Source organism: Vigna angularis, chromosome 3 (genome assembly GCF_016808095.1).
Source record: "Vigna angularis cultivar LongXiaoDou No.4 chromosome 3, ASM1680809v1, whole genome shotgun sequence".
In the NCBI taxonomy this organism is placed as follows: Eukaryota; Viridiplantae; Streptophyta; class Magnoliopsida; order Fabales; family Fabaceae; genus Vigna; species Vigna angularis.
In genome coordinates, this window is record NC_068972.1 from 2374267 (window position 1) to 2446355 (window position 72089).

The 72089-nt window shown below is 31.0% G+C and overlaps 4 protein-coding genes across 6 annotated transcripts; 2 read left to right on the top strand and 2 right to left on the bottom strand.

Moving 5' to 3' along the window:
• Positions 1–5195: 5195 nt before the first annotated feature.
• Positions 5196–7896, top strand: LOC108325610 (zinc finger protein JAGGED). Its single transcript, XM_017558704.2, has 5 exons — positions 5196–5564; positions 5708–5802; positions 6311–6442; positions 6742–6829; positions 7033–7896. Coding segments are annotated over exons 1-5 (798 nt in total). The 5' UTR covers positions 5196–5562; the 3' UTR covers positions 7514–7896.
• A 19167-nt stretch (positions 7897–27063) lies between these two features.
• On the bottom strand, positions 27064–31593 carry LOC108326531 (uncharacterized). 2 transcript variants are annotated; one of them, XM_052874822.1, is made up of 7 exons: positions 31439–31593; positions 30819–30951; positions 30617–30720; positions 29973–30005; positions 28915–29086; positions 28670–28810; positions 27064–27713 (listed from the first exon to the last, which is right to left on the bottom strand). In XM_052874822.1, the coding sequence occupies exons 1-7, from the start codon at positions 31486–31488 to the stop codon at positions 27339–27341; spliced, it is 1008 nt and encodes a 335-aa protein (XP_052730782.1). In that variant the 5' UTR covers positions 31489–31593; the 3' UTR covers positions 27064–27338. The 2 variants fall into 2 exon arrangements, with proteins under 2 accessions (XP_052730782.1, XP_017415580.1); XM_017560091.2 differs by lacking the exon at positions 29973–30005.
• Positions 31594–33795: 2202 nt separating this feature from the next.
• On the bottom strand, positions 33796–36840 carry LOC108325139 (caffeoylshikimate esterase). Of its 2 annotated transcripts, XM_017558153.2 has the most exons (8): positions 36523–36840; positions 36345–36374; positions 36126–36255; positions 35462–35608; positions 35235–35365; positions 34564–34701; positions 34236–34334; positions 33796–34155 (listed from the first exon to the last, which is right to left on the bottom strand). In XM_017558153.2, the coding sequence occupies exons 1-8, from the start codon at positions 36808–36810 to the stop codon at positions 33946–33948; spliced, it is 1173 nt and encodes a 390-aa protein (XP_017413642.1). In that variant the 5' UTR covers positions 36811–36840; the 3' UTR covers positions 33796–33945. The 2 variants fall into 2 exon arrangements, with proteins under 2 accessions (XP_017413642.1, XP_052730784.1); XM_052874824.1 differs by lacking the exon at positions 34564–34701.
• A 30592-nt stretch (positions 36841–67432) lies between these two features.
• LOC108325323 (adenylate isopentenyltransferase) lies at positions 67433–69187 on the top strand. Its single transcript, XM_017558381.2, has one exon. It carries the CDS (start codon positions 67788–67790, stop codon positions 68757–68759), a length of 972 nt encoding a protein of 323 aa, XP_017413870.1. The 5' UTR covers positions 67433–67787; the 3' UTR covers positions 68760–69187.
• Positions 69188–72089: the final 2902 nt, after the last annotated feature.

The window sequence follows — 72089 nt, forward strand, 5'->3', positions numbered from 1 at the left end:
GTGTGTGGAATGATTGTAATGCATAGTATGATGGTGGTAATGTTATTACATTGAAAGTATGTGAATGTATGAAACATGTTTGGTGGTTGAATGTAACAAAGTATGGTTGATGTACGTAATTCCATGGATATCAAAGGGAGGTTACATGGTGGTACCCTATGTTACGGACGTAATTCCATGAATCTCAAAGGGAGGTTACATGGTGGTGCCCTATGTTATGGACGTAATTCCATGAACCTCAAAGGGAGGTTACATGTAGTTCCCTATGTTATGGACGTAATTCCATGAACCTCACACGGAGGTTACATGGTGGTGCCTTATGTTGTGATCTACAGTGAATTCTCTTGTTGAGATTCAAGTATGTTTAGAATGAATGCAGGAGCTCAGTCTTGGGGTTATCCTGAAACTCCAATGGTCTTTCATTCTCAAGTAGAGAGGATTGATCCATGTCGTGAGGAGTAGTAGGAGGTCCTAGTCTTGAGTGCTTCCAGTATGGCCCAAGGTGAGTGATAACGAACTAACCTCGTAAGTGTGGTAGGGTGAAACCCATTGGCAATGGCTTTGCAAAGCAGTAGAAGCCACCACGAGCGCATAACCCGCCATAACTCGGTAATCATTCTAAATCCGGACGAGTCAAATTTAAAGTGTAACAAGTTATGTTAAGTGACCCAGGATATATGAATTAAACTTGCATGTTGTGTGTGATTGTTATAACATGATTTTTGTATATCTAGCTCACCATTCTGCTTGTGTTTGTCTTTTGTTTGTATTGTGTTTTCTGTTGCAATGATCATCCATTTGGATGTGAGCAGAGGTAGATGAGGTGCTTCTGGAGCAGGCCTTGGAGGGAGATGACACCGCTGCTTAGCCTAGTTAGGATTCATAAGCGTTTTGTATATTTGGAAATACTCTTGTGTGTTAAAAGTTTTAAATTATAGTCGTTTTGGGATGACTGTAACCTTAAGACTTTATCTACAAGTCTTCTTCTAACTATTCTATTATGTTAAAATGCGAACTACTAAATTATATAATTCTGTATAATCTGGGACGTTACAATCTACTTCTCTACTAAATTATAATTGGAAATTTTAGTAATATTATTATAGTAAGAGGGTTTATTTTCACAATTGAAAGTTAGTGAGAAACTTTTTTTTTACAATAGAGTAGAAAGTATAGCTGAGAAATTTATTATTTTATATATATATATATATATATATATATATATACTTTTTGGATTTAATTTGATTTTCTCTTGATAATTTTTCTCCTTGGAAACAAACGCACTAGTAGTATGTTTAATTTTAATTACGCTATCAAATGTGACATTAATTTGATTATATTATTAGAAGCTTTACATCTAAAATTTTGTTTCGATCTTTTTCAATTATTTTTATTCAAATTTTATTTTACTTTTAGTTTGATTTTATGAAAAACTATTTTTTACAATTTTACATGTATAATGTGTCAATCATAGTTATTTTATACCTGAGTTCCAGAATCATACCGGGAGTAATGTTTACAAATTTATCTATAAAACATTTTTTTACGACCAATCAAATTATTTATAATTTTTTCTTCATCACTTTCTATATTGCTTGGCTTAATCTAAATAACTTGTTTTTTTTTATGAAGATGACTAATAAAAAACACACACACACATAATATATATATATATATATATATATATATATATATATATATATATATATATATATATATATATATAACTGTAGAACCCAATCTTTAGCTGGTTTGGCTAGGTTATAGGCAACAGAGCCATTTCCATACCGAAACAAAAAAGTCTTGCTTGTTATTAATGTGTGAAGTCCTTTTCTTTTTCCATAACCTAGTAATGCATTTACATTTTACTTTGTTAATACAAAATTCATTAGGAAAAGGAACTATATTATGAATGACAGAGTGAATAAAAAGTTAATATAATTTAAATCAAATGCTGCCCAGCCAACCTTTGTTAATTTAGTAAAAATTCTTCTACCATAACTAACGTTCAAACAAGTTTTAGCGCATTCCCAAAACTGTCGCAACAATGTTCGCAGCCTTAATTATAAGACTGATTCAACTCGCAAATAATTAACTTTTATTTATGTTAGGTATATATAGTTTAATAAGCAAATGTTATACTATTAACTACTAATACATTGTTCTTATTTAGGTTTTAAGATTACTATACAAATTAAAAAGAATATAAGAAGGAATGCCTCAACTTTTTACGTTAACTTCGGATCTAAAAGTGAGTTAGATCAACAGTGTAAACCCCATCTGGGCAAATCAAAGATAATATTTATAATTAATTGAATGATAATAATTTTTTTTGCACTGTCTTAAGTCATATAATTTTCTGTTTGTTATCCTCAATTTTGTTATATGGTAGTGTTAATTGTTTTAGGGCAATATCAAATACATAAATAAGATTTTGAGAAAGTAAATACGAAGAAAAATGTAAAATTTGTGAAGAAGAAACATGATTTAAATTTAATAGGAGCAATAAATTAAATGATGTAAAATATTACACAATAGTTATTTTTGGATATATAGCCAATGCTTCCTGATTTTAATTAAAGTTGCTGTCAGTATCTGTGTAAACATTAATTAATCTATCTTTTTAGCCAGGTAAGGCTATTCAAAAAGATACTTCTCAGAATAGAGATGATTGTATCTCAATTCTATCCGTCGGTACAAAGACAATCTATAAACATTTTCGCATGTTTGGGCGCGTTTGTTTATATTTTTGACGAAATAAATGTTAATTGTAATCTATATTCAAAATTGTGAATATTTTTTTTTTCAACAATCAAAACTAGAAAGGAAAAGAGATCCAAATGCGTATAAATTATTTGTGTTATTTTTCATGCGAAGAAGTTGATATGAATAGGTCTAATAATGGTAATTATTATATTGGTATGCACTATTTACTACTGCACTAGAGAGGTAAAGCTTGACCTAAAAGAGAAGAAATTTGAATTGTTTGTAAATAGTTGATAGTACAATTATCGGGTTTGTAAACTTTAAAGGTTAATTTGGTTTGGTGAAAGAATGATTTGATTTAATTTGGTTTGAAAATTCAGGTGGTAGCGTACTGTTGGTTGGTCTCATGTATGCTTAGAATTGAAAGGTGTTGAGATTGCATCATTTAAGAGCTACCCCACGCTTCAAATGAATTTGTCAGAAAACTTTTTTACCTCTAATAGATATCACCATAATCTGATTTTGTAGTACCACGATTGGCAACAGGTATTCTTCTCTCCACGTTTTCATCAATAGAATCCAAGAAGACTGTGAAGTTTTGAAGTGTGAAGTAGTTTTAACGTTTTATTTGCGTTGGTCGTGGTCTGAACATGTATGCAGTTTGCTAATTTGTTTCATTTCTGTCCTTAAAAATATAAGTATAGTTAAAGCTCTTGGCTTTTGTTTCCAGTTTACATTATTAAGCAGTACACATAAATGCAATGCACTTTCTGTCGTAATAGGAAAGGTAACAACTTTTCAATTTAAATTTTGACTGCTTGAAGGTGATGAAGACAATTTCCTCAACTGGTTTGTAAGTTTGCCTTGCTAGAGTTCTGAACACGGAAGTAATGTTTGTTGGATTTACTGCTTAAATTGGTGAAGGACCACTTTAAAGGTAATCATACATAGACACACACTTGCAAGAAAAAAATTCAGATAGTTGGGGCGCGGTCATATTGCATGAATCTTTGGGTCCAGGTTTTTAAAAATATGAAATGTGTCTCGCAACGTTTTCTTCTTAGTACCAACCAGCTAGTCAAGGCCAGCTGCAGTAGTGTGGTCCATGAATCACCTGATTTTAATGCCTAGCTAGCCCTCTTATTAGGCAGTGTCTTCTTTCTCCTTTATAACCATTTCAGGTGTGGTGGGGGAACCTCTCACTTTGTGGACAACAGGCCATATCTCAAACTATTCTTTCTTTTTGCCATTTCACATACATCCTGCTCCAAATCAAGAGGCACACCTTAATTACATTCAACAACGTTAATTACCTCAATCACCACCTAAACATCTGCTTAATTCAACCTCTTGTTAACGCTAGCTACTTTTTTTTTATGTGTACATATGTGTTTGGTGCGATGTTTAGATTCTCAGAACTGTTTCAACTTTTAAAAAAATACATATGTATATGTATGAGTAAACTCCACAGCAGTTATCAATAGCCCCACCACCACCGTTTAAAAAGTTAATTAAATGCTTCTGGGTATTAATTTGCAAAACATGTAAGCTAGCTCACTACTTAACTGTCTTATTAACGAATCACTTAGAGACTAAGAGGTTGGATTGAAAGAAATGAACCTAAAGAGAACAGAGAATATAATGATGAAAACATAAAGAAATTTGAAATCCATTTGTTCACTTTCTTCATGCACATCTATTGAAAAGGACTATGTATATGTAATCTATGAGATATAGCAACTTTCAAAGAATAAAACAATAAGTGGGGGTCGAGTCTATCCCAACTTAGATTGCAAAAAACCCTAATGATAGATACTGATAGCAACCCTTCGTGGATGCAAGTCTAAGTCCCCTGGATAGAATTTTACACCCAGAAGGAGGCATTGAGCTATTGTGGACCATACACGACCTGTTCTCAAACATCCCCCTCTTTAAGCACAATAACCACGCTAAAATGTCTACGTACGCTATGCCTTGTCTTGCTTTCTTTCTGGTATAAATGTCATCTTTCATTCTTAGGGCAACCTTTAATGCTCAAAGATTTGTACTATACATTTGATTGCCATCCTTTGTTGGTAAACATTTTCTTTTCGAATATTACTTAATCATTTTTTTCAATGCATTTGACTGAAATTATTTGAATATTTTTGAACCCTTTGTTGCCAGTTCTAGCTAGGGCAAAAATAAAAGCAAAAATAACAACAACTAGAGGCAGAAGCACCATATAATTATACAATAACCACTACAAAACTCATTTTCTTTCTATCTATCTTTCTTATCGTATAATTCATTTTTATATTCATTTTTTCTCATACTTTGATATACAAATTGTTATATATATATATATATATATATATATATATATATATATATATATATATATATATATTAATATCATTTCCCGGTGTATAAGGAATAATTAATACAAAAGCAACATGTTTCTGAATCACATATCTAGCCCTTCCTAATTGCGTCTGTCATTTCCCAAGTCTCAACCGAACCAGACGAAGCTAGCTAGCATTTTGCAAAAACCTGATTTAAGCCCCCCACTACCACACTCACGCTCTCCTTTTAAAGTCACGAGACCCACTGTCCCATTGTTCATTCAATTTTTTGTGTGGGGGGAGATAAAGAGAGAGAAAGAGAGTGGCAGAGGAACTGATAGAGAACTTTCAAAGCTCTTTATCTTTTACCATCACTCAACTAGCCTCTATATTGCAGTCTCAAACTGAAAGTCTAACATATTTTGTAAAAAGCTTTAGTTTTATCCCCTCATCTGAAAGAAAGAGTGTTTGCCTCACATCGTTTTTTTTTCTCCTTTCTCTCTTTCTGTCTCTCTCTCTCTCTGTCGGTACCATGTAGGTCTTCTCCCGCTACTATACCTTCACACCCTTTTCTGATTCAGTATCTTCTCCTCTTTCTCCTTCTTCTCTAACCCTTTAACTTTCTCTCTCTCTCTCTCTCTCTCTCTCTCTCTTATGGCTTTGTTGTTTCTTTACAGGAGACCAGAAGGAAACCCGTTAGATCTTAACAATTTGCCTGATGAGTACTCTAGAGATGGCAAACAAGTTCTCGAAGACCATACCTCTTCACCGGGTAACTTGATCACCATACCTATACTATCACATACACGCTAAAACATCAGAGGAACATATTTTTTCTCTCTACTTTCCGAATTCTGTTTCAATATCACTCACCGTGGGAAGAAGGATTTCGCTTTTCACAGGAAACAAATTTTAACACTGCTGTGATTTGTTACCCACCACTTGGGTATATTCTTTGACTATGAAACAGTGCTCATCAAACTTTCTTTTTTTATTTGATTCTTGGTTTTTGTCGTTGTACGCTTCCTTATTCTTTTTCCTGCTATTCTTCTTTGATGGTAAACATCATGCAATCTGGAAAAGTAAAAAAAGAAGAAAATGAAATAAAGGGCAGTAATAGTAGTAGTTCGTCAGCAAAACTAAAAATACTTGTTTTTTCTGTGGGCGGTTAATTAATTAATTAATTAAATTTATGTGATGGATTTGGGTAATCGAGAATGGGCTTAAAGGGAAAGAAGGGTGTCATGGAAGTTGCTTTAATTGGATGGTTATGGTTGCAGGTTGCAGGAAAAAGAAAAGCGGCGGGAAGGATGGAAAAGACGAGTGTGGGAAGGTCTACGAGTGTAGATTTTGTTCCCTTAAGTTCTGCAAGTCTCAGGCTCTTGGGGGACACATGAACCGCCACCGCCAAGGCTAGTACCACCTATACTATTACCATTATTAACACTTTTCTTTTCTTTTTATTTTCTTCCTCTTTACTTTATCCTCTTTCATTCCACTCTTTAAACCAAACCATTCACTCAACCAAGTCTCTACTGCCCGTTAATGATTTGCTCATCAAAGGTTGTCATTTCAATCACAAAAAGTTGAGTTGTTTTGTTGGATCGCTGAAATTCTAGAGGGTTCTTTTTGTTTTTTCTTCCTTTTAATTCTTTGCTCTTATTTATTTATTTATCATTATTATTACTTGTTTTATGATTTTATTGGGCAGAGAGGGAAACGGAGACACTAAACCAGGCTCGACAACTGGTCTTTCGCAGTGATCATACCCTTACTGCACAAGGTGCACCTCACTTAGGGTATGTATACATGCACCATTACTCGTTTTTTTTTTCCTTCTTACATTTTATCATTTGCTGTTTTTGTCAAATATTTGTATTTTGTTTTCTAGTTCTTTGTTGTCTTTCAATTTTGAAGAAGAAGCAAGGTAGCATGCAGACATAATATTAGGGTACAGAACAGTGTTTGATATTGATAAAATTTACTTTGTGGTAATATTTAGATGCTGCCAACCGATAGGAACGGGTGGTTATCACCCATCGGGAGATCCATCGGCACCTCTGAGATTTCCGAGGTACTTCTCAGGTTCATCCTCAACTCACATGCCGCCAGCAGCACCGGCACCAGTAGCACCACAGCCATACCTGTATGCCTCACCTACAAGGCCAGTGTCTTTTGGGTCATCACACTTCCCTCATCAGCATGCGGTGAATGATTACTATGTGGGTCATGTGATGAGTGGGAGTCACGGACATTATGTGGGAGGAGGAGGAGGAGAGAGCACAAGTAGTTACACATGCATTGGTGCACCGGTGGGACAAGGCGGTGGGTTTGGCAGTGGTGGTGGTGGTGGTAAGGACGGGTCACTGCCACTGCATAATAATCAGGAGGAAGGGTTGAGTTGGGGAAGGGGGTATCCGGCTGGAGCACAGCATCGTTTGGATCCTCCGTCAGCGATCAATCGGTTTCAAGATGGTTTCTAATGAGATTCTTTCTGTGAAGGGTAGTGTTTTTGGTTTGTGTTATGTGGTATCATAAAGACACGCAATCCAGAGAGAGAGACATTACAAGCTGACACATGGGGTCACTAAGGTAGCTAAGCTAGGAATGAGAGAGAGAAAGAGAGGTGGTTTTGGTTTATCTACAGTAACCAGGGACAGCTTTTGAGCTCATGGACACCCTCAGCTACTTTGGCTTGGAGTTGTGGGGGTTAATGGCTGGGATTTCTTCTCTACATCGTCTTTTGTATTGGTACCTAGCTAGCTGGGACAACCAGTTAGATATGAACTGAAACTTTCAAAACCCCTTTTTGCATTTCTCACTCATTCACTTCCTTTTGCATGCCAAATTACAAACACTTCCCTTCTAATGCTTTTCCCTCATTATACTATATTATATAATACTAATATTTATCTATTTATTAGTACTTATACTTATATATATTTTGTTCTCTGTGTTTAATTTTGTGACAGTTTATTTACCATTTCAAAATTAATTCTCAAAAGTCCCGTCACTCTCTCACTCTTTCTATCCGAACCAAAATTGGGATCTTCTAGTTTCTTGAAATGTTTATAGTCTCAGTGTCACACCATGCTTGCACAATTAGGGTAATAAGGCAGAGAGGTTTTGGACTCCTCTTGCCAATAACCATCTTGCTGAATGCTCCTTGAATAGGATATTCAAACGATCAAACCTGTCAAATATAAAATTTCTTATTAAAGAAAAGTTTTATCTTCCTCCCAATTTTAACCATATAGTATATTGTAAATAATTTTGTACAAGTTTAAAATACATATTATTTATTGCAGCAGACAGTGAATGCAACTATATTTAATTTGTTTGGTACATACCGAACAAAACTACTACCCAAGGAATAAAAACACTCTTGTTTGTCAGCTCCAAGAGCTTCTACCAAATGCATCAGCTTATATATATATATATATATATATATATATATATATATATATATATATATATATATATATATATATATATATATATATATATATATATATATATATACACACATACATATATACCCCCTTTATCAATCTCATCATCGTTATTGAAACAGTGAAACACGTGCAAATAAATAAAAACACATTAGCCTTTTTTTTATAGGTTGTGTTCCTCTACGCATAGGATTTAATTATACGAAAAGTATCCTCCAAAAATATTATTTATCTTTTTATTACTTCTACATTGTCTTCTAGATTTTCACTTTGTTATGTAATTAATAATTTAAATTAATTAATTCGTTTTTTATTCAAGGTGTATTAATTCCTTTACTTCATGTACAATAGAACGCACTTATTTGTGACTCAAGTCATAAGATTTTTCTTTTGCTGAAAAAATTTCGTAACTTAACTAAGATAGGGAAATTAATGAACTTGAATTTTTCGTTGACCTTTTTATATTGTCTTTTAGTTATACTTTCAAAATACAGTCATTTTGATATATTATTTTTTGTAATATATTTAAAATATCAATGTTATTGTATTTTGAATATAGATAAAAAAACATAATAGAAAATTTGAGTTATGACATGTATATTAAAGAGTTTTTAATATATTTTAAAATACCAATCATTGTATTTTGAAAATAATAAGACCAAAGATTTAATGAAAAAATGGACTTGAGAATTAGTACCTATTAACATCTCATATTTGACTCAGAAAATCAAAGCATATAAAATTAGTAGTTACTTTTGAGGAGAATGATAAATTTGTTTTCACCAATATAATTAGAGAATACTGTTGGGGTTTTTTTTTTCACAAAAATTTATTTTTTTTATAGCAATATAATTTTTGTTATAGAAATATATTGGGATATAAACTCCTGATATTTATACTAAAAAAATATTAAATAACAATTAATTTTAAATTTTAAAATTAATTAATCATTACCTACTAATTTATAAATTAAAATTTATTAGTATCCAAAATAGTCTTTATTATAAAAAATAATTATAATAAATTAGGTAATTACAGTTTAAATTGATTTCTAATATTAGTTATTAATGTTTTAGTTACTAAAAAATTAGTATCTAAATTAGTTAGAGACTAATTTAGTTTTTATTGGATAAAGATTATAATAAGAGGAGCTAATTTTTGTTAAATAGTTTATAAAGGAAAGGTTATTGTTTGACAGGGTTCGTGTGATTGACCGTGACAATAGCAACATTGCTGATGCGGCAAGAATTTCGTTGCATGGGATTATGGCAAATGATACATTGGAAATCATAGATGAAAGTAGTGTGAGAGCATGGTTGCGGTGAAAGTTCTACAAAGGTTAATGTTATGAATGTTAAGGTTATGCGTCAAATTCTCTTATGTAGTTATAAGAAATTAACTTTATCAAAGTTGAAACTGAGTTTAATAAATTCAATATTTCCAAATCACAAATAACTTGATTTATTTTCAACCATTGAAAAAGCAATTATCAAACTGTGAGATGTTCAACTAGGTCGTGTAATATGTATCTAATATCTTGGAAGCAACAAATTCACTTTACTATTTTGTGGAGTTATAATATTTTAATAGGATCGTTAATGTTGGGTATGCTTCTGTTTGTTAGATTTTTGGTTATTATATGATTAATTTGTAAATCCGAAAAAGACATGAAAAGATGGTTGTGTGTTTTAAATGAATATAAATAAAAATTGTGATTTTATTGATATAATTTTGTGGAGGTGAGTGAATGGGACCGGAAGAAAATTAAAGCAAAAGTGTATGTAACCCCTCTTGTACTTGAGTCGGTCAGACTAGTTACTTCTGCCTGATCCAAAAGTAATTATCACACTGAGTTTCAATCTTGACCAGATCATTGAGGTTTGGGTCTGAGGGTCACAAATAATTAAAAAGTGTTTAGCAGTTTGGTTTGTGCATGTTGAGAGGCATTAATTAATGGAAGTTGGAAGTAGGAGTAGCATAATAGGTAGTTAGCTAGGTTTAGCTAATAACCTTTATATGCCTACACTACAGTGAGGTGGCTCTATTAGATATAGCTAGGTAGCTGATGAAGTGATTAGATAGAACCCAAAGATTACTGTGAGACATTTCAGGCTGCCTAAGCTGCATAGGGTTCAATTGTAGACCAAATCCATTTTTGGGCAAGCCATGGGCATGCATGAATTTGGGAACAGATATTAGGGTTTCAGGTGTGCTTAAAAGTGCAAAAACCCTGGAGGTTGTATTGGATTTGATAATAGTAGGTATTAGGTATTAATTAGGTAGGTACTTAGGAGCAAAAGGACAAAAAGATAGAGACAAATTAATTGAGTCTGGTATTGGTGTTTGTGTTGGTGATGATGCATAGCCAAAGAGATGAGAAGAAGGAAGCTATAGAAAAAGAGCCAAGTTAGCATGGGATGATAACATGTGATCCATGTTGAGATGTGATTCATTAATAAGGTAGGTTTGTTGAAAGCAGAGTATGTAGCCATGCAACATGTCGCGCCACCACTTGGCATTCAACTCAGGTATATGTTACTTTGTTAATTAATGGAGAAACAGCTTGGGCCCATTCCCCATATGTTTTACGATTACCTTTAAGCACAAGAGAAACATCAACAGTGTCTAAGACCACTGATTGACATCTCATTCTCAAATGCTTTTTTTCGACATATTTTGCTTTTTCCCTAGTACTTCCCTTCGTGGGGTCAACCTCTAATTATAACACCACCCTTCCTCTTCACCACAAATCTCTGCAGATCACTAATTATCATAACGTACACCTTGAAAGAGAAACAACAAACCACACCAGAGCTATGTTATTTCTTATTCAAACTTACTCTTTCGTAAAGGAGATATTAGATTAATTTAATCATAAAATTGGAAGAAAGAGTAAAAACAATATTATAGGTTAAACTTTTTCACTGATATTTAAAAACTATAAAATTGATTTGACAGGTTTAGAAAAAAAGATAACAAATATATATCTAAATGTTGACTCTCAAAGCAAATTTCTAAAATTCAGGTTAACTTTCTTAATTTAACAGAACTTATTTTTTATTGTTTCAAATTCAATAGAAACACAAGGTTGAAGACAAAATCAATCTTTCTAGCCAATGAACAAACAAACAATCTGTTTTTTTTTTACCAAACCTGTAGGTTATACAAGATAAAATCAACTTCGCCATTTTTCTCTCTTTATGAAATGTAAAACACTAAATTATCAATACATCATTCATATTCAACTCCACAAAATCAGCTTATAAAATAAGATTTGCATCTCACTTATATATATATATATTATAATTTGGTCTTTTCTCTCGTTGATGTGAGACTTCCAACACACTCCGTTCACGTCGAGATATAGACATCTCGAATGTGAGAGTAGAAATAATGGGTGGTCTGGCCCGATAACGGGTGGAACAAAATGTCCACATAGATCTCGCTAGGAAAGACTCTAACCTTGACTCTGATACGACTTCCACCAAGAAACACCAAAATCACTTTATACTTTTTATTTGTCTAGTGTTTAAGAAAAAAAAAGTTTTCCTTTAAAATTATCCTAGTATAATTGTTTTTCTTATTTTGTGTTATTGTTTTTCTTCTTAAAATTTCAAAGAGAGAACTTTACCGAGAGTAAAAAACATAGTAAATCAGAATCTCTATATTAAAAAGTATCTCAAATGCTACCAATGCTAGGAGAAGTGAAACAAATAAAGATTATTGACACACGAGGAATGAGGAAATTATTTTCTATAAAAAATATATAGAAAATTATGAAATATTTGTATGTGTTTTTTAGAAATGTGTTTTGAGAAAGAGATGAATATGCACTACTAGAAAATTACTATAAAATAATTTTTAATTAAAATAATTTATAGATTGTCTCTAAATTAATTACTAATATTAGTTATCAAAATTGGAAAAATTGTCTCTAAAAGTAACTTTTGATTTTTATGTAAAATACTCAAATTCAATAGAAATAAGATTATTAGTTAACAACCTTACACTATATTAATAACATAGTAGTATATTATTATCTCCTTAGATCCTTTACAATTTGCCTTCCACATACCTCATACATTTTTGTCCGTAACTAACCCTGCTAAACTAATTATTACCAACCATTTATAAAAATAAGAAAAAATGGTTAGTAATATATAAGTTTAACTCTAAATTAAATAATAAAAAAGAAAACTATAACTTATTGTTTCAAGGATAATGATAATAAGAGATATTACGAATTAGTTTAATTTCCAACATTAGAAGCCTCTTCACGATATAAATGACCTCAAGTAAAACGTTCCACATGTCAAAATAAACCTACGCACTAAGACACCAACAGGAATTTGCATGTAATTGAAATAAATATATTGAACCAGTTTGACAGTTTAGAAACCCGTGCAGACAAAGTTCAAGTAAGGATTTTTTTTTAAAAGAAAAATATGCAAAAAAGAAAAAAGATTTAGAGAGACACTATAACTGTTCTACCCGTATATAAAACATAGAAAATAAAGGAACAAAAAGAACAAATACTAAGGAATTAACAGTATATATATTTATGATTTAGAAACATAAATACTTAGAAGTCAATGAAACTACCAACTGACAAGCCAACAAATAAATAATCTCCAATTAGCTCCTTGGAAGTAAGGATATCCACATCCTAAACTTTAAGAAAGTTGTGAGATATCTTTTTCCCTCTCAATTATTCAACTCCACTTTTTAAAAATTAGACTATAAATAATTCTTAGGGAATATGAGAAATAAAAATCAGGTCGAATATTTCTATAAATAGATCAACAGATAATCACATAAATAAATTTAACATCATATTCAGCTCAAAAAGTTTAAGCACTAATTTGTTAAAATAGAAAAAAAATAGTAGAGGAAAAAGAAAATGGAAGGAAATAAAATGTCGGTATGTCTAGTTGTACACAATTAATGAGGAAATAAATTTCAGTGAAACGGTAATTTTATTTTCTATTAACTTTTTCTTATGTATTTAATTATTTCTCTTAAATTAAATATTCTTATTTGCGCTTTTTTTTTTCTATTATACTTTCCAATTTCTTTTCTTGTTATAATATTTGCTCTATGATATTAAGTTTGTAGATATAATTTTATTTATTTATTGAGTTTATGCATCATCATCACTCCCATATTATTTAACACACTCATTTCTGTACCCATATGTATTTGTCTCATGCTTCCAAACTTTGGAACTTTGTATGAAAGTTTGAGGTCAAATGTTTTTCTATTATAAGAAAATAAGTCACATAAGTTTATTGAAGTTTATTACCCTTGCATCTCAACATTTACTTTTCTATGTAGTAACAAAAAGTAGATCGGTTCTTAAATTTTAGTTTTTATTTTTTGAAAATCCATTTGAAATGAGAACCATAAGTCGAATTAAACTTTTCTAATAAACTCGTAAAAATTTGCCAAATTTCCATCTAAACATATATATAGTAAGTTGTGGTGTTAAATTGAAATTGACTTGTGTAATAATTGAGGTCAATAATTGAAGTGATTTGAAGAATGAAATAAATGTATTAATTTAATTTAAAAGAGGGTTTGGAAAACCCAGAAAAGCACAAACAAGAATGGAAAAGGAAAAATGGGAAGTCGTACACTATAAATACAGGCTTTGGCTCACAAGTCACTGAGTCTCTCCGGGTCCCCCTACTTTTTCATCTGAGTACTTTTGTTTTTGCACAAACAAACAGTACACTGATAAAAGACATTATCAAATTGCCATACTCATAATCTATAGTCTTTGACAAAAGATATTCACACACTGATAAAAGACAGTACTAGAGATCAAATTTTTTCTTTGATGCTGAAACACTGATCCCCAGTAAAACTACCTTCGTTCTACCACATTCCCTTTTCAACAGAGAATCCAAACATCTTTTCTTCATAGTTATCACCCACATTCTCTATATTTTATGTGCCTTTACCAGAAACCTACCATAGTATATACATCTATATGCATTCCTCCGTTACATAAATTCTTATATATCTTGCTTTTCCTTTTCATCTCTCAATCACCTTTATTTATTTCTCCCCCTGTAATGATCCTAGTCAGTCTAATGTACTCCTCAAACTTTAATGCCTCTCGGGATCAGAGTGAGAGAGAGAAGACCATTAATGTGCTGTGGATCTTGGTGATATATAGGGCCAGAACTACACTAAAAAAGTTGCATGTTATGCTGCTAAATACTGAAACGGCGTGAGAAAGACAGTATTGCAGGCCCATATATCTTACCTGCAGAAAAGAAAACAAGAGAGAAGACTTTTAACGAATGTATTTTCGTATTCATTAAAGTTTTAAAAATTACAAGTAAGTGTAACTAATCCTATATTTTTACCATAATTTGTAATACATTCATGCTGTGATTCTTAATAATTTTTTGAAATTTATTAATATCAGAAACATTGTGTATAAATATCCTTAACTGTATTCAAAGGAATATAATGGAAAAAGAAAAGAAAAAGAACAGCCGCAGGAAAAGTTGATGAACATAAACCCGCTTGACTCAGATTTACCGACTGACCGTACATTGCATAAATGAGAGAATGTTTAAAGATGCTGAATGGCTTTAGTGTGAATTAATTCGTATCCTAGTTCTTCATCTTCTTCGATACTTGAATGATATTTCTCCATCTTTAGAAAGAAGAGGAAACTGCACTCTCCTTTTAGTTGTTTCCAATTAATGATCAGAAGTTGTGGATAATTAAAAATCATGAAGATGCTTGCTTTGTAAGCCCCACCCAACAGCCCCACCCCAAATAATAATAATAACGCAGATCCATATCCCTTTTATAGCAGCTTTGACAGTAATTTTTTCTGTCCCTAACACCATGCTTTCTCTCGTTGTGTCTTAATTATCTCCTTCGTTAATGTTGCTCTAACTAGTCCTTGTCTCCGCTCATGACAAAAGAAACAAAAACTTTTTATTTAATCTCCCAAAGCATTTTTTGTTTATTTCTAATCTCTAGGGTATTCATTCTACCAGGCCAAACTTCAACTCACTTCGTTCCATCCAGTTCGTTTTAAACCTTCTCGGTTACGCTTTCAAGTTGTTGTTCGCATTATTAAATCACTCAAAATTTGTCTCATTTTAGAGGATTTTAGGTTTTTAATTTCAACCAATTCTTTTAAGAAGAATCCTTTCGAATCACACAGAACTGAGAAGTCCCTCACACACAGTTGTCAGTTTTAGTTTTGGGACTGAGATTCTGGTTTTGGGATAGAAAAATTGGTTAAACTAGTAATATTCACTAAATTAGAGTTTTTTTTTTACACTCAAAGAACGACCGAGGCATTTCTTACGAGGGAAATCTTAAATTCACTGGTACCTTGGATACCTAGTGTACGATAGAGTGGTGCTATATACATAGCTGCTTTGAACATCACTTGGCAACCTATATAAAAGTGTTATTGCATGTCTACAAAAAAGCCAAAAATTTATATCATATATAGGCCATGGAAAAACTTAGTTCATTATTGCTAAAGGTAAATACCGAAGATGTTAAAGAAAATATTGGAAAGTTCATTACAGAAACTCAATTCAGGTTCCTTCAGCATTTAGCTGAGATGGGTGCACTAGGAAATGAAACCGATACTGAGGGTTACCGGTTGTTTCTGAAATCTGCTCGATCTACATTTTTCCTTTAATTGTTTACCATTAATTTCACCAACGCTGTTAAAATGCCTACATCCTTACTTGTATAGAACCTTCATTAGGTTAATATGCGATTCCCTAAAGCATCGATGACACAGGTGACTTCATACTAAGGAGAAGGTCTCTATTTGCTAGCAGCGCGTGTGCCCTTTGGTGACCAAAAACTATAGTTCAGACTAAGTGTATTACGAGATGGTGTAGTGTGTTTGGGATACTACTTTCTCGAGGTGTTTAGCTTTTGTTTGAATGGAATGAATTTGGATTTTCATTGCCTCTAATAATAATTTAACTTCACAAAATTACCTTTTAAAGTAAGATTTGATCCACTTATATTTTATAAATTAATTTTATTTTTAGTCTCTAAATTTAATTTAACTTCACAAAATTAACTTTTGAATTTAAATACTATAAATTGACGTGAGATTTCTAATAACTTTAGTTTAATTATAATAAAATTGTATCGTATTAACACGATTTTTTTATTGTTAAAATCATATTACACTGACACAATTTACTTTTAAGTTATAATTTATTTAAAACTATGCACGGGATTTGAATGTTAAATTATCCTATATATAGATTTAAAAAAGACATATTTTTCTTACATGGGACACTAACTAAGTAGAACTTAGAATCTGTTACATAATATTATCAAAACTAAAATTTCGTCCATTAGATTGATTACAGTGACTTCATATCAATATTATATTGCGTAAAACAATTTGAAAATTTATGTATTTGGCAAAAGATCGTCACTTTCCTTAACGAGTTTGTTAATATATATATTCTTCCTGTAATGAGATAAGAATAATTCGTCTCTGTAGATCTTCCCGTATGTCGAACGTTTCTCCACTCCGGGCTCTCGTTACCATTCCGTGTATGGGGTGATATGTAGAACACATTCCGACACTCAAGTCAGAATTTTTTTTCTGTAGGCCTTTAGGAATTCAATAGTGAGTTTACCTCGACATTAAACCCTGTTTATAGATTTTAGAAGAATCTGACCAATTAATTTACCTCTTAATTGTCATTAATGCAAACCTTAACTACTTAACAGTAGCCGTTGTGACATTAATTGCGTTTTAACTCTGTTTAACAATTGTCGGAACCGAGCGATCATGAGATGCTTTCTGACACATCAACCACTCGGTCCTTTTCATCCAGTTTGTCACCGTAGTCGATCGGTCAACTATAAACCCAATAGCAACAATATATATATATATATATATATATATATATATATATATATATATATATATATATATAAGTATGCAAACCGTAAAACTGTAAAAAACTAAAATGTTATCGATCAAAGTGCCACTTTATTATTGTTACTAAATCTTACGAGACGTTCTTTTCATATCTTGGAAAATTTCATCACCCTCCACAGCAAACACAACTATCAGAGGGCATGGTATGAACTACTGATAGAATACTATAGCACAATGTCAAACTTCTGATAATATTGCGTCGATCCAATGCATCTTATAATTAGTTAAAAAAAAAGTTAAACCATTTTCTCTCCATCTCTCTGTCTAAACCAATAACTGAAAGGAACTATCACTGGGGTATATATGTTTTTTCAATTATGCTTCATTGACGAAAAAACACAACTTATAACTATCATGAAAGGATAATTATATTTGGTGTTACATTTTAAAATAAGAGATATTTCACTACATATGCCATTAACCTCCAGTTTCTTGGAGGAACAGAGAGTGCCTTTTTTTACCTCTTCAAGATGAAAATACATAACTTTTTTTAACCAACGTACACTTGATTACACATATTTGATAACCAATAACCAATATGTAATACTCAATCTCCATCATTTTAAAACTATACTAAGACAATATTTTCTTCATCAATTAGTCAAAACTAGCTTATAATAATTTGTATGTTTATATAATTTCATAACCAAAAATGCCATTTACTAATAGACATAATTTAAATGTGAAAGCTGAAATATTTTTATCGGACAAAATTTATATCAATCGAAGTCTTTATTATATATCACTATTTATTTTGTAGTGTAATGGGAACTATATGTTATGTCTTATAAGATAAATTTAAATGAAATTATTTTGTCTTTTTTCACTGTAACAAAATATGTTACGAAAAGAATTGCAGTGGAACTTTTGTTAATCCATCAAATTCTATATTTCTAGAGAGAAAAGAGATGTCACTCTTGTCAAGTAATAATAAAAAGATAAATTCTTTTAATGGTTTCTATTATATAAAAAACGAATGGGAAGCAACACTTTACTATAATTGTCGAAAAAAAAAGTTTCATTATGCTTTAAATCTAACTCAATCTCGCAAAATCGATTGTAAGATCAGATTTGTACCTACTTATATATTTTAAATTAATCTTATCTCTAGTCGAAGTAGGATTTCCAAGAACTTCGAACAATCATATATTAGTTAAGATATAAATTACCTAGCTGCATAAAACTTTAAATATTGTTTAAAAAAAATATTATTACTGCATATGCCACTGTATAAAAATTTTGTCGTTTTAACAGTACCTGCAACAACATGTATTATTAAGTTGTCGGTGCTAATCAGGATAATACAGAGATCAGGTTTTACTATATTTTTGGGTTGATTCCCACATTGAATATAATTACAGGAAAGATGAAAGTGGTGTGTGAGTGAAGTAATATATATAGAATTGTGTTATGGTTTTTGAGGAGAGTGTGTTAAATCTGAAGAGGAGAATATTTAATAATGTGGCGAATAAAGAAAATGAAAGAAGAAGATTGTGTAGTGTGTTTGTGATTGAACATTGAAAGGCAATGACACTTGGCAAATGTTGTAGGAATGGAAGGTTGGGCCGGGCAAGCAAAGATGGATGGCACAGAACAGTGTGTCTGTCTGAGAAGAGAAGACACTTTCCATTGCATTGATGTTCATGCAGGCAATAATAGTGTATAGCAGAGTTCCAATGGTGGACGCATGCAGATGCAGCACATCACAGCACGTATATATGTACGTACCTCGCAAAATTGCAAGGGTGGACCATAATGGTATGGAACCAACTTTCCCAAAACAGAAAAAGGAGAGCCAAGAAGCCCTACGCATGATCCTTTTTCCCTTGCTTATATCACGGAGTTTCACTGCATGAACACACTCACTCATCACAACACTGTCTTCAGTTGTCGGAAGGCCAAGAAGATAAAAACATGCAGACACAGGCATGCATGCAATGCGAGTAACTCATAAATGACTCAACCTCTATACCCTGGGGCCTCTCTCTGTCTTTCCATTGCATTGCATTGCATATTTCATCTCATCATCAACACTCTGAACCTTACTTCTCTCTCTCATATCATATCATATCATCTGGTCCAACCATTGTACTACATTTTACCACACTACGACTATCACTATTACTATGACTATGACTACGTTTTCCAACTGTTCAGTCTTATTCCACTCAGCTTGCCCCACTCCAATCTAGCATCATTGTTTTATCTATCTCCCGTTCAAACCATCTTATTTATTCATCTTACTAACACTACTTCTGCTTCTTGGAATTGCTATAATTCAACAAATCAGGGTTTAATTCTTCACAACAAAATTAGGGTACGCATTTCTATGCTGTAGAGAACTGACGTGCATTTCTATTCACGCCTCTTCAAATTAGGGTATACAATTCTCTGTATCAACTGTTCAGTAATTTTAAGAAAGGAGTGCATTTTGGGAATTCAATGCTATATGTATTCACTATGTCTGTGTTTGTATGGCGTTTTTGATAAATTAAGTGATGGTATATCACCATTTTTCTTTTAACACTGATGCGTGAATTAAGGTTAACTGGGAATCAACAAACCAAACTGATTTAAGAATATTAAATTGAGAGCTTAAAATCTAAAAGAGAATATGAAAATCGATTTCCCTTTGTCCCCCTGTTGAATCATCATGTCGTTAACCGGTATATATACCTCCATCTCTTAAATAACATAATATATTTGAATATTATGATAAAAAAATGTGATTGAGAAAAAAAAAATCTCTAAGGTGGTCATCAAACACCTTAAATATTAATAAAGTTTGGCTGAAATGACATATAAACCTTAAAAAAAGTCTAGTTAGATTCGGAACTACTTCTAAAACGATAATTCAAAATGGTGACAGTTTTGTTTATTCCAACAAATTTTAGGTGCATAAAATAAACCATGGAAGAGTAAAACTAGAATTCAGTTGAAAGTTCAAAGCAACAATTTTTTTCTTTTGTGCAAAACCATAAGATATGTATATACACGTACATATGTTGAATGCAGTGCACAGAGACAAAGTTTTATGCTGCCCCACTGTATATCTGTCAGTTCTCATTGGTATAGTTCAGTTTGATTTGTTTTTTGAAATATGGTTCTCTCTTTTCAATGCAAGTCCAGATGTCTTATTATTTATTCTCATTTGGGGTAAAATATTAAATAAGTATTTGTTTGATAGTTTTTATCATATTTATTTACAAAATTTAAATATATACACATAAACAATAATTATTCACTTAAAGAAATGCAATAAAGAAAAGTTATTGTTAGAAGTTTATTTTTTAATAAGATAGTAGAATTATGTGTTTAAATTTGTTTTAACCTGATTTATTGTTTGTTGAATTTATCTTAAGGGTTGTTTATGTAAAGTTGTGTTAAACTTAAATTTCACTTATATCAAAATAATTTATTAAAATAAATTAATTGTGTATGGTATTAGAGTAATGTGTTTAGGTTGATCTTTACAAGATTTATTGTTTGTTAAACCTATCTAAACCGTTTTGTAAGATTGTATTAGATTTAAAATTTAATTTGATCAAAATAATATTTTAAAATATGAAAGTGTCATATATTATTATTAAAAAACAATTGTGATGGTAGAAATATCTATAAAATAGGGAAAATTCTTACACAAAAATATTAATGATAAAATCCATACATGACAGAAAATGATATTGTCTGAAAAAACAGATAACATAGAATATTTGTGATAAAATATTTCAATTTGGTAGTGATAGTAATGTTGTAAAACAATCCGGTTTAAACTGTGTAAAGTCACTTCAAGTGATAAGTACTTCAATGAAGCATAGTCTCATTCAAAGTAAGACAAGAACATCTTCCTAAAGGATAAAACACACTTTTAGAGAGCATATGAATGCTTTTGTTTAAATGTTATTTGTGTCACTCTCTTAGCTGACAATAGTTAGTAGCTTACAACGTGTTTTAAGGGAGATGAGAAAAAATCATCAACTGGAGAAAAAAAAAACACTGCAACAAAAAACAACTAATCATTGAAAGCGACCTATTCTTTTATGTTAAGTGTAAATTTTTTCATTGATTTAAGGAAGGGGTGACGAATCTTCATGATTCAATTTATGCTTGTTTAATTTGTAAACTTTATATATATATATATATATATATATATATATATATATATATATATATATATATATATATATATATATATATATATATATATATATATATATATATATATATATATATATATATATATACACACCAAAGTACATGTAACCAACATCTTTACATAATAATATTTTAGAAGATGTTAGTAATAACATGGTTATTGAAGAAAAAAAATTCAAAACACAATTTCACCACATATGTTGTGTTAATCTATATTTCAAACCTACTATCATCTTGTAGAACCTAGTCAATTTAATTTCTTTTATTTAAGTTGATTTTGGAAAAGAACCTAGTCAATTTAATTTCTTTTATTTAAGTTGATTTTGGAAGAAGTGAGGACAACTTAAAGGCTGTAGGTTTGACTATCTCATAGTCATTGTTGAAATAAGATCTAGCTTAGGAACCTATCATCATTTTTGTGTTACTGTACTAGTGGCAATATTAGGTTACTTTGTAAAGAAATGAGTAAAACAATATACTTTCATGTATTCACTCTAGCTCTCTTCAAAGGATACTATAGCTCTTGTGAAAATTTATAAGAAAATGAGTATGATCTTGGTACCTAATGTTAGACAAATTTGTTGAACAAATTTGTTGAATAGGTAGGAGATGAACTAAGTTTTTCTATTTTTGAAGAGTACAACACTCCAAATACCTTATCATTAATATATTCATTTATTTCTTGATAAAAAAAACATCTTCATCTCCATTCTCATATTCAATGAGTAATTTTTTTTTCATTCACACATGAGAATGGGTACAATAGTATTAAGGCATGTATCAAGTCTCTTTATTGCTCCACATATACACTAAATACTATTTTTACAAAAATAAAAATAAAAAAACATTATATTATTAAGTATTCAAATGGTAAACCTTTTTTTCAATATCAAATATTAAGAATTTAATTATAGTTATATGAATATGAAATAACAATTGAATTAATGTAGAAAAATTATAAAGAAGAGTAAAATATCAAATGTAGTTATAAAATAAAAAATAAAGGAAAAGTAAATATAATTTTTTTATATTATCTAATAAATTAAATTTATTTTAATACTTTGAAAAGGAACGATTGTTAGAACGAAAAAAAAAAACTAGTAGAAAGCCAAATACATATATCCGACTTAGATTCATCATAATAATTGCACAAATTTGAACCGAAATGGTCTTATCCATCATAAAATTGTATTTCTGGTCTTATGTCAAATTATTAACTTTTTCTTTAATGAAATTTACATTTTATTTATGATTACCACTTTTGAAATATTAATTTATTGTTTAAATACATTTCATTAATCCTTATTAAAAACTATAATGTTGAGTTCATTCATTCTTCCTTTTGTACATAGTATTAAAATTCCGTTTTGCATAAAAGATATACTATTAATTACCATCCATAAAACTTTTAAGAATTTATAAAAATATGTAGTCATACATTCACTAGATGAAATCTATGAAACAAAGTCACATGGTCATTTTTTTAATATGTTCAATTCACCCAGTTAATTAAATAATTTATTATGGTAAGCAAAGGCTTATTCTTTTTAATATGTATTATTACTTTTTATTTTATTTTATGTGACTTATAATTTGTATAACTTAATTTGTATATAGTTTTAATTTGTAATAATATATAACTATAAAACCATTGTAATAATAAAAGATAATTAAAATAATTAAATGCCTATATTTCTGTTACTTTTTTATTATTATTATCTTTTAGAAACTATTTCTTCTCTTATCACTCTCATGAATATGAGTTTTACATTGTGATATTAAAATATTATTAAAAATAAAATAGAAAAATGATTTGTATAATAAAACCTTATATATATATATATACTAATGATTATATTATATATACAATAAAATCATAAAATATAAAATAAAATAAGATTATTATTTCCGCAATATATATACGTGTATTTAAATTAACCCGAACTCCCCTCAAACGATTTGAACAGAACAGAACCAGCCATGCCTAATTGCACAATCCCGAAAATATTGCATGATCTGATTGTACGACTCCACCAAGATATACATTACACTGTCATCGTACAGTTACATTATTTGTTTATTTAGGTCTGATTGCTCAAGGTTACTTGCACGTCATTCCTTTTTTTTATCAAAGTATGATGTATGAAAACAATAAAAAGTGTGCGAAAACAAGTATCAGCTGCATGTTGCTGCATAAATCCAGATGACTCTATGTTCTATTTTTTTTTTCAAAACCTGCTGTAATTCTTGTACTTATTACTTCAAAACTATATATAGCACAGTGATCATTATTTTCTATGTTCAAACAAAATGAAAAATACAATCTGTAACTAACAACGTTAATTATGGATGAATAGGAAAGATGCAAAGCAATAATGATTCAAATAGCAGAATGACACATGCTGCATATTGAAAATGTTTTGTTTAGGTAATGATAGTTTAATTAAAGGTTATATTTGAATGTGTAATTTGACTAGGCATGGTCTAAAAGAGAAAACAAAAGGTTGTCAAGGAATTGCATGCAGAAAAATGCTCAAGACAAAAGAATGGAACAAGAGGCAGATCTAAAACCGAACAATCGAAAAATGTGAACTGTTAAACGAAATTAAAGAGGAAAAGGACTCTTCAACTCATCAGAAAAATTAATGTGGGTTCTTTCTTTAGGTGAAGTGTACACATCGCCTGGTTCAGTTGAATTTTCTCCCTCCTCATTCTCAGCCTCACACCTATGGATAGATAATACCATGCATGCAGTCTCTGATCTATTGAGAGTTCTAACACCTTCAACTTCCTTCTTTCTTTTCATTCAAAATTTGATTTTTAATTTTTAGCAGTGATAAACAGATACTTTTTCTACAATCAGAATATCAGGGTGTGATGCAGAATTAATATAGCATTAGATTGAAGTTGTCATAGCCAGACAATACGGTTAATAGTTAAGAAGATGAAAAGAGAGATTAAGCATATGAGTGAAAAGCATAAAGGGACCACGGATGAATAGAATGTGTTTGGGGTTGGGAGGCCCCTTCTTGGTAGCAGCAAGAGGAAGGTGAGTGAAGAGATAGCATCCCCACCAACTCCACCAAATTTTCTTTACTATTGGGTCTTCTTCACTTATGTCCTTATTATTTTTCTCCCTGCAAACCTACGTTACATCTTTGTCACACACAAACACGAACTTTCTCTCTCTTTCTGATCAAAATGTACGGTGAGTGTGGCTCTCACAGAACTGTTTGCTGAAGTTTCATGCATAGGTACTGTGTGTCTTTTGTGACTCAGACTAGAAGAATGGAGTTGCATGAGAGAGGGGTGGGGTTGAGAAGTGTGATTATGCACTCAGTGATACAATAGAAAACTAAAAATCTATTGTCTGAGAAAAATCTCTAGCTACAAAAAAGAAGTGAAGAAGGGTGGTGAGAAGTGACAAATGGGATGATGTGGATGTAATAGCGTGTAAAGGGATAGAGCTATAAGGGTCGTATGTGAAACCTAGAGGCATTAGGGTTCAGCCTGAGGGTTCACTCTTTAGTCTGCTTCTGTGTGTGGTCACTACTCACCTAGCTCAGTAGTGTTTGGGAGTGCCAACAAGAATGTTTTGGTTCTTCTGACTCACTTGGTGTGTAGCCCTGCCACCACCTCTTTTGGTGCCCTTATAACCAATTATTCTTTTCTCTCTTACTTTTCTATTAACAATTTCATTTATTATCTTTTCCTACACTTCCCTACTTTGGATATCAAATCTCTATGCTAAGTACAAGCTTAATGTAATATCTATTTATCTGTTAGGATTGTTAGAATTTAACAGGGATGTCGGTGTAATTTTATTTTTTCGATCATCTAATCACAAAGTATTGTTAATAGTATTTTAAAAAATAATTACTGTAAAAGTTATCAAGATATATGTTTTTTCATAACAGTATAAACAATTTTACATTTTTATAGACTTCTTACTATGTTTTCAGTTGTGTTCTGTTTAAAAGCCTCTCCGGGAAACTTTAGAAATTCAATTTCTAAAAGAGACAAGAATTTTTGTGAATTTGATGTTTGGTTTTTCAAATTTCATTCACACCAAGCATAAAAAAGCCTACTTTATTCAGTTCCACTTTACTATTGGGCTAGTGATCCCCCAATAAGACAATAGAAAAGCTAACCCATAACCCGCAGACTATGACTAAAACAAGTGAATTTCTTTTTAGACCTCATACTTTCCTTTTACCACCCCTATGAAAAATGCTCACTTTGCTCTTCTAATCTATAAAAAAAATGACTCTCAAACAGAAATAGTGGAATGTAGAAGTTTTTTTAACTTTTAGATTGTACAATCTAGAACTCAATTTTTACTTTTAACTAATACAATGCAAAAATCACTTTTTACTTTTAGATTGTATAATTTAAAAGTCCATTTTTGTTTTCAAATTACATAATTTAAAAATCATTTTATTTGAAAAAAAAAATTCAAATTGTACAATCAAAAGGCTATTTCTTTAAATAAAAAAAAACCCTCTGAATTGTGTAATTTGTGAGTGTCTTTTGGACAATTCACAAGTCATTTTTTGCATAAAAAATTCTAAATTAACACAGTCCGAAAGTCATTATTGAAAAATAAAAGGACTTCCACTAAAATACAGTGTGATATGTTGACATCTTTTAAGTTAAGAAAGTGAGAGGTAGAAAATGTATAACCAAAAAAAGACAACTGGAAGAATGGCGACAAAAAAAGGACCGTGGTGGTGACAACATAGAAGGAGAGGACAGAGACCAAGGGCATTTTTGCTTTTAACACATCCCATGAACCTGCAGGTAGAAATATATAGGTACAAGAAGAAATACACTTGAAACAAAAATACACAAAAGTGATGAAAAACCTGATCAAAAAGCCCAAAACTTAAACTGGACTAGATAGAAAAAAAAAATTATTAATCTAACTTAAAAATAATTTGAACTTGCCTACTTAACCTGCTATTCAACTTAACCATACATCAGCTCATTTTTTAAAATAAAAGTTACATTTCTAAATTTTTTAAAAAATAATGTTACTTTATTAAAACATATACATTTTATATAATTAATATATTAAACTAATTCTTTATAAAAACTAAAACCGATTTCATTACAGTGACTTTATTTTAAAAGTTAAATAATTTATCTTTAAAATTTTAATTTAAAATTATTTTTATATTAATTTAAGTGAACCCAAATAGCCCACCATAAGACCAGCTGGAATTAAAAATTACACAAAGACTGGAATATAACCCGGACTACTCATTTTAGCCCACACATCTTCAAATAATAACTTATGATAACCAGATAACCAGCGGTTATAAAAAAATCAATCCTGTCAAATATAATCGCACGTGAAGGTCTCATCACACTTGCACATGTTGGGTTGGGTTGAAAAGGCCACAACACCTAACAAGTATCACAACTACAAAAAGTTTATCCCATCCCTGCAATAAAACATGTCTGAGATGATAAGTATGTATAACAATTTTGAAAATGAACACAATTATTCGCTGTAGCAAGAATAAGGGCAGATTTAGAAAAGTTCGCACCCTTCAGTATTTCGTTAAGTTACAATGATACACATATACGAAATTAAGAATATACAATGCATACCGCACAATTCTTATTACTTGAAACAAGCGTATGAAGCTGTCACCTCCGCAATAAAGAACATCACTTTCTCCTTTCGCATTTAGTTCCTAACGTTTCTTTTCCGTTATTACGATCACTGAAGATTTATTTACCTTCCAGCTTCAATGATGCAAAACTACTCTGGACTAGTGCAGCAGCAGCACGAGCAGCTGCTGATGCACGATCTGCAGAAGCAATGGCAGCACGCGCCTTCTCCAGTACATCAGAAGATTGAAATCTTGTCTCACTTTGGGCATCTCCAGCGGGAACATCATTATTTTTGTGGGACTGTTCAATTTCATTAATATTCAATGCAGAATTATTGTTAGAAAGGCTGGGAGCTTCAAGTTGTTTATATTCTTGTTTATCATGCACAGACTTGTTAGAAGGTTCCTTAGTACGAGATGGTGGATTATTAGAACCATTTCTGCTGGGCGTATGAGAAAGCGTAACTCCAGCACTAACTTGCTTTGCTCCTCCCTAAGGTAACACGAGAAAATCATGATAAAAATCAAGAAAAGATGAATAAATTCCGGAGACCACAGTAAAGAAGTAGGCAACAAAGTATAATGACTTCAAAAATCTTGGAATATTAGTTCACAACACTTAGTTTAAATCTATAAATAATACGTAGGTCAGTGAATTCAAGATTTGGATTTCCCTTGTCTGGAAACAGGCTTCTAAATGTCAAGTTCTAAGATAAACGTGTACATTTGAGTTGTATACAACTCAAAGGAACTCTAAGGCGCTGTAGACCCACATTGATTGATGACAGAGTTAAGCGGTGAGAATCATTTCACTAAATAACTGAAATTATGACTACCACTGATAATAAATGGACCCTCCCTGAAAACAATTTTAGTCCTGTATCATGTCTATGAGAAGGAAATCACCAAACTCACCATTAAACAAGCTACACTTGAAAAGTCCAGGAAACTGGAATAAAATAGACACATTAATATTTGAAAAATTGATGAAAAACAGATAACCTCGAGATCTCCTGCATTCACGGAATATCTCACTTATAAACCTGCCCACTTGGTCCTTGTTGCTGTTCTTTACATAGTCCCCAGCCCATATAAAAGGTGATGGTTGTGTTAGACAATCGACAAACAACCTAAACTATCTGACATATACAGAAGATGTGAGGAGATTTAAGACAAATACTCTCAATAGCTAGAGTCACTTTCCCATGCTCATAGTAGAACAATCACACGAAGACCAAAGTACCCTGAGATTAGGATTAAATTCTCAGTAATTTCTGGGGTCAGTGTCAGCGATAAATATGGTAGTAAACCATTATAGTTACACAAGTGAGAGCTCATTAGTTATATAGATGCTATCTATTGTCAATGACATGTCATGAATCTAGTAGTAGATAATATTTTTAATGTAAAAGAATGAAGGAAGAAACAAGCATCTACTGATAAAATTACCAGAAGATCTTCATGATTTTTCCGAAATTCAGCCTCAGTTTTAGAAGAATCCCATGCTATATTGTATTCTTCAGCAATCTCCCTCAAGACCTTGAGTTTTACCTCTCCAGATGGAGCAGTAACTGAAAGCTTTTCAATGATCTGAAAAAACCATATCAGATGAACAGCTGGACTAATGATATTATGCAATTGTTTAGAAGCTGTAACAGTTTGCTACTCAGAAGCTGCAATTAGAGATATATCACCGTGCGGTTTACGCCTGAATCAGGACGAAGTTCTGATGCTGCAGAGACAAATTCTTTCCCATATTTAGTGGTAAACAAGTTCTTGATGTGCAATAAGTCTGGTACATCAGAACATCTAGGAGCAGCAAAAATTATACTTGCAATGGCTTCTCGCAATTCCGAGGGGCATTCCCTATCATGTGGAGAAGGAAGGCTTCAAGTTTGACTAAAAATATTTTGCTTTAAATTGTATAAGGCGCAACTGTTAGTAAACTCAATTCAGTTATGAAAATGAATAGTCTCTGTTCTGAAAGTGATTTCGTACATGATTTATTTATTTAGTTGCTAATAAGTAACATGTCTCATTTCAAGGTTCAGAAATATTAAAGTGCCACATATTTCAGTATGCACAGGGTCAATATACTAACACAACACATACAAATATAAAAAAAGTTATCAAGTATAGGTAAAGTACACTATTCCTCCCTAATGTTATGTAAAAAACAATTTTGCTAAACCAAGTTTAAAACCATACATTGTACCCTATTTAAGTTCAGAAACAAGGTCATTGAATCACAATTTATATTGCAAATTGTTATGCTAATTTTTTAATCATGATTCATAAATTGTGCAAGTGAAGAGAGTATATTCACAAAAGTCACTGAAAGCACCAGTGCGGAGAGTACATTATACAGTTTTTAGCCCCATGAAAAGCAAGAGACCAAGAAGGACATTGGAGAAAATGGTCAGCATGGATCTCATGGTAAACAATATTATAAAAGATTTATTTAAAACAAACAGAATGGCATTTTGTAATCTAAGTAGCCAATCTCACCTAGAGAAATCTGTTTTTGTTGTTATTTATTTGATCGATTCATAAATTGTATGAAATTGTAAAGTTTGGTGACATAACAAAAAATAACTTGAAATACATCACTTAAATAATGGGCAGTGCTAAATCCAATAATTTTAAACTAGAAAGGGACCTAAAGTCCCACACAACAGAATCACGAGATATAGCAGAGTGTTTGAAACCTATATTTAACAAGACTTTAAACAGTAAGGGAACAGCCAAATACCATAGATAATGAGTGAGTGACAATGCGGAACCCCTGTTTTAGAAGAATGAAACTAAAACATCAGATTAATAAAAAAGGATGTGTTTAGTAGTACTCCTTTAGTTTCTTTTCTTTTGTATTGGTGATATGGAATTGCATTGATTCATCCATGTATCGTAATTTATAATATTCTTAGTCATCCCCAGCTTCATCTCTTTACGCCAGTAGCCAAATCATATCAAAGTCATACCAATTGTGATTCAAATTGCAAATCATAAGATTCTAATACTATGTTCAAAAATATATATATTACCCCCCTTGAAGATTCAAAAACGATGAAATCACAAATACTTGGGTTTCAACTGACAATAGAGGCCATCTAATATATTTTTCACTGTTACATTCACCAAAAAACTACCAATAGTGTACACAGACTTTCCCTGTTTCTGATTTCTAATGTATCGAGAAAAGCATATCACTGGTAAAGTTTAGTGAAGCAGAAAGATTCAGAAAGATTGATCAATTTCACATTTGTGAAAAATAGCATGGAAATCACAATCTGATTTGCACGAGTACTAAAGTTCAGGTCCGTTAACCATGGAGAAAATACACAGCATGACAGTATGCGATGTGCCAATAAGTACTCTAATGACCCGAGGACTTACCTCTGGTTCTCAATTATAGGTACACGCGCAAGAACAAATTCACAGAACAACTCCAAGATTTCATATGCAGCCCATATATTTTGTTCTCGTATAATATGCTCCACCTATTTAAATCAGCACATTTTACAAAGGCATGTCACAACACAGGGAGAAAAGATTCAGACAGAAACTAACAACTATTAACCAACCCTTCAAGGATTACCCGGATTCTAGCAATTGCCTCTTGGCCAGCCTGCAAGAATTGGCTTATCTCCTTGCACATTTGTTTCAGTTGCACATCTCTTTTGTTCTGTAGCAGCTTAATGCGTGAAATTGCGAGGTTCAGGCATGTTTTGCTACAAGATGAAAAAACAACGAAAAGCCAAATGGTCACTGGTGTACTTCGTAATAGATAGATAGTTCAGTGAACAACCTATAGAACATTCATTAAAATCCAAAGTGCAAAGCAACCTTTTGAACAATCACAATCACACCAAGGACAGACATAGACACGATACATCAACCAAGGATCCGTGCCCTTATCTGAATAGGTCCCTTTCCCCAACAACCCAATATCTGGCTATACACATTGGATATACCTCAATATCTTACAATACATGTTTCAAGAAAGTAAATAAACCCTAAGGAGTCAAAACTGAAATTGAATTTGACACAAAAATATCATTTCAATTACAATTTGAGCAAGCTTATGAAAAAAGAAGAAAAAATTGCAAAACTAGTTTGAGGAAAGTAAAATCCAGTCACATAGAAAATCCCAAAACCTAAATCATGTAGCTTTATGAGAATCAGAAAAGTGAAATCATATAAACAATCGGAAATCACCATCGAGTTCCCAAAACGCCTCTGTTAAAAAGCTGGTTAAGAAGTGACATGGTGCCTGTTTCTTAGATACCACTGCCCGTGGTAGGGTGAGACCAATGGAAACAACAAATGTCTCTGCCCTTCAAATATATTTCTTTTCTCATCCATCCTATTACTGCATTGGTTTTTTCACATTTTTTTTAAAGGTTGAAATGCAATAATCACTGGCCTATACATCCTGTGTAATATATTGTATTCTGTTAATAAATTTAAATTTAATTTATTTTATTTTAAGTTTTTTAATATTTTAGTCTAAATTTATAATTGATTTTTAAAACAATATAATTGTATGTAGAATTAATTTAATTTTTTTTTGTATAGTAATCTCAATAGAAAGAATTACATTATTGTTATTTTGATAATATAGAAATATTATTATGAAAACGTTTTTGAAAGGGAAGAGAATATTTTGAGAAAATATTATTGTTGGGAAGGAACACAATCGAATGGTTTGAAAAATAAAAATTTTGTAGTAAATTTATTTATAAATCCAGTTGATAATTAATATTTTAAATTTTATTTGAAGTTAACTATAAATTTTTAACAATAATATTAACTTGAACTAAACTTTAAATATTATTCTTATTATTCCATATAAAACAACTATAAATCAAATAATCAATTAATATATTTATTTGTAACATCTTTAAACAATATTTGTATATAATAAATAATTAAATATTTCATTAAAATTAATAATTATATAATGAATATAATAAATAATGATTATATTGAAACATAATAAGATTAGTTTAAAATTGTATTGACACATAGTATGAAGTGATTGATTAAAATTATATTAAAACATAATATTAAAATTGTATTAAAAAATTTTAATCTAAATCTTAAAATACAACAAACCACAAAGTATTACTAAGTAAAATATAATAATTTTTAATAAAAAATATTATCCAAATATAAAAATTATAAATCAATTAAATGAATGGACAAAAAGATAATAAAATTGAAAGTGATGACATTTTATACCATTACCCTCAATAAATAAGTTAATAATAATATTATTAAGAATAAAATAAAATAAGTAAACATGCACATAAAAAAATGTATCATTTTTATATATATTGTTATAGATATAGTTATAGATAAAATGAATTTTAGTTATTAAAATAAAAAATTATTATAAGTAATATTGTGTAAATAAATTTTTTATTATGAGTACTTATTTAAATTTGAAAAGTAATTACTAAAATGATAAAGGTGTAAATAATTATTTTTAATGAGTAGTTATTTGAATTGAAAAAATAGTTACTAAAATGATAAAACTTAAAAAATTAGTTTGTTTAGTATAAAAATTATTTAAATTTTAAAAGTAGTAATTAAGAAAATAAAATTGAAAAAATAAAAAAGGACATAAAAGAGTTGTATCTTCTTTATATATAATTATAGATAATACATAATATATAATATATAGTATATTGTTTGTGTTCAATATATATAACTTATGCAAATACTCTTATGGAAGGTTTGTGAAAAATAATGTTCCATTTTCTTAAAAAAAATAATTAATAAGAAGAAATTAGTGTAAGAAGTTAACACAAACATTAAAAGTAAAATGGTGAAATGATTATAAGAAATGAAACATTTAAATTAAAATTATCTAATATCAGTAACAACATTACAGCCCCAGGATCAAGTGTTCATAATTGATCTAAAACTAAAAGCAACAACAAAATATTTTTAAGCAAAACACACGATAAATCCAAAAATAAAACATCATAACTAAGTAGATAGATCAATATAAATTATTTTTAAATTCTCTCAAACTTTATAGTCTTCTTAAAATAGATATGAGTTGAAATCACTTTTCTCTCAATCTTAATAGTCTTTTTAAGATTTTCTTTTCAATATTCTGTTTTGAGAGTCGAAAACACTCGTACCATTTTCTATCATAGAAATGAGAGTAACATCAAAACTCAAGTAAACCCTTAAACACTGGATCTCATTATCATTTAACTCATTTCAGAACTTAACGTGTAATTCTTGTACAAAATGAGAAAAATTTAGAAAACATATAAAGTGAGATTGGTTAGAAAATTTTTTTACAACCAGATATCTGCTGTCCCATGGAGATTAGTAATCAACAAAATAAATAGATATTCCATATTAACAATGTAAAAAGGAAAATGGCATATTTTATAGATTTTAAATAGTCTTAATTTAAAATTTACTGGTACGAATTTGAATAAATCTCTCCAATACACAATTCTGAATTTGTTAAGCAATTACATTAAACTCTACAATATTCAATCTGAGATTCACTATTTGTTTGACAACAGAATAGCAGCTTAGTATGAAAAAGTTGAAGAAATGACAAACAAATTCATTTCAAATAATTCACAAAAAATTGTGTACGAATATTCGTGTAAAATTTATATTATTGTTTTCCTCACTGAACTGTTAATTTCACAAATATTCTCACAAACAACTCACTATAAACCTCATTCAAGTTAGCACCTAGAATCAAGCCATGAGATAATGTCATTATGAACAGCAGAAATTCTGTCATCAGGTTCTCCTTCCAAGATGCCGTGGTAACCTCCTTCATAGATCTTCAGTGTCTTATCCTTGCTAGAAGCTTTCTCATAAAGAAATTGACTCACTAATGGATCTGTCACCTTATCTGCTGCCCCGTGAAGAATCAATAAGGGAGCTGAAACCTGCATTACTCTCAATACATATAAATGTCCTCAATTTATATGACAGTTACTGCACACAAAAAAAAGCAAAAACTAACCACCTTGTGTAATTGTAACTCGATTTCTTGAGTGGCACTTAGAAGCTCCATGCCAGTTTTCAATCGTGTTGGATCATCATAAGAAATAACATTGTAACCAGCCTATAAAGGAAAGAATCAAGTCCTATAATTAGTTTGTACCGTTGTGCAAACTTTTAGTGACTAGTTCTGCATGAAGTTTTTTCAAAGTTCACAACAATCAATGATAGAAGATACTTTGGATCAGTTCATGCACTTGAAATCACTATATAAGAATTAAGGCAAGGGTGCATGTCACGACCATTTCAACTTGTAAGCATGGAACATTTAGGGGTTTACAAAAATTACCAACCACTTTTCTTTTGCGAGGTTCTCGGAAAGTTAGCTCAGATATATCTTTGTGTGGGAACAGCTTTGCCTTTGGCATCACTTTAGACAGAATACTTAATACCTTCAAAACTGCAGTTGGCGGTAGCATACCCTCTGCGATCTTCGCACCAAAACAAGAATAAATCGGGTTATCTGATACATATTCAAATATTCTCAAGAAAGGCTAACGGGTTGTTTCATTTTCCTATAGATTGATTTTGGACTCCTTTCCATTTTTAGACAAGCATTAACTTTTAAAATCCATTGAATGTATCAGATACAAATTATAAAGAAAATCACAAACATAAATTATTGATAAGGAAAACAAACTTTAAAACTAGATCCACTCATAATCGGATCATAAAACTCTGTGATACATATTACATTTTTCTTCTCTTTCTAATATTGACAGTGCCTATTGAATTAGGAGCTATTAGTCACACATTGGAGGGTGATGTTTGTCATGTCCGACGTTTATTGCCAACATATAATTTTGAGGGTAGAACCTTGAGAAAAACAAAAACTGAACCTTTGAGATGACAAAGACGTGATAAGAATAAAACAGTTCAACGCTCTCAAACTATATAATAAGAACATGAAAATTATACTAATGAAGTCGGTGACATGAACTGCAACACAGAGGAATGTGCTTACTTTACACATTGGTGCAACAAGGATTACTCCATCCCAAGTGTTTGGTTCCTTCAAATGTACCTTAAGAGCAATTGCTCCACCCATAGACTGCCCCATAATATATCGAGGCAACCCACTCACCTCAGGCCTGTCTGTCAATTGAAATATAATGCATGCATTTTCCCATATGAAAGATTACAAATTACAATAGTGATCAATATCATATCATGGATGCAAAAAGGTCTTACCTTTGATTTTTGAATAATGTTCTATAACGGCATTAACCAAATCATCAAAATCTGGTATATAACCGTGTAAGCCATCAGATAGACCAAAACCTGGATAGTCCATAGCATAAACACCATACCCAAAAGCAGCTATTCTTTTGGCAATACCTAAATAAAAAATCAAATGTTCTCCCTGTTACATTTGGCAAGTTTCTAGCTTTGATAAAAAATTGATAGCACAACAAACAACAAAGGGCAAATTAGCTACTTGGGATCAATTATATTTTTTACCACTCTAATCATGACTTTTCTATTTTGTTTACAATTTTTAAGTTGTAATTTAGTCCTCGTCAATATTTTTCTCCCCTGTACAGTCTCTTTTAATCTTTGTTTGCTTTGTCTATTTAAAGGGATCAAAGCAAAACTCATAACATTTAACAGGACAAAATCTGCAAGTAAAACAGATACTCAACTACATTACAAGTGTACAAGAACAAGAACAAAAGCTTTACTCACTTCTCCCAAAAGATGAGACCAGCTACATTGATCATAATACATCACTTGCCTCAACTAAAGACTAAAACTCGTAGTATTAAATTGCAAGTTTTTTTTTTATCATTATTTTATCATTAGACTGAATAAAAACATATCTAAGGGTTTAGGGCATGCAATTATGACAAACCACCTTCAAAGAAAAAAGTGCAAGTGCTGCCATATCCATGACAAAAACACAAAGCAGCCTTGAGTGGAACGCCAGATTCAGGCATCCAGCTTTTGCAGAAAATTTCCAATCCCCTGGAGTTCCTTTCGTACCACTAATAAACAAGTAACGAAATTGATCATATTTTTCACCAAACGGACAAAGGAACATAGAGATTGTTTGCCAAAAACAGAAAAGGCTTACTTCCTCAGTTTTGATCCCAGCAGGAGCAGCCTAGTTTGCCAACCCAAGACAAACAGGGCAAGAGTTTGACACATCAAAATGAATGAGTGATTCTTTAACAAGGCAAAAGTCTGAAAGATGAAACCGCGGCAACCAAAGCTTTATTGCAAAGATGACAAATTGGTAAGTAAGAACTAACCTTGAACAAGAAATGGTCCAGCTGCTGGTGCACCTCGGTGAAAGCTGAACGAACCCGTCTCCGCGAAGGTGCGAAGTCAAGGTTCAGAGAGGCTATGGCGGTCAACTCTTCGCTCACACCTTCGATGCTTGACTTTTTCTTCGCCGTTGTCACCGACAGCCTTGTGTTTGAACTGAATTTTGGTGAAATGGGCATCAAATTGTGAGGGTGCTCTGTGGAAGAGATGGGTGCACGTGGGAAGAGGGAGAAGTTGTGTGATCGAAATCGGAGTGCCTCGGACATTTCCATGATTTCTTGCTTAGTGCGATATGCCAAGAGGACAACAGTGTTTTTAATCAGCGTTGACTTCAAAGTTTTACTACTTTTAATTAAAAAAACATGCCTTCTCCATAAAAATACGTTTGAATATTTTCTTTTTTAATGGTTAATTTATGTAGAAGTTAATTTTTCTAACACTTGTGATTTTTTTAAAATTTAACTTTTTACTTAGGTATCCTTTTCAATAAATGTTTACATTGAATTTATTCAGAGTAAGAAACTCTGTAAAATGATTTGGAATGATTTAATTTAAACTAACTTAGATATATTTTAACTACATTTAATAATTTAAATTATTTTGGAATTATTTAATTTAAACGAACTAAAATATATTTTTAATTGTATTCAGATGTAATTAAAAAAAATACGAATTTTAAGATCAAAGTCACTACCAATTGTATTTGCAAAGTTCACAATTCCTTGGACACTTTTTGTCATACAAACGAATGTTAGAAAATATTTGAAAAATAAATGTCAAAATATTATAACACAGATAAATTAATAAATTTTAATAAAAAAGTAAATATCATGGATTTATTCATTTTGACGGTGTTGACTATTTGTTAGGTTTAAATGTCCAGTGAAAATTTTGTTCTTCTCTTAGGTTGGCAAAAGTTGACGGAGGGTTCAATTTCTTGATCTTCATTTCAAGTTTGCTTAATATAGGTAATTAAACACTTTCATAAAACACTAATGAAGTTTTGTTGTTTTACTAGTTTGATTAGAGTTAGATGTCTTCCCCTCAAATGAAAAATTCAATTTTTAAACGTTCTATACGACTCTTCTTTTCTCATTAATTTTTCCATCAAATAGAATTGTTTTTTCCTTGACTTCATTATTGATAGCTGCTGATAACCATTGCCAAATTTAAAACTATGCAATCATTGACTTATTGAGAAACAATTTCACAATTATGATTGATTATTTCAAGAATATAAATCAAATTAAAACTTATTTTATTGTTCACGTTTTGATACGAGAAATGAACGTTAAAGGTGTGAAATAACCAACGATGTTTTGACAAGAGAGAGGATTGTATACTTTTTTTACTCTTGAGTAATGATAAAGTGATATGTTTTTTCATTCATTTAACAGTCATAAATTTATTTTTTATCGTTTCAAGAAAAAAATACAAAATATGAAAGAATAGTGTAAAAAATTTATATATAATAAAGTATATTTTTCCTTTTATTTCATTCATGTTTTTTACCACAATCTTATATCCCACCACACTGATCACAAAAGTATATGTATTGTTTGCACCATCTTCCAGTAATATTAACTTTATTCTCCTATAGCTAATACAACAGCAAGCCAAGATAAGTGTAATCGTCTTAAGCTAACTACAGCCATTTACAATTAATTAAAAAAACAAGTTAATTTATAAAAACCAGGAAAAGTTACACTTGTATTGATAATGTTAAAATATTATGTGAAATGGCACTTCCATCTTCTTAAGATATTTTTATTTCTTATGATAAAATAAAAATCATCTGGTTGTATTGTTATCAATGTTTTCATTAACTTCAATAGAATTGCTCAAATGGTCCAAATTGTTTTAACTCATTAATTAAAGACACACGAAGAAAGAAGAGAATCAACTTATGAACATAGAATAGGTAGCGACAGAGGATATATGGGAAACTAAACTTTGGGCTTTTTATGGAGACCATTTTCAAATTGCTCTCAGTGAAACCAAGGCATGGGCTGCGTATTTCCAGACGGGTGTTTCACCCTGCACCTCTAACATTCTCATTCTATACTTCCAATTTTTTAAAATACCCCTAATTAATGAAGTGATTATCTAAGTAATTTTATGTTTATTAAGAAATTTTGTGTATCACTAAAATCTTACACCCCATTTTCCCTATCAGGAAAAAAATGCACCTTTACACCCCATTTGAATTACACCTCATTTGAAATCTAATAATTTGTTGTTCTTTTTCGTTTGTCTCCATTCTATTTCATTAAGTGTTTTCCTCTCCACTCTATATCAGTGAGTGTGGTCTTTAAAGTTAAGAGAGATTTGAGAAGGTTTATTGAAGGAGTTTAAGGTGTTCCAGCAACTTGGAGGTGGTGTTTCGAGGAAGAAGGCTAAGCACGAGGCTGGAGGTGGTGCTTCGAAGGAGACAGACTTGGCGTGCTTCCGAGTAGTTGGTGGTATTGTTGCTTGTTGACATTGCTGGGAGATTACTACGGGAGGTTGAAAGGTTTCTTTAAAGAATCTGTTTCAGGTTATGGACACCCGCAAATCCAACATTGGATGTCGAGATCCGATACAGGATAAATCATTTATGAAAATCCGAAAGGAAAATTTCTCGGATGTCTTAAAAAAATTTGTTTATCGCAAATGCGATGCCTAGATAATGTAAAAGTTTTGTTACTTTTGGAAATCTGATGCATATAACTTCTAATATATTATTTAGTATTTCATTTCATTACTTAAATGTATTGTTTAATTCTTTAATACATATGATTTTTACAATTTCTCAATTTCTGTTTCATTAGATATAAAAGTTTGTTTTTTCAAATAATGAATGTTGTAAAGCGATGCATACATATTATAAAAGTTTGTTTATTTTAAATCTTTTATTATATTATTTTAAAATTTAAAAGTTTATTTATTTTGAATGTAAAACTTTATTACATTAATTTAAAATGTTTAATTATGTTATTTATAAATGTTTAAATAAATAATTTTATATACAACAATTTGTATGAACATTTTAAATTTATTAAAAATATAAATGTATTTAAAACTCATATAAAAAATTATAAAAATTATTATGTAGTTTTAAGTATTATTATGTTTTTGATGTTTTAATTTTTAAGTTTATTGGATTATGTTTTTGAATTTATAATTTAATTATAAATGTTTAATTTACTCTGTTAATTTTTAATTTTGTTATAAAATAAATTGTATTATTTTTTAAAATTTATTTAAAGAAAATTGGTATGTAAAATTAATATGAAAAATTTCTATAAGATGTGAGAGAGGGAAATGAGATGGGAGAGAAGAATATATATATATATATATATATATATATATATATATATATATATATATATATATATATATATATATATATATATATATATATATATATATATATATATATATATATATGCACACTAACACCATTAAAAAAAAATCTTTGATTACTTTTTCGTTTTTTTAAATATTGAAAGCTTTTTAATTACGGGATAATTTAAACATTTTGTAAAATTTTGGAGGTGTAGAAGTGCAGGGTGAAACACCCTTTCCAGACCTATCATGGTTAGAAACGCTCACAAATCTTTGGGGCCTTCTTTCTGCACCCCAATTTCTTTTTTCTCTTATTTCTATACATTTTGCCCCGCTCCTAATTATATAATAATGAATATTTTAAAGACTAATAATTTTTAATTTTTATCTCTAAAATTATTACTATTTAATAATTTCTCATAAAGTAACCTATATGAAATATCACAATGTAACATCGGAAATAAATTATTTTTCCACAAACCGTTTTTATCCATTACTTAGTTTTAATTGTCAAAAAATACACAAGTAAAGAATTTTAACAGCTTGAATTTACAATTTTAACCTAAGAAGGAAAATTGCAGTTATTTGCTTTTCAAACCTAATAGATTTCCTTGAAAACATTTATTTTCATTATTATATATATATTTTTGAATTAATTACGTTCACTTCTCTATTTAGTAATATGTTGTTTAACAATTTTTAAAATTTAATTTTTTTTCAAGTAAAGAAATATGAGAATTATAGACAAGTTGCAACAATTATTATTATGTTTTTCTTTTCTTTCTTTTCTTTTTTTTCACAATAACACTTGCTATATTTTACCTATTACTCTGTGTGCTTGTTTGAAGATTGTAGTAACATATATGGATGGAGTAGCAAATACCCAAATTGACTTTGAATAATTTAGGAGGAAAATTTTCAAAAATAAAAACAGTTAAAAAAGAAACGTAATTTATTATATCTCTTAATTTTGTATTGTTCTATATTACCATTAATGAGCCTCTTTCACGTAGGTCGGTTCACCAACTCATATGGCTGTTCATTAATTATGATTTCTTGAATAATTGGGTCAGCTAATCTCTTTGTTTTCGTGTTGAATACAGTTTAAAGTCTTAACTGTCTTCTTTAATTCTACTTATTGGCTTATTGGGCCGACTAGGTATATGTCCGCACCACCCAATAAATATGTTTCAACATGAATCAATTCACCAATAAATGCTACCAACTATTGCCTATTGGGCCATCTCAGTTACACACTACTCTTATTCATTCTTACCTAATCAACTTTCGCATCTCTTTTAGATACTTTGAACCTGTCAAATATAAATTAGGACTGAAATAGACATCACGCATATAGCAACTCCTTTCTTTTTTTCCTTTTAAAAAAAATTCCAATAATTCTTTTTTATCTCACATTGATCAAACAAATTTATACTATATAACTAAGTATATAATTTCATCTCATATTAATTAATGTAAAAAATATCTTAAATTAAAACGAATTTAAAGTATATAAATAAATATAGGTCTTACTTTACTAATCATATAAGATCGAATTAAATTTTGAGTTAGTTTCACTAACAAATCTAACATTTTTACTCTAAAATTGTCCGTTTTAATATAATGTTTTATGTGTTTCAATTAATTACGTTACTATAATATAAATTATTTAAATCATGTGTGATAGTTTATAATGATTACAACGCTATCTTAAGGAATAAAAGATATCCTCAGTGGAAAATCAGATGAAGAGTAAATAAAATTGATAGAATAATGCAATTGATTCGTTTTAAACGTTTAAAGGATGAAAAATAGAAATTGAAAATAAAAAGAATAAAATAAAAATTACTAAAAAAAGTAAAATACTAAAAGGAATATTTGAATGAGAGAAGAAACGTGATCCTGTTATGCAACACGCTGCAATGTGCTCTAGTACGGATGTGACAGAAGAGAAAAAGTGTGAACAAGAGTTATCGTATTTTTTATCCTTATTTTCTACAACCCCTTCTTTGTAATTCGGTGTTTTGATTTTGAGAAATAATAATATTTGGAATGTCCTTTTATTGTGGGTCCAACGAAATTCAGTTTTTAACATCAAATCAGTCAAATCTAATGATGAGGATTAGGGTAAGGAGCATAGAAAAATCAAAAAGAAAATCATACACGGCTGTATTCACTTTTAAATATTGATTTGAAGGAACGTGTGAGTTGATACATTTTACTATAATACACTGTGTGTTATTTTTGTTAAAAGATTTAAAAGTAATATAAAAAATAAATAAATAAATTGGATGCTACCGTCAGCCCTGTCACTTTGGAACTCCGACTACCGAGCTCACTACTACCACTCTTTCATATTAAGATTCAACACGTTCACACACAAACCACAACTAAAATTAATGCAAATGAAACACAACAACACTGTCATGAACCACCACGACATACAGTGACCAAAGGAAAACAAATGAAAAACACAGCCAACGAAGTAAAATCGATTTCACACATCATACTCTATTTCATGCATCTTATAACTAGTTTCAGCACCATAGGAACCGATTCCGTATTCCCTTCTCCTTGCACAATCATGGAATCGATTCCTATTTCAGTCAGAATCGGTTTCCTTCTCTTTAAAATGAGTTTCTCCAACAATCATACACACAGACCATGCAAGTCAAGAAAGCGTGTTTTAATTCTAAAATATGAAAGAAAAAAAAACATGTTTTAATTTAAAAATAAAATTATATTTACACATTTATCATCATCAAATCACCTCAATTAAAGAAAATTTCGAAAATTTCACAGTCTCATTAATCTCCTTCTTCTTTCGCTCTTAAATCCGTAAACTTGAACGCAATTCTTACCCACAATTGATTCTCTCACATGTAAAAAGAAGATACATATTGTACTTTCAAAAAATGTTTTCCTTATTTGAACCACACGAGAATGAATGAATGAAAGAATGGCAACCCCACAATAAAGCTGCAAAATTTAATTCGGTAAACGTCCACCCATCAACCCATTATTTACATTTTGAAACAATCGCTCTTGTACAAAAAACTCGTCGCATTCGTACGTTTATTTTGAAATAAATAAAAAACCAATAAAAGGGTAATTATATAATAATGTTAATTTTACAATATATAATTACATAATAGAAACATTTATCATAGTTACCATTCATTCGTAAGTAGTTTTTATATATAATAAAATTACTTAAATAAATTTTGTTTGTCAAAGAAGAATTATTAATAAGGTGGGAACATAAGAAAATAGTTAAAATAATCTTCATTATCGATTGTTCGAGGTATTTAATGTTTAAATTCAATCTTATATAAAAATTAAAAATTTATATTGTAATTCTTCCGGTTAATATAATTTAATATTGTAATACTTGGTATAACTATATAGGAATAATAAAACATAACAATTAACTGTAATTATTTTATATATATTTAATTGAAACAAAAAAAATTATAAATACAGTTATTAAAAGTACATTTGTCAAAATAGATTATTTGGCTTGATTTATTTATGTTAATTAATTAGTGATTTAATATAATCTTGTTCAGTGAATTTGAGAAGTTTGAGTTCGATTAGAACAATTACTGAATTAAATAAGTCGACTCATTTTAATTAAAAATTATTATAACCATTTTTTTTCTATCTAAGTGTTTTTCTTAATATGTAATCAAAATCTAAAAAGTTTAAATTTATTTTAAATTTTCTTTTTTATTTTAGATATGGACGTGGATTTCTCTTCTCAAAGATAAAAAAAATTGCTTCTATTTTAAGCTTGATTAATTAAGTTAAGAGTAAAGTGAGTGTTTTTTTAATGTTTAGGATGAGTTAAGTCGCCTTACCAGGAATTCAATTATATTGAATTAAGTTTTTAGTCAATTAGATCTATTTCTATAGTGTTGTCAAAACGGGTCACCTGACTCGATCCAGCATGGATTGGTCACTTATTGAGTCAATCCAACCTGGCTCATTTATTAACAAATCAGAAAAGTTTAAATCTAGCCCGACCTACACGGATTTGTGGATTAAACGGATTGACTCACTAACTCACTTAATTACAATTTTTTTAAATAAAAAATATAACAAACTTTTTATAATTCAAATATAAATAATTTTCACTCCTAAAATGATGTTAAAGACAATTCAAAATAATAATAAAAAGTACAAAATAATATATTTTGGTATACAATCACGATAAGTGAGGAGAATATTTTTTAGAATTTCATAAGATAATAAATTAATAAAATAAAATTAGGTAGCTTGGTGATTCAACCCGGCTCACCACGGATTCAATCTGGATGAGCTGAATTTAAATGAACCGAGTTTAAAATTAACTCGCAAAAAAAATATATTTTTTTTCAAATTCAACCCGGTTCGAACCCGAAATGAATCGGATAGACTCGCTGGTTATAACCCATTTTAATAGGCATACATTTCTAAACTTACTAAAATTTACAATTTATTTTTATCCAATTCTACTCGAACCTTTAATTAATCGAAATAACTCATAAATTTTAATATTTGACAAATTAAATGTAATCCATTAATGAATTTATTAATGAAAAAAAAATCACTGACAGACATGTAATGTCATAATACTAAACATATTAATTTAAATAAAATATTATTTAAGACCAGAATACAAGAATAATTCTTACAATAAACATTAGTAAAAGAAAAGTGTAACATCCCATAAAATACAGTAATAAACCATATAAAATAGAATATTCACATATATTAATATATCAAATCAGTTTTACAACTAAAGAAGTAAAACACGCTATTGGCCGAACGGCCTTAAATACACTAATACCAAAAACGCGTTCGCTCCAAGCAAAAGTAATAACCGAACGGCTTACAAAGTATAAAATGCCGAACGATCAAAGAAACAAAAAGGAAGGTCGTCCTAATACATCAAACTAATAAGTAAACTGGCCGTCAACCGAACTCATCACTGTTCGGCCTTCACTTCAACATCTACGAGGTTTGCTTCCTCCAAATTTTCTTCTTCCAGCGTTTCTTCAAGCAAAGCCTCCCCATCTGCTCACATCCACACGGATGATCATTGCACAGACAGGACGGACGTACAAGTACGATAGACAACACAAGGAAAAACGAAGGGTAAGCTTATTGAATTTAATTCAATTAATATCATGCATTTCATAACACATCAAACATATCAATTATTCCACAACATATAATTCAATCAAACCCTTAACTCAATCAATTCCTGATACTAGACTGACTGTCCGGATCGTATGAATTCTGTGTAGCTACGACGCTCGTGCACTCAGTGGTAAAATAACTGGAATGTTACATCAGCTACTCCCTGAGGTTAGTCCGTTCCGTCCAAGTTACAGTTATGGACTAAGACCTCCTGCCGTTCCCACACATGACATACTCCTCTCTACTTGAGAACGAGCACTCACGGAACATCAGGATGAGCCGCCAGCTAAGCTTACCACATTCATACTTTACAAATCTCAACCTTCATTCTAGAGTCGTTCCTCCCTGGAACGCTCGTTCAAAATCCACAAACATAATTTCATCTCTTTTACTGTTCGCACATTACAATATTTCATCTTAATATCATTTTAATCTTCCGTTATATTTCCATAAAAGGACGAGCGTTCAGCCTCTTCGTAATCGAGGACGAACGTTAAAACACGAAACCAAGAAAGACTCGTTCACGAGCAGAATAAAGCCGACACATGTTATTTGACGAACGTCATTACCATTTGAATCATTTAAATGAACTGACTCTAGTACAATCCGAGAAATACTTAGAATAAATTAAGTATGGGGACTCTAGGCCGAATCCAAAAGGATATAAACACCACGTGAAGAAATAAGAACTTTACCGAGATCAATTCATTTAGAGAAAAACCGACTGCCAGTAGATGACCGAACGCAGTAATAAGCATTTACTAAAATATTTGGACGAACGCTATTTACATCTGGTTGACGATTCCAGACTAGGACGAGCGTTCGGTATAAGACCGAACGCTACTCATAACGTACGCTTTGGGTCGAGACCCATCGCTGTTTTCGAAATAGTAGAATTTAGAATTTATATAAGAAGAGATGGTAAAGTTAAGTTTTAACAGAATGACTAAGTGTCCGAATGTATACTTTCAAGCTTCTCAATTCCTCACCCAACACTCAAGATATCTACGTTTGGCCGAACGCTCAAGCGTAGAATTAATACAAGAGGACGTTCGTCCTCGAATAGAATTCTTTCCAAAGAAAGAATTCAGTTCTTCAAATAAGTTACTAAGAATACCGAACGGTCAAGGACCATTCAATAACGAACGTTCAATATCATAGGAATTTCATTTTAAAAATCTCACTTACAGTAAACTCATTTTTCAGCATATACATTTCATACTTCCAAATAATCATACTATAGTTCATCTCACATTTATCATACATCAATTCATACTTTATACTTCACATTCAATATCCATTTACATACTTTCACAATGATACATATCCAAACATCATCATGCAGATTAATCATCATAAATCACATTCAATCCATCAAACAACGAACGTTCATAACAACCAAAACAGATGAATTAAATCAAATAAGCTTCCCTTACCTCTAACGTGAACAGACGTCCTACAGGGTGCAACTTGACTTGTAAAATTTACAATTTCCATCTACCCGCAACGCTTACTACTTCTATGAATCAATCATCAAAGATAGATGGAAATGGTTCAGTATTTAACTAAGGAATTCCAGAACCCAGAGTTTGAGCGTGCATGCTCACAAGAACAACAGTTTGAAGGGAAACGGACTTACCGGTTTCAGAACGCTAAAGTGTTCGGTTCTGGTGGAAGCTCAAGGCAACGTGGATCCTTCTACGGTGCCTAAACAGTAATCGGAGCAGAGGATGGTGAGTTGCAGTAGAGAGAAGTGAAAGGTTTTCTAGAGAGAAGGTGGAGAAAAATGGAGATCTGAAGTTAGGAAGAAGAAGAAGCGTGCAGAAGAACGAGCAGAGTTTTTCAGAAATGATTTTTCAGTTTGCCCACGCCCCAAAAACGGACGTGCGCCCTTCTGCTGACACCTGCCCTCACTTACTGACTTCAGGATGTTCCATTCGACACTTGGCAGTTTGTGAAATCAGAGTTTTAGTGCATTTTTAATGCCTTTGAGCAAGTGGCGCGGTGCATTTATGGAAGTTAACAGGTGACTCAGCAGTGTAATTAATGAGACGTGACAAAAAGTAAAACACTTTCCTTATAATTGGGGATAATATGAAGTTGTGTATTATTATTATTATATACTAATTAAACTTGTGTATTGATATTATTATATGAACTTGTGTATTATTATTATTATATACTAATTAAAGAATTAGGTGGTTTAGATTAGGTGATGAGTAGATAAGCATGGAAGTTCATGTTGAATGAGTGATTAATGATAAGGCTTAAAAGCTTAATTAAAGGATAACGACTTTCAAACCTTTTTATTTTAATTAGTTTGGCCAATATACTGCTAACCTTTTTCTTTTTGTTCATTTTGCGTTGGTGGTGAATGAAGTCGAGCGTGTACCTACCTCTTTTTCTACATTTGAAAAACATTACGCAGTCTCTAATCTATATTACTTTTGTGAAACGTAATTATAAATATAGTTTTTAATTTTAATAAGAAAAGGAGAAAATGTTTTTACAGTTATTAATTGTTCTGAACTTAAATTTTTTGACATAATATCAAGTTAATTATTCTTAACTTCAACTATAATATCATTAATATATCGAAACAAGTTTTCCGTCAATATTTATGAAAAGTGATAATTCATTTTTATTGAATATATTGAAACAAATTCTCAGTAAACATTTATGAAAAATGAGAATTCGTTTTTAAAATTACATTTTTATTTTTCCACTTCAAAACTAATTGCAATCACTTTTTATAAAACTTTGAAGAATCATAAGAGACTTTGGCCCTTCAATTTTTTTCTATATACACAAATTAATATATAAATTAAATATATTATTAATTTTAACATATTTTATGAATTTAGCAGTTTCAAAATGTTTGTATATTTATCTTGACACCTCAAAATAAAAAAATATTTGGCATCAAAATAATTGAAATGTTTGGCTCATTACTTTTGAAAAGTATCACAAAAATTATTTTTGAACTTTCATTAAATTGATTTAAACGCTGGTAATGATTGCACACATGATTATATTCAACTTTTAACATCGAGAAATCACAATCACTATCTTTAGCTTGACTAACTTTATTTTCTCTTTAGCCATATCTTTGAATGAGAATTTGTTAATGGTTGAAACTTAACAAATCTTTGTTGACTAACTTCCTTTCCAGCTTCAAGGGTATGTTTATTTTTGAATAAAAGTTTAAGATTTTGAGTGGTTGAATTTAAGAATAAAATACGTTTTTTTCTTTAAGAATTCGAAGATGATAAGGAGTGGATTTTGAAATAAAATTTAAGAATAATTTGAGTGATGTAATAAATTTAAAAAATGTTTTAATAGATAAAAAATTAATATTATCAAATTATCTTTGATGTTAAAAGTAATAAAAAATCATATTTATGACTTATATTTATTTTATAAAAATTATTTTAAATAATGAATATATATATATATATATATATATATATATATATATATATATATATATATATATATATATATATAATATTTTGATAACATACTGTTTAGTTATTGTTTTTTTTGTTATAAATTTAGTCACATGTATTAATTTTTGTTTTAATAGTAATTTTGAATGCTTTTATGTTATTATATTAGTTATGGAAGATTAAGAATGATTAGTGGATTGGTTAATTCATATAAAATTATGAAGATAATAAATATAATGTATATTGAATAAAAGTCATAACATTGTTCTAGTGAAGAAACAAAATTAAATCTCCATGATGATACAATTAACAAAATTAAATATATATATATATATATATATATATATTGGAACCGATTCCATATCTATGTTTCCATATATTAGGATGTTTAACACATATATAATTTAATTATTTGATAGAATTGATTATGGAATTCGTTCCAGAATTGATTATCCTTCATCTCTTTTGCAAATCATGACCTTGCAAATATGGTGGTGACATTCAATTACACACACATGAAGACAGAATGGTAAAATCATAGTTTATCCTGGCCAGTCTTTGCAACTTTAACAAAATAAGATTGGGATGACATCCCACAAATCTGTCCTCACACTTTCCCGTAAATCAACGCTTGCAAACCTTGCACATTCATCTCACCAAATACAATCCATCTTGCAAATCAGTGCAAAGAAACACACCCGGTTTCGGTTGGGTTGAAATCCTAATATTAAGCATTCAAAGTTGTATGTTCCATTCAAAGTTCTGTGTTCCATTATCCAATTATGTTATTTTCTTTTTTTTTGTCCTAACCATAAGAGAGAGTATCTGCAGAAGATACTTTGACGCTTAAGTAAATAACTTACGTCATAATCTTGTAATAAAGATTAGTTATTAGAATAAAAGTTACCTATCTTTTCTATCAGACAGATATTTATAAATTATAATGAGCTTACCATTAGGTTTGACTCATTAATCACCAATAAATGACATTATATTTTTAGATCGGTCTGATCAATTTTTAGTTGGACAGTCAATCATTCGATCCTTTGGCTGACCAGATGGTCCTACGGTACACACTCTAAATTAATAAAAGATTATTTTTTGAAAAATATTTTAATTATAACCTTTAAGTAATGTTCCCATGAGTTAATTTATTGAATCTAAAGATAATCGAAAGGTTGACTAAATAAGTTAAATAAACAGAAAGTGAATCGTGGATGAAGGTTCGTAGCATGCTTGATCATTAGTCGAGTCTTTCTTGAAGAAGTGCAAAGCTATAAGAAGTCACAGCATCGTGTTATGGAAAATTTAGCGTGAACAGCTACTTTATGAAGATAGTTTGAGTTATATAGAGGAGGAATTGGCCATGGTGGCCCATAAAGATTTAAAACGTAGAAAGTGTGGCCACGAGGGATTAGTATGCAGATCCTTTTATCGAACCCAATTATGTCAAGGGCCCCAACATAGAAAATCAGAGCTATGAAGATTGATATTCTGCACATAAATTCAGACTTATTAGGGTTTGCTTTCAGCTTTTGAAATATGTTGAAGATCACAATTATGAGTTCCTACTATCATTTCACATCACGCTGCGTTTGTCACATCAATCTATTGTGAATCTTATATTTTTTTTAATACATATATATTAATAAAATAATTTTTTGTAATTGCTTTACTACATCCAATAATCTTACTGTGTACAAAACAAGAACAAAATTTAAATTAAATATTTCTTTTTTTATTTTTAAAAAGTTTTTCAAAAATAAAATCGTGACAAAATTTTATATTTTAAAACGAATAATCTTTTAGAAACGTGATAATTAATTCCAATAATACAATCCGAACAATAAATAAATAACTTTTAACTTTTAATATATATATATATATATATAATAATTATTATAATAATAATATTTTTTTAAAATTTTAAATAACAATTTTTTATTTATTTTAACATAATTTTTATTATTTATATATAATTTTATATTGTATTTATTTTTTAGATAAAATGTAATTTATTTAATTTCATCTATCAAAACATTCTCTTTAATCTATTATATATAAACTTTTATAAAAAAAAATTTCAAATCCTTTCATCCATTTATTTAAATATCTGAATTCAAACAACACATCTCCTCTTCCTATGTTATAATCCATCCATTTACTCTTTTTCATTCTATATAACTTTACATTTATTAATAAATGGATAAAAAATTTTAAGTACCAATAGCCTTATTTAATTAATGATAATTTAAATAATAGAAAATTATTTTAAAAAATGTTAAACTTTAATTATTAAATAAATTAAAAAATAAATTAAAATATGGAAAATTTAAAAGTTAATTAACACTTCCCAAATTCACATCAATTAATCTAAAAGGTCTATACCTTTAGCATATAATGCTATTCAATCCAAAACAAATCATATTACTTAAGCATTTTTTTTAATTTGAAACCAATAAAAAATATAATACATAAAAAACAAACTTATAATAAGTTTTTGTAAATTATTGTTTCATATTATTAGTTTGAAATCAATGACTTTGTTACTAAACGTTTCTGAATAGAGTTATCCACAATTTTCTATCGTTAAAATTAGAAGTTACACTTGTAAGCATGATACTTCCCTTTCCCTTCATTTTAGTTTTAAAATAAATTTTTTGTTGATTTTATCATTTTTTGACAACTTTTTTTATCATTTTTTTCTAGTTCACACTTTAGTTTATATAACTTAAGATATATTAGTAGAATTTGGATATCTTATTCACAACTTATTAACTGTCTATTTGAATAAATAAATTTGGTAAAATAAATAATAACGAACGAGTTCAAATAGTACATTATGATTTTGTAAGCATTCAACCCAACTTGAAAAATGAGATTTTAATATTTACAAACTTGTAACACTATTAGACACATGATTTTTTTATCTCAAGTGTACAACATTTTCAATGTTGATTATTTTGGTGTCATAACTGCAGGTAATACAGAAAATGCATGTTTTTTATAATGTCAATAAAGACCTAACATAGTAACTTAATTAGTATGTTGGGTGTACAAATATCTGACACAATAAATTTAACTTACTATGATATGTATTGATAGGTTCGAATAGTAAATTGATCTACTATGATAGATATTAAGATACTTAATACACTAAATGTAATTTACTGTAATAAATATTAGTAAACTTCACATAATAAGTTAATATATTACATTACAAACCTCTTATAGTAGTTTTAAAATCTCATCAAACAAATATAGATAAGTTGTTACATAACTCTTGAAATATGTCACAACCACTAAAAAAAACACGTTAAAAACCCCGTTTGAGTGGAAGACAAATGTCGAGCAAGGGGAGCTGGAAATCAGAAAGTGGAAGATATATAGGTGTGAGCAGTCGAGTGACCGTTCAGTTTTGGAGCGTAGAAGTAAAACTTAGTTTTTCAAAATTCACGCCACTCTCTGCATGCAACCATCTTCTTCAATCTTCTAAAACTCCATTTTTCTCCTCCTTCTCTCTAAAAAGCTCTTACTTCTCTCTACAAAATCTCACTCTTTTCTTCTTCCGATCATCAAATAGACCACACCTGAGCATTTTCGGCGTCGAGGACGTTCGTTTGAATCGATCAGTTCCAGGTTCTAAGTTGGTAAGTTCTCTCTTCATTCAACCGGTTGGTTTCCTGATACATACAAACCTAGTTTATGGGTTGCATGAGTCAATCATCTTGTTCTGAGAGTTTCTGGATTTCTGTTTGGTTTAGTTTCTTAAGGCGTGATTGTAGAACGCTAAGGTCTCTGGTAAAGGTGAACCCGTATTCTGAACTGTGAACGTTCGGTCACGCTTAGAGGTAAGGGAAGCTTATATAATTTGATTAAGATTCCTTTTTTGAATGGATGTACGTTCGTTGATTTCTGAATGAATATGAAGTATGATTGTTGATATGTTTTGACTGTATGAAGTGTGAATATTTACTATGATATGGATGTATGAATGTATGAAGATAGATGTTGAGAAATGTATTGATAAGATTATGAATTCTAAGTCTAGAGTTTTATGTGAAAATTGATGTTCGTCACTGAAGATCTTTGACCGTTGGGTTTTCTGTGGACTCGGTTGGAACTGGATTCTTTCATTTGAAAAGAATTCCAGTTGAGGATAGAGCGTCTTCGTTCTGTAATATCTGTATATAAGCGTTCAACCAAGGATATTCATTCCTTGGTGTTTGATGGTAAACTTAAGTATATCTATATGTATTTGTATATTTCGTTCGTTCGTGAACACTATTTAAATGGTATCTTATTATATTTATCAAGCCTTTCTTCTATAAGTTTAGTAGTGCTCGGTCTTACACCAAGCGCTCGTACTAAGTAGTGCTCGATCTTACACCAGACGCTCGTTCTCGTTTCCGTAATTTATCTTTATAATAAGAGCGTTCGTCCAAACTCCACAGAGTTCGCTCTTTACAGTGCTCAGCCTTCAACTGACATTCGGTTTCCTTAAGGTTTAGCTCATTAAGAAGCTAAGTATTTATTGGTGATCGATTTGTTCATATGATTTCGTCAAGTACTATTATTTGGTGTCCTACAGTACCTGTCTCAATTGGTTTCGGCCTAGAGTCCTAGTACTCGGCCTAGGCTTTACGGTGTTCGGTTTGAACTCGCAAGAGTCAGTTCATTAAATTGGCTCACTTGGTGAACAACATTTGATTATATTAGTCTTTGAGAAGTATTATTATATTCGGTCCTTTTCACAACTACTGAGTAACTCTTTCAATTTGATTATGTTTGAGTTGAAGACATCTCGGTCTCACTCCAAGTGTTCGGTCTTGTTATGGATTAAAAACTAACGTGCGATATTTGGTATCATAAGGGATCATTATTCAAATTGGTTCAGTTGAGGTTTTAATAATGAAAGATGATAGAATACGATATGGATGAAATGACTTTGGTTATGGAAGAGAGTTCCGGGGAGGAATATCTCATGATTTGATATTGGAATGATAAAGTATGAATGTGGGCACGCTAAGCTGGCGGTTCATCCTGATATTCCGTGATTACTCGTTTCTCACGTAGAGAAGGGTAAGTCATGTGTGGGAATGACAGGAGGTCCTCGTCCTTATGGTTAATTTGGACGGAACGGACTAACCTCGGGTGGCAGCTGTTGAGGTATCCCAGTTACTACATCACCCAGGTGCACGAACATCGTAGCTACACAGAATTCATACAGTCCGGACAGTCAGAGTCTAGTATTAGGCTTTGCATGAAAGAGTTAATGAGTTATCTTGTTTAAATTGATTGAGTGAGATATATATTGATAATTGAATTAAATTACATAAGCCTATCATATTTCCTGTCTCTTCCGTTTTGTACGTTCGGTGGTTGTCCTTCTGTTGCAATGATCATCCGTGTGGATGTGAGCAGAAGGAGAAGCTTTGCTGGAAGAAGCGCTGGAAGAAGAAAGTTTGGTCGAGGTAGAAGTTAAGACCAAACAGTAGAGTCGTTCGGTCAGCAGTTAGTTTCTTTGTGTGATAATCGTTTGGTCATTTGTTAATTTCTTCTTTTGTATAATCGTTCGGTACGTCTTCTGTAAACCGTTCGGTCTAGATTGCATATTCGTACAGTTTTAATTTTCCCGTTATCTTGTAAGGTCGTTCGACCATAAACGTACGTCTCATCTTTTGTAAGACTGATCTGAAATATTATTAATATGTGATTATTTCCTTATATAGTTTTTATACTGTATTTTTGGAAAATACATATTTAATTTTAGTGTATTATTTAAAATCATTATAAAGTAAACATATTAATTGTCTAGAGTTTTTCAAAATATGAAGTATTATATCTAGATACATTTATCTCAAAAGTCTCGAAATACACTTAATAAAGTTAATATTACTCGGTCTTGAAGGTCCTAGTTCCAGAACTACTAGCATTTATAACTACGATTGCTCACCTATTTAATATATGATTATCGTGTGGAAAAAACCAGCACAACATACCAACAAAACAACAGGTAAGTTAATGTATTTAAAAGAAAGGTAAAAAAAAAGAAAAATCATATTATAAAAGGTTCAAGAAAAATTTAAATGTCAAACATGTAATAAACAGTAATTTAACCCAATAATTTTCATATACTCATGTTAAGACAAAGAAATTTTTGTGCAATTAAATTTTGTATGCAACTAAATTTTGTACAATTAAAATGTAAACATTCAATTTTTTGTATCAAATTTATTTGTTACATAACTATATTGGCAAGCACCACCACACCATCTAAGCTTAACCTATATATACCACAAAACCCTATTAGTGTAAATACATTTTAAATTTTGTATGACATTTTTTTAATAAAATTTAATAGTAAATTATTTGAAATTATAGTTCGTTATAAAAATAATTATTAAAATTACCCCTATGATTTTTCAATAAAAATTTAGTATATTTGTTTCATTTATTTATAATTAAAAAGTAAGTTCATTTTTTAAATTAATCCATGTAATTTTTATTAAAAAAATTATATATCTGTTTCATTTATTTATAATTAAAATATAAGTTCATTTTTTAAATTAATCTAACATGAACCCGCAATCCAAATAACTCATATATAACTAATTTGATAAATTAAATTATCAAAGATTAAAATATTAATTAGGATTATATTAGATTTGACAGATTGAATTTGAACTTCAAAGGCTAATAATTCCTCATTAATTATTGAATTTTCATATTACATTCATAAACCACTAATATCAATAAATTATTTCGTAAAATAATCACATATGAACCCAATAAATAATTTAAATGATACATGAAACATTTAAACTATTTTAATGTGGGTATGGATGTGTGGTTATTAAAATACACACTACATTTAAATAATTTTATTTTATAAAACAATAAAAAACAATATATTCACATCGAAAAGACATGGAATTTTTCTTACTTTGGTTCAAACCATTTGACTATTTATTAACATGCGCGAGAGGTCACATGCACAAGCAATAAAGTAAAATTATTATTCTCCTTTTTTTTTCTTGACCGGACATTGATTTATATCAATATATTTTCTATTTAAAAATTATACTCTAATACACTAATATTATATATATTAGGATGATTATATATTTTTTTAATCAATTTTATGAATATATTTGTTAATAGTAACGAACCATTACAAAAGTACTTTGATCATTACTTAAAGAGGACATTAAGATAGGAGTTTGCACCGTTAGATTTGAGCTCAAATTTAAAAAATAATAATATTTCATAAACAAAAAATAATAATATTTGTAATGAAGTTTGTTAATTCATAAAGAATTTGCAAAATATATTCGAACATGTTAATTAATTATATAAAAATACCTTAATTTTAATATGGCCTCTACTGAACACAATAAAATATCATTCTAAATATTAAATTATCTCCTAAACATAATATTTGTTCCGCATAAACATAGACAGTTTGAGTATCCCGTGCTACAATATGAAATTGACCCACACTAAAAACCATTGTTCAAACCTTAAATACGTATAAAAGTATAAGAAACACAACATTTAATGTATAAGTTAAGTTTCAGGAATACATCCAAAGACATCAAGTTCTAATAATTTGAAGAGTCTTGTCCAAAATATTATGAAATGCGTCAGCATATATCATGTCTATTCTATGTGGATCCATGCGCATGACATTCAAATATACCTTAACATATCATTCTATTCATCATTATTTCTTCGTGATTTATGATCCTTAATGTTGTTCACAGTTGACACTCATACCTCATACTTTTTATAATATCAGTACTTAGTTTGAGAAAGAAGGTGAAGGGTATAAGAGTATTTTTCTTACGAAACTTGTACAATTCCTTTTCACTATTATTGGATGGATAAATTTTTAAAAACTTTAAGTTTTAAAAAAATGTAATTTATGATTCTTTTTTTTGAAAAATCAAAAGTTAAAATATACTTTTAAATTTAAATTAATGATATCAAATAAATATTAACTGAGAAATAATAAAATTTTATTTCTCATTGTTATTTATTGTTACTATCACTGTGGTTAATATTTATCTTTATCTTCAGTCATACCTTCTTTGAAAAACTATTATTATATATATAAACCTTATGTAAATTGTTCCATAAACTTATCTATCATCCATTTTAAAATATGCATAAAAGCATGTTTATGTGTTGTTTTGTAAATTTGTATATCATATAGAAATGTAATATATGTGCATTAAGGAGAAAGGAAGATAATTTAAGAATGAAAGTGGAGGGTGGAAAGGCACGCTTGGTGTCAGAAATTAGAAGGCCAAAGCATGCATGCTGCATAATCTAGTTATAGCAGTGAAGCACACGAGACCTTGAAAACTGAGAGTAGTGAAAACTAAAACCTGTTTGTGTTTATATATACACACACCAATACCACTGTTCTTGCCACCAATAAGAAGGTTAATGCAGAGCACAAGCCATGCCTCTGTGCCCTTGGCATAAGCGACCAAAGTGGACCATATCCCACAGTGTTCTTCAGAGTAGTTAGGGGCAGAACATCATGGCATAGCCTCTTTGTCTCTCGAGGGAGACCATGCATTCCACATTACTCAAAACATTAGTGTCTTCAATTACTTACTCTTATATTTTTGCTCTGTCTTATTTGTTCTTCTATTCAGATACTTTTCATTCTCTTCTTCGTATGTCATGCTCTTTTCTTGTAATATCATTATACTACTAACTAAAATATCAAAGTTTATCATCTAAAAATATGAATTTTTAAATCAGTTATAATAAGTGTTAATTTGTATCTACACTTCTATATTATTATATAAAAAAAACTCTTCATATTTGTTTTCTATTTTATTTTTTAATTAACTTTTTTAAAATCAAATTTATTTTTAAATAACTGTTTTTTATATTTAATTGTTTTTATTAGTTAATTATTATTTTAAATTAAAAAACTATATATAATAAAAAGATTATTTATAATAAAATTATAAAATTATATTATATTTTATTATAGAAAAAAAAACACACATGTTATGAAAATAAATGTTTTCTCATTAAATAACCTAGGGGGACAGTTGCACTGTAGAATTGCTATAAATTAAACATTTTTCAAAATTAAATTAGTGTCAACTTGCATACCTATCAAAATAAAAGGCACGTATACATCGGCATATTACTACTAATATTATTAACTCAATAAATAATCAAATGATTACATAATTGAAACTATGGTATCACTTATATTAATTATTGTTTTATCATTAAATTATCAAAGCCATTATAAAACAATCTAACGTGATAGAACTAGTAATCAAGTGTATTAAAATGCAATAAAGGATAAAGGATACAATGTACACAGAATAATTATTAATCTAAGTATTAATTATTGTTGAACTTATCTAATGGATAAACTTGTTTAATGTTTTTTTATTTGTTTAATTAGTTTATTTTTAGATTCGATTAGTCACTGTATTCATTTAATGTTTTTTTTAATTATTAAATTAATACGTCAACAAACAGTTTATTATGTATTAATAGACTTTTTTTATACTCATTTAAGGTTTATTATGTATTAATAGACTCTTTTTTATACTCATTTAATTAATGAATGTTTATATTTGACTAATATATATATATATATATATATATATATATATATATATATATATATTTTTTTCTAGACTCATCTAACTTTTTTTTGTCAGATGAATTATTGAACTTTAATTAATGTATATTTAAATATATTTGACAATATCAATATATTAATAATATATATTAAAATAATGAGTTTGTTATTTTTTTTATCTTTAAAACTATCTGGTCAGTCACAGACCAGGTAGCTGATCATCCAATAAGAAAATAACTGACTGTTCTCGAAATTAATCTGAGCAATAATAACTATTAATGAGTAGTTAATGAAAATAATAATCATTGATGGACGATAAATAATGTAATTTATTGGTAATAAATGAGTCAGACCTAATGATAAGCTCAATATAATATTTATAAATATATGTTTAAAAGGGGAGGTTAGGTAATTAACTCTCATTATTAATCTTTATTACAAGATTATTACGCAAAGTCATTGACTTGAACTACAGAGTGTCTTTGACAAATACCCTCCCACACGGTTTGGACACAAAGAAAGAAAGAAAGTGTACGATGTAACTTGATGATGGAGGACCCTCAGACAACTTGGAATGTTGAGTTAGTGTTGTCAAAATGAGTTGTAACCCGTGAGCCAGTCTGGCCCACCACAGGTTTGAGTCGGGTTGGATTTGAAAAAAAATATAATTTTTTATGCGGGTTAGTTTTCAACCCGGCTCACTTAGAACCTGGCTCACCCGGCTTAAACCCGTGGTGAGTCGGGTTGGCTCACCAACCCACCTAATTTAATTTAATTATTTATTATTTTTTGCTTCAATATTATTAGTTAACAATTTTTTTTATTATATTGTAGACAAGGATAAAACAAATGTTTCAAGAAAGAAAAATATTATAGATTTATTTATTCAAGATTCTAATATTATAAATGAACGAGTGATACAAAAATTATCAATATTAAATACTTATTTGTTTGCCTTTTGTGCTCGTTTTTAGATTATATTTGGATTGTATGATATATTTTTTATTTATTTTGAATTGTTTGGAGTTTAACATAGTAAAATTTATTTAGATTTGAATTAAAAGGAATTATATATTTTTAAAAAAACTTATAATTAAGTGAGTCAATTCGTTTAACCCACCACCGAGTTCGAATTTTTTCAACTCGCTAATAAGTGAGTCGGGTTAGGTTGAGTTGGATTACCCATTTTAACCCGTGGTGGATCGGATCGAGTCATGTCGGGTTACTCGTTTTGACAACTCTACTTTAAGTAAAGGATCCCAATACTTATTCGAAACACTTACTAAAAGTCATACACTTTTAAGTTGAAAATAAATAAATAAAAGTTAATGAAAGACTATTAAACAAAATGTATAATATTTAAAAGAGTAATTTATAATTTTCTTAACAATATATAATTTAAACATATGAACTATTAAGTACAATTTTAATTTATTCTTTTACAAATATAGTAATTTAAAACCTTATACCAGTTTCTATATACACATGATTGATGCTAGTTTTTTTTATTAAATAATATCAATTTAATTTTTACATACTAAAAATATGAAAATATCTAACAATAAGAATATTTATAATATAGTTTAATATAAAAGATTAAATGTAATTTTTTGTTGATAATTTTTATAAGACAAAATTATTACAGGACAATTATGTATATGGTAGTGTAAACAATTATATTATCAATAAATATATATTATTTTTTAAATCTTATTATTTTAAGAAATAAAAATAAATATATTTTTCTAGATTTTATTTTATTAAATGACAAAGTAATTAAAATTACAAAAAATAAAATAAAAAATAAAAAAAATAGTATAGAAAAAATAATTAATACTTTAAATATAAATTATTTTTATATGATGTTCTCTGTTATTTTTATATAGTATTTTTTGATAGGCCCTTTTAATCAATATACATTTAATATATATATATATATATATAGACTTATTTAGTGACAATATAAATATATTAATAATATATTTGAAGACACGTAGTTGATTATTTTTGTTTGGCTCCTATTAAAGTTACAATAGATAATTTTTATTACATTACATTTTTTTAATAGGGAATGGAAATAATTTGTTTTATTAATAAACATATCATTTTTTAAAATAATATTATTTTAAACCATAGAGTAAAATATATTTTTCTAAATTTAATTTTATTAAATGATCAAATAATTAAAAATCATAAAAAATCAAATTAAAAATAAGTACAAAATACTTTTTAATTGTTTATTAAATGACCTTGGAAATTATGAAAAGATAACATTAAGAATGAAAAAAAATAATGTTATATCCTAATTATGAATGGCGTCTGTAAAATAAATATTGTATTATTATAAAAAGATGGATCGAGTTAATCCACTTTAATAATTTTACTCTAATAAATATATGAAACAATTTTAGAAGAAAAAAATATAGTTAAATGAATTAATTCTCTTAATTTGTCAATATATAGAAGGACAAACCAGGATAAGAAATTTTTAATTCTTTAAAAACTCAATCAATTTAAATTGATTTGTTTTTAACTAAATATCTAATTAGTCAAAGTAACTCAGATTCACATATTTAACTTAATGTTTGTATTTATAAATATAAATTTAATAAGATTTTTATTGGATGAAAGGAATCCTTTATGACTAAACTATATGATCAGTATTTTAAAAAATTCTTTAATTTATATGTATTTTGCTACCTATAGTCGTTCATAAATTTAATACAACCTTCCCTGTTTGAAAGGAGAACAAAAGGGATTAAGTAATTTTTTCACATAAAAGCGTCAGCAATTCCACTATGCCCCGCCCGAAATAATGTCACATTCTTGCAATTTAGGTGTAATGAATTATTTGACCGTTTACTAAAAGAAAATAGAATTTCATGTAACATTTACTTGAAGAAAGGAATCTTATAAAGGCTTATTTTATTTTCACACACTGTTTAGGATGTTATGTTGTTGTCAATTGTTGTCAAATAATGGAATTATCTGGCGTTCATACCTATTAATTCAATCAATGTAATGTTATATTGTTTGAAAGTAAGTCACAAACTTGGGAAATCATAGAAATACAATCAAATAAAATAAAATTATAAAGTTAGGCATCTTTCCAAAAGTTCAAACTATACCATATTATTTCAAGAAAAGTATTTTAATGTGTTAGTTTTTCTTTAGATATATATACTACTACTTCATGTCTTTGTTTTTTTTAATGATAGTTATATAATAAATAATAAATAACTTGTGATGTATCATTAAAAGATCGGATGAAAAATATAAATAAAATTATAAAAGAAAAATAACAATAATAGTTACAGGAAAAATAATATATATATATATATATATATATATATATATATATATATATGTATATTTACTAACACAACTATTCTTTTAAATATATTTATTAATAATTAGTTTCTTTATTTATGCGACATCCAATACATTTATAATTTTTTAATTTTAGTGCTTTTTGTCAATTAAAATATTTAATTAATATATATATTTCTATTTTGGTATAGAAATAAAATTTAATATGTTATATTGATAGGTATATATTTAACTATATTTTAAATATAATAATTAATTTTAATAATATTATTTGAAAATTATAAAAAGTGAAATAAAATTTAATTTATCATTATAAAATGATTTTTTAGTAAGGATTATTTTTATTTATATATTATAATTTTATTTTATTTTAGTTAATGTGAGATTTTTAATACTTCTCATCTTACTATGAGACATGCATATCTCGTGTATAGGTATAAAATATTAACCGAACGGTTACAAACAACCAACCAGATATTCAGGTAATCTGTTTATATCTTATTCTGTTTATATTTCATTGGGCTTATAGCAGCCTAGGATCCATGAGGTAAATTATAAATACAAAGCCAGGGCCAAAGGCCAGGTACGTTCCACTTACTCTACATGACTCTCAAATACTCAATAGTGATAACCATTCACTAAATATTCAACCAAGAGCCGAGGCTCTTCAAATCACACGCCTAACTTGAGCGTCGGAGTACCTTTTGCAGGTACATCCACCCCCGTCCAAAAGGAGACTGATCGGCTTGCGCCAACACCGATCGGCCAGCAGCTGGAGTTTGGAGGAGAGCGAGCAGCCCAGACACATCAACAGGTTAGTCTCTCGGTCCCAAAACTTTCCACCGAAACATTTTGGCGCCCACCGTGGGGCCGAGCGGCAAACCCAAATGGTGACCACGAGGAGCATGGAGGAAGAACAACACACCAGAGATTTGATAGCGCAGATGCAGGCGCAAATACAGGCACAAGCCAAAACCATACAAGCACAAACGCACGCACAACAAGAGATGCAACGAAGGCACGCCGAAGAAATTACAATGTTAAGAGCAGAACAAGCTCGTGTCGAGCGGTCAGCTCAACACTCGGAGTCCACAGCCGATCGGGGTAACAACCAACACAATGATAACGCTGGAAGTCGTAATCAGCAGCCATCTCGGCATACTGACCCGAACGATCGGGGAAGAAGGGAATCATCCCCCTTACGAACCGATCGGCCCTCCAGTCTGCTCCCTTTCACTGCGACCGTCATGCAAGCTCCAATGCCAGAGAAGAACCCTCCTGTACTGGATAAGTACGATGGCTCGACAGATCCCGACAATCATCTCAGGATTTTCACCAATGCAATGGTGTTCTACACGGACAGTGATCCGGTTATGTGCAGAGCCTTCTCCTTATCACTCAAGGACGAAGCATTAGAGTGGTATAACACTCTTCCCCCAAACACAGTGAATTGCTTCGCCACTGTGGAAAACCTTTTTAAAAGGCAGTACGCCTCCAATCGTAATCCGGAGGTAACGCCAGCAGAATTGGTAAATACTAAACAGGAAAAGGGAGAAACTTTGAAGGCCTTTATGAAAAGGTATATGGAAACTGCACGACGAGTCAAAGAGGTAAGTCAATCTTTTATCATCACCAATCTGCCTTCCTGTCTAAAACCAGGGTACGCTGCTGAGAAATTGTATGCACGACCGCCAAAAACAATGGAGGAGCTCCAGGAACGGATAGCTGAATTCATCCGCATGGAGGACATGCGAATTTCACAACGAAAGCGACAGCAAGAAGCTGAGGCAAGTGGAGGGAGAAAGGACGGTAAACGACCGTTCGGCAATAATGGTAAAGGCGGGGAGCTTTCCCGAACATTTAAATTTAATCACTATACACCCCTCAACACACCTAGGGCAAAAGTTCTTGAAGAAGCTCTAAACGCTGAACTTCTCACACTCCAAACGAAGCCATCTCCAAGATACGCAGATGACAGGAAGAGTTGTCGTTTCCATCAGAATCGGGGGCATACCACCGAAGAATGCATTACGCTGAAAAACGAAATAGAACGTCTCATTCGGGCAGGACACCTCCGTAATTACATACAAGAAACAAGAAGAAGTCCCGAACGAGCGTATCGGAAGAACGAACGCAGGCGAGACTATAGTCGCAGTCCTGCCCGCCATCGTGAACGATCGGTTCGCGGAGTTATAAACTGAAGATAGTCATTTAATGTCATCTTTAAATTTTTGATTTAGACTTTTGCTATTAAACTTTCGTTGTGCAATGAATAAAATCGAGCAATTCACGCTCGACCATGGGTTACCAATTTCGATCAAGAATTTCAGTAAACAGAGGTAAAACCCTCTCAAAGTCGAACGGTAAAGCCCGTTCCCTAGGACGCACTCCTAGGTCGAAGACCGAGCGGTAAATCCCCCTCGGGCAAGAGGTAAAACTCTCTCAAAGTCGAACGGTAAAGCCCGTTCCCTAGGACGCACTCCTAGGTCGAAGACCGAGCGGTAAATCCCCCTCGGGCAAGAGGTAAAACCCTCTCAAAGTCGAACGGTAAAGCCCGTTCCCTAGGAAGCACTCCTAGGTCGAAGACCGAGAGGTAAATCCCCCTCGGGCGAGAGGTAAAGCCCTCTCGACGACGAACGGTAAATCCCGTTCACTAGGAAACACTCCTAGCTCAAAGCAGAGGTAAAACCCTCTCAAAGTCGAACGGTAAAGCCCGTTCCCTAGGAAGCACTCCTAGGTCGAAGACCGAGCGGTAAATCTCCCTCGGGCAAGAGGTAAAGCCCTCTCAACGAAATGTCGAAGACCGAGAGGTAAATTCCTCTCGGTTCCTATTGAAGGTCGAGCGGTAAATCCCGCTCGGTTAAATGTTGAAGGTCGAGAGGTAAAACCCTCTCGACAAATGTCGAAGACCGAGAGGTAAATTCCTCTCGGTTCCTATTGAAGGACGAGCGGTAAATCCCGCTCGGTTAAATGTTGAAGGTCGAGAGGTAAAACCCTCTCGACAAATGTCGAAGACCGAGAGGTAAATTCCTCTCGGTTCCTATTGAAGGTCGAGCGGTAAATCCCGCTCGGTTAAATGTTGAAGGTCGAGAGGTAGAACCCTCTCGACAAATGTCGAAGACCGAGAGATAAATTCCTCTCGGTTCCTCTTGAAGGTCGAGCGATAAATCCCGCTTGGTTAAATGTCGAAGGTCGAGAGGTAAATCCCTCTCGGTTCCTATTGAAGGACGAGCGGTAAATCCCGCTCGGTTAAATGTTGAAGGTCGAGAGGTAAAACCCTCTCGACAAATGTCGAAGACCGAGAGGTAAATTCCTCTCGGTTCCTATTGAAGGTCGAGCGGTAAATCCCGCTCGGTTAAATGTTGAAGGTCGAGAGGTAAAACCCTCTCGACAAATGTCGAAGACCGAGAGATAAATTCCTCTCGGTTCCTCTCGAAGGTCGAGAGGTAAAGCCCTCTCGGTTAATGTCGAAGGTCGAGAGGTAAACCCCTCTCGGTTAAAGTCGAAGGTCGAGAGGTAAACTCCTCTCGGTTCAAGTAGAAGGTCGAGAGGTAAACTCCTCTCGGTTCAAGTAGAAGGTCGAGAGGTAAAGCCCTCTCGGTTAATGTCGAAGGTCGAGAGGTAAACCCCTCTCGGTTAAAGTCGAAGGTCGAGAGGTAAACTCCTCTCGGTTCAAGTAGAAGGTCGAGAGGTACAGCCCTCTCGGTTAATGTCGAAGGTCGAGAGGTAAACTCCTCTCGGTTCAAGTAGAAGGTCGAGAGGTAAAGCCCTCTCGGTTAATGTCGAAGGTCGAGAGGTAAACCCCTCTCGGTTAAAGTCGAAGGTCGAGAGGTAAACCCCTCTCGGTTAAAGTTGAAGGTCGAGAGGTAAATCCCTCTCGGTTAAAGTCGAAGGTCGAGAGGTAAATCCCTCTCGTTTAAAGTTGAAGGTCGAGAGGTAAATCCCTCTCGGTTAATGTCAAGGGTCGAGAGGTAAATCCCTCTCGATTAATGTCGAAGGTCGAGAGGTAAATCCCTCTCGGTTCCTATTGAAGGACGAGCGGTAAATCCCGCTCGGTTACTGTCGAAGGTCGAGAGGTAAAACCCTCTCGACAAATGTCGAAGACCGAGCGGTAAAATCCGCTCGGTTACTATTGAAGGTCGGGCGGTAAAACGCTTTCAGTTCCGCCAACGCAGCCTCCCTCAAACTCATCAGTCCTATAGTTAACCACGGCTAAAGCCGACCGCTTAACTCGGACTTGGGGGGCATGTATAGGTATAAAATATTAACCGAACGGTTACAAACAACCAACCAGATATTCAGGTAATCTGTTTATATCTTATTCTGTTTATATTTCATTGGGCTTATAGCAGCCTAGGATCCATGAGGTAAATTATAAATACAAAGCCAGGGCCAAAGGCCAGGTACGTTCCACTTACTCTACATGACTCTCAAATACTCAATAGTGATAACCATTCACTAAATATTCAACCAAGAGCCGAGGCTCTTCAAATCACACGCCTAACTTGAGCGTCGGAGTACCTTTTGCAGGTACATCCACCCCCGTCCAAAAGGAGACTGATCGGCTTGCGCCAACACCGATCGGCCAGCAGCTGGAGTTTGGAGGAGAGCGAGCAGCCCAGACACATCACATAGTAACGTGTATATCTCTATATATTTGTAAATTGTTTAATAGTGATTTGACATTGAATTATGTAATAAGTTAAACAAATTTTATTATAAAAAACTTTAATATCATATTAATATTCTTTATTTACATTAAAACAAAAACATCTTGTATATATGATTACATATTTATTAATGATTTGATAGTGATTTAATAATAAATGATATGATATGTTTAATAAATATAAATAATTCAGTTATAATATTATAAAGTGATTTTAAATCTAAAATATTTTTAAAAAACCCGTCACTTAAATTAAAAAAATAACAAATAATTATGAATATAAATTTTATGAGAATTATGTGGAAAAATTTTAATTTTTGATTATTTTTCAATAATCGTCTTACCGCGAGGTAAGTAGCTGAGTTAGAAATCTATTATAGGAAAAATAATGTCATAAAACTCAGCCTTTCATAAATTATATACATGGCCACCAAAAAATGTTCACGTTTTGCAGTCCTTTTTCTATCTCATATAACGCCCTTTTAAGTATCACTAATTTAAAAAAAAAAGTTGCGATTTTAATCTATATTTTTTAAGATTTTGGTGTTTCTATATCGGAAAGGCTGCAATTTTAATCCAATCATTGTTTTACACACTTTTAATTAAATATTTTTACATGGTATCTTAAAAGGAATGTATTGTGTTTAGATGTTAATTGGACTAAAATAAACAAAAGAAAGCGAATGAAAAATGGCACCAAAATTATGAATTTATTTGAAATTGAGAAAAATAAAATCAATGAAAAATAGGAAGGAAGTAAAAGAACTTACAGAAATTAAAATTAAAGTTTAGTGAATTAAAAATATTATATAATTAAAAGGGGTTGCATAAAATTTGAATCCTCTTTCCTTGCTGCGGAAGACAGTGTGGTTCACATTGAGGGTACGCGGGGTAACGTTAATACAGCTACACAGTATCTAAAATTAGAAGGCTATATGGTGGTATAGTCCCAAAATTTTGTAGTGTGCGTTTTAATTTTTTTCATACGGTTTTTTATTAAGGAAAAAAATATCAAAATTATGATGGATCCTTTATATTGGTATTTTATTGACAGAAATTAAAATAAGAAAAGGAAAAGACGGAATATATTTATTTAGAAGAAAAGACCTGGCAGTATTGTATAAATAAGAATAATAATTGTTTAACACATATATTTTTTATATTTATTTAATATTATCCTTTATTACTTATTTCTATAAATATAGAAGTTGTTTTTTTATTGTTATAATATATATAAAAATGACCGTACCATTAGTATTTAAATAAATAAGAGGTGCCACGTTTCTCCCTGCTCTCATTCTCCACAATCTCTCATTCATTCCACTTCACAAAAGAGTGAGAGCAGCAGGGAGAGAGAGAGAGAGAGAGAGAGAGAGAGAGAGAGAGAGAGAGAGAGAGGTTCCGCAAAAGGCCATTCAAAGCAAACGGTGTAATGCAAATGCAAGAATAAACACCTTCTCTTTGCCTTCCCGACAAAACTAGGATGAGTTGTAACAGTAATAGAAACAACAGTAATAGTAGCATTAAGTGCGCAATTCAATTTCGCATTTCGCAATGCCATTTCTGAATATTCCACACCCACGCCCTTTCTGTTTCTTTCGCTTCCCTTATTTTCCCTATTTTAATTAATATTTCAATATTTCACTTCATCTTCTTTCTCTTATGAGGCTTTCCATACTGCAACCTCAGCCGCAGCGCTGTCACCACCCGATAAAGCGGTGGCCTCGCATGGACGCTTCCTTCCACCGCCGCAAGGACAAGGTCGTTGTCATCATGGGCGCCACCGGCTCCGGCAAGTCCCGTCTCTCCATCGACCTCGCCACCCTCTTCCCCGTCTCCGAAATCATCAACTCCGACAAAATGCAAGTCTACCGCGGACTCGACATCACCACCAACAAGATCCCCCTCGCGCAGCGCCGTGGCGTCCCTCACCACCTTCTCGGCGACGTCGACCCCTCCCTACCGGAGTTCTCCCCCGCCGACTTCCGTCGCCGCGCTGGCCACATCATTGACGACATCAGCAGCCGGGATTGCCTCCCCATCGTCGTCGGCGGCTCTAACTCCTTCGTCCACGCGCTTCTCGTGGAAGACTTCCAGCCTGACTCCAACGTCTTCCAACACGCCGAGCGGCTTATATCCTCCGAGTTGAGGTACAAGTGTTGCTTCCTCTGGGTCGACATAGCTTTCCCTGTGCTATCGCAATACTTGTGCCACCGAGTCGACGACATGCTCCAATCGGGGATGGTCCAGGAGTTGGCTCAGTTCTTCGACCCCGAGGCTTCCCGTCGAACCGGGTCCGGTCTCAGAAAAGCCATTGGGGTTCCCGAGTTCGACCGCTATTTTAATATGTACCCACCCTGGGCCGGCCCCGCGGGCCCGGGCGAGGATCCTCTGCGGAAGCGTGCGTACGAGGAAGCGGTGCGGGCGATCAAGGATAACACGTGCGAGTTGGCGGAGCGTCAGATGGAGAAGATCGAACGGTTGATGCGTGCCGGGTGGGACCTACGGAGGATCGACGCTACGGAAGCGTTTGGGGTGGTGCTGACGTCAGGGTCCAACAATGGGTCCGATGTATGGGAGAGACAGGTGTTGGAACCAAGCGTGAAGATTGTGAGACGCTTCTTGATGGAGTAGGTCTTCCAGCTAAATCCAGCTACTACTCCTACTCTCTCTTTTTTATTTTTTCATTTTTTTTTCTCTTTTTCTATCGGTTTATTTAACCCTAAAAAATGGAGGAGGAAAAATTGGGGGGAACGGAAAATGTACAAAACAAAAATGGGAATGGAAGTTGCGAATTGTGCTGTCGGGGGGAATGATTACGAATGGGTGTTTTGGTTTCGGAGTTGCGGAGGATTGTTGGCTGTTAAGGTTTGGCACGTGCGATTCCACAATTTTTCTGGAGGCTGGTTTGGTTGTAAAAAAAAAAAACAAAAAAATGGAAAGTAGTATAGCAGATGTTGAGAAAAATTTTGTTAGCAGTAGGGTTTTATTTTTTGTTTTTAGAATAATTATTATTGTTTATTGAAAAATTGGAAGCGGAATTGTGAATGGCGTTGATATATGTATGTGTGTATGAATGAAGGAATGTGTCTGAGTGTGAAAATCACGTAAGAATTGAGAAAATCATGTTTTTATAGTTATAGAGATAAGAGATGAGAAGAATAAAAAGAGTGTGGAAAATGGAATGAGACCAAATTCTTTCCCTCTTGAATTAACTAAAAGACAACCATTCACTTTTTTTCTCCCCTTCTCTCTCCTCCTTTCCTTGTATTCTTTTCTGTGTAGTGTGTGTTTTTGGCTCTCAAGAGGAACCATATGAGCACTCCAGATTGTGAATTTGTCTTGGCTGCCTTCACAACACAACACAACACATTCCTTCTGCTTTCTGCTTTCTTCGCATCACCATTTGACATTTTGTTCAATCATCTTAATTCTATTCACTCTGTCTCCACTCAACGCATTTATGTCACCCACTCACCAAATCTATGCATCAAACGGAACACATTCTCAATTCTGTTTCCTTCCAGATACGCCTCCTCTTTCCCTCCTTAATTCATCTCAGTTTTAACTTCAACACAACACCACTGCACCTTCATCTTTTTTTAATCATAAACACGACCACCTTGCCAATGCCATTCACTAATGTTATTCCACTTACTATCTTCTAAATTTCATTACACTATTTTTTTCTATAAATACTTTAATATTAATTTACATTTTTAATTGGTCGTATTTGTAAATTTTCAATATACGTAAAAGTTCCGTCCTAAACTCTTTGTTTTGACTTCCATACCTTTTTTTAATAGCGGAGGAATAATCCTACTTATTTTTTAGTTGCAAGCATTCAGAATCCTAATAAACTAATCCTATATACGCAACTCCCTTTTTAGTTTCAAGCATTCGGAATCCTAATAAACTAATCCTAAATACCCCCACTCTTGTATACTCAAGTGAACGAAAGATCTAGACCATTTCTCTAATATTTCTTCTTGACAACAAATCTAATATTTTCTAAATAAGACCAGTCAAGATTGTTTTAATGTTCAGTCATTCGCCTAAAGTCTAATCAATATTAATTCGATTATTTTAATAATGAAATAATATACAAAAAATGTAATGCCTTAATTTTATAATGCCAAAAATTAAAATCAAACTTAAATCTAATAGTTTTTAAAATTTTTAAAAATGTCATCGATTTTATAAGTAAACGTGATTTATTAGATACTTGTTAAATAGGTGTCTCAAGTCAATTATGAATATATAACCAAAATAATATGTTAAAATATTTTAGATACTCGTTTAAAGATCCAGATAATCATTTATTTTTCTTGGACTCTCTATCATTGAATTCATTCTTTTTCTAGTGTCATTGTGCCCCACTCATTTCAACTTAATAAGGACACGGTACACAGCACATGTACATATGAATTTAATTAAACCCAACGTTTTATATAACAAAACATAAATTACATTGAAGATGTTCCGGTCATAGTTTATTTTTTTCAACCATAAATTTAAGCAAAATTAAGTACCTCTTGTTTTATACACAGAAGAAACATGGGGTGCGTTAGCTAGTAGTTGTTAATTTGGAGATCCCTCGAAAATTCCTTTTACTAAAAGTCGTGTAGTTCACTAGTTGCACCACAATGTTTATATCCGTTTTCTAAACACCAAAGACAACAATATTATCTAAAATCTCGAAACACTATCCTTTAAAACAAAACAAAATCATATTCTTTTGTATGAAAAATGTTTACTAGAAAGATAAAAATGAATTATTTTATATAATATTATATATTTAAAAATTAAATTTATTTTTTGTTTTTGAGTGCAACGATACAACACTCTTTGTTTCAACTTTTGTTCTCTTGAAAAATGTAAAAACCCATTTTAAAAATTGTGTAACGAAAATCCGAACGGACTCTTAATGATTAGAGTAAGTGTGAAAGAGAAGTATTTTATGAGAAGAAGAAGAAGAAGAAATAGCAATGAATATTAGGTCATTTTACATTGGAGGGGAGGAGGAAAAGTGGAATGCGAATTACAGTTTGATGAAAGATAAAAGTGGAAGCATTAAATGCGGAATTGTAAGGAAATGCATTAATCTTATGTGATGTAGAAGAGCAGAAAGAAATTAATTTAAGTGCATTAATGAGTGTAAGGAGGGTAAAGTATGAGCATAAGTGAGTGAGTGATTACTTGATGTTCTACAATCCAAGTATGTGCTGACCTTCTCTTCACGTTGTCCTTTTTTGTGATACACTGTCCTTGAAATTGTTTTCCTTCACAGCTACTAAGAAACAGACTAGGCATAGGTAGTGTTATCAGCGCAATGGAGTTGTCAGATGGTTAATTTTAGGTGGTAAGGGCCAAATTCTTAGGCTCAGCAGTTCAGAATTTTCTGAAAACAGGTGTAGGGAATTAAATTCTGCATAATGTACAAGTCCAAGAATGAGACAATTTGTGCTATCATCTTCTCCTTGGCCACGTCCCTCCCCCGAGAACTCCGAACTTCATGTACTTTCCCACTGTGGGGGGGCCAACTTCTATACTCTTTCGGTCCTCCTCCTAAACCAATATCTGTCTCTCATTGTTCAAGGGGACCCCTGCATGTTAAGGAGAAAACGTTCCTTTCTCTTAGGTTTTCACTTCCATTTTTGAGGAATACTATACCAACATAGGATGGACCCCCCCGACCATTCTCTTCTTTTGCTCATCTATCTCTTTCTAATTTTACCCATCATAAATTTCTCTCACCAAACAGTCAAATGCATTTAAGGAAACCATATTAACAATGTCTCAAAACAACCCCAAAACAACGTAAATCATTTAACAAAATTATTCTAACACACTGTCACCAAATTCATATGCCATGTGAAAAACCATAACGATGCTCACTCCTCTGTAAGTACCATTGCTTAATTTTCTTGCATCATGATTCTCTTGTGCTAGTGAGACAACAAC

Bases quoted from the DNA above. Each gene is read 5' to 3' on its own strand.
- LOC108325610 (XM_017558704.2), top strand. The intron at 5,803-6,310 runs GTAACTTGATCA...TTATGGTTGCAG, and splicing joins AGACCATACCTCTTCACCGG to GTTGCAGGAAAAAGAAAAGC. The intron at 6,443-6,741 runs GCTAGTACCACC...TTTATTGGGCAG, and splicing joins CATGAACCGCCACCGCCAAG to AGAGGGAAACGGAGACACTA.
- LOC108325323 (XM_017558381.2), top strand. From the start codon at position 67,788: ATGAGGCTTTCCATACTGCAACCTCAGCCGCAGCGCTGTCACCACCCG.
- LOC108326531 (XM_052874822.1), bottom strand. From the start codon at position 31,488: ATGTCACTTCTTAACCAGCTTTTTAACAGAGGCGTTTTGGGAACTCGA. The intron at 30,952-31,438 runs GTGATTTCCGAT...TTCATCTTGTAG, and splicing joins GGCGTTTTGGGAACTCGATG to CAAAACATGCCTGAACCTCG. The intron at 30,721-30,818 runs GTAATCCTTGAA...TGATTTAAATAG, and splicing joins AGGCAATTGCTAGAATCCGG to GTGGAGCATATTATACGAGA.
- LOC108325139 (XM_017558153.2), bottom strand. From the start codon at position 36,810: ATGGAAATGTCCGAGGCACTCCGATTTCGATCACACAACTTCTCCCTC. The intron at 36,375-36,522 runs GTTAGTTCTTAC...TTGGCAAACTAG, and splicing joins TGGACCATTTCTTGTTCAAG to GCTGCTCCTGCTGGGATCAA. The intron at 34,335-34,563 runs GTTGGTAATTTT...TTTCCTTTATAG, and splicing joins AACCTCGCAAAAGAAAAGTG to GCTGGTTACAATGTTATTTC.